General features: G+C 44.2%; 1 protein-coding gene across 1 annotated transcript; it reads right to left on the reverse strand.

Annotated features, from left to right (window-relative positions):
* Positions 1 to 419: 419 nt before the first annotated feature.
* slc24a2 (solute carrier family 24 member 2) lies at positions 420 to 56,782 on the reverse strand (the record flags this gene model as incomplete). The annotated part of the gene is made up of 9 exons (XM_084318309.1): positions 420 to 669; positions 3,865 to 4,031; positions 5,743 to 5,832; positions 13,938 to 14,072; positions 20,731 to 20,813; positions 21,531 to 21,608; positions 21,800 to 21,911; positions 22,993 to 23,028; positions 55,889 to 56,782. The coding sequence occupies 9 exons, from the start codon at positions 56,780 to 56,782 to the stop codon at positions 420 to 422; spliced, it is 1,845 nt and encodes a 614-aa protein (XP_084174435.1).
* Between the last annotated feature and the right edge of the window lie 15,307 nt (positions 56,783 to 72,089).

Below are 72,089 nucleotides of genomic sequence, written 5' to 3' on the forward strand. Positions count from 1 at the left end.
CAACCAAGTAACGTAAATAGGTGCCTGTGTGTGTTTGTGTGTGTTTGTGTGTGTGTGTGTGTGTGTGTGTGTGTGTGTGTGTGCGTGCACGTGTGTGTGCACGTGTGTGCATGTGCCTACGTTTATATATGTCTGAGGCTGCAGTCTTAGTATTATTTTGTGTATGCATGTGTGTGTAACTCAGGTAAGAGACAGAACTATTAATGCTTACATGCTCTTATATAGACCGTTTTAGGTGGAATTCCATCGCTAGAGAACAATGTGGACTGCAGTTGATTTCCTGTGTGCAGTGTTTGCTATATCAACTGTCAGGAAGTCTAATGTAATCCATTTAGATGGTTCATGTCATTGAAACAGACTATGAAGCACATTCATGCACTTCTGTTGTTGTGGTATCAGTGTCTCTGTGTGTGTGTGTCTCAGATGGTGACAGGACAGACGATGATTTTGTCCTCTAGCATGACGCTGACCACGAGGAAGACGAAGTAGAGCACGAACATGAACATGCCCAGCATCTTGCTCATCTTCCACCTGCTCGACGCGATGGAGATGATGACGAAGAGGAGCATGATGAAGAGGAGCACGATGGCACAGAAGAGGCCATTGCTGCTCACCTCCACTGGCTCAAAATCATTGAGTATGTTGTAGACGAGCCAAGGGAACGGGAGGCTGGAAGAGAGGAGAGGACAGCAGAGAAGAGGAGAAGAGGAGATGAAGAGGAGAGGAAGAGGAGGAGAGGATAGGAGAGAAGAAGGAGAAGAGGGGGTAGGAAGAGGAGGAGGAGGGGAGGTGAGGAAAGGAAGGGAGGGGAGAGAGAAAAGACATTAGATTTCTCATAGCTATGCTGTCTGATTACCATTACTCTGTGTGGGGAAGAGAAGGGTGTGAGCAATGCATGGAGCAGATGTACTTTCGTTTAAAAAAAAAGGAAGAGTTTACACAAACAAGCTACTATGCAAGAAAGAAAGAAAGAAAGAAAGAAAGAAAGAAAGAAAGAAAGAGAAAGAAAGAAAGAAAGAAAGAAAGAAAGAAAGAAAGAAAGAAAGAAAGAAAGAAAGAAAGAAAGAAAGAAAGAAAGAAAGAAAGAAAGAAAGAAAGAAAGAGAAGATACTACAGGATATATCATCATCATCATCATCATATATATATATATATATATCAGAATACATCTACAGAGAAAATGTATGTATGTTGAGCATGTCTTAGATAGTTCAAAATACATAGTACATACTCATCTCATCTGTCAGGGCGGCAATGACTCAACCATTCAATTACCTGCTTATTTCCTGTGTGTAATTGAGTCTACATGGTCCTCTTTCCAAATAATCGGAAATCGTACAAATCTTGAGTACCTTTAAACGTAACAATGTAATGGTGGAAATGGCTGAATACTTTGCTGACTGTTTTTAGTAATCTCTATATCTGCATATGAATACAGAATCTATAGGCAAGGGACAAGATGTTGGTATCGGAAGTGTTCTGATTTCTGTTTATAGTCCAAGTAGTATTGGCCAATCACATTTGAGTGAAGATGGCACTTGAAATGTAGGCTGATTTCTACGGGAACATGCTTTGGTTGCATGCAGGTAAACAGTCCGTGTGGGGAGCAAAACAGGTAGAACGAGTTGACCCAAATGTTGTCTGGACCTAAAACACTGACAAAAAGTAAAGCTGTTGTAGTGGTTAACAAAGTGTAAAGTGAGTGTGAACTGGCTACTTGTGAAACAATCTGGTCGTAGATGTCATTGAAAGTTGAAACTGGGTGTTTATTTTAGAAATAAATCTTGCTTTTCCTTTGAGACTATTAAGAGACGACTTGTTGCTGCTACTCTTATGGCTATGCTTGATTATGATGATGTTATACAATATGCAGGCATCTTCACAGTGTCTACATGCTCTGGATGCTGTTGATCATGGAGCATTAAGATTCATCATACATTGTATGCTCATTGTATGCTCATTGTATGCTCGGGTTGGGTGGCCTGCTCTGTGGCCTGTGACCCATGACAGGTATATATATATATATATTTTTTATCCACTTTTTCTCCTTATTTTTCTATTTTTCTCCCATCCCAATTTCGCCTCGCCAATTCTCCCTTCAATTCTCCCCTCCCCTGTCTCGAACGTTGCTAGACTATGCCTCCCACTGGTCGGCTGCAGTGAGGACCAAGCCTTGCATCACGTGTCCCCTCCGGTACACGAGGAGGCAGCTGTCGCATCTTTTCACCTGTACAGCGCGATCTCTCAGTGGCGAGGAGTAACGCGTGGGAGGCTCACGCTGCCCCCGTTACTTCCTGATTCTGCTGTACAGGCGCACCAACCGACCTGTAGGAGTCGCTGTCCACAACGTCCAATCCCCACCCACCAGCTTTCCCACCCCTATCGCTGCCAATTGTGTTAGTATGAACGACCAGCCAAGCTGGTAGCAACGCCGAGAGCTGGGCTCGAACCCAGCATCTCCTGCGTTAGTGACGAGCGCCTTGCCCACTGCGCCACTTAGCCGCACCGACAGGTATATATTTTATTTATAAGGCAGTTCTTAGTTTGTTTCCATCCTACCTATGCAACTATATCATTCAACAAACTGTTGGAAGTTACTGTCTGCATTCCCAGGATGTATTCTTCTCAGTCACCATTCTGAATTAACTGGAGACAAGTATGCTAAGTATGCCCCCCTGTGAGTGGCTGTCTCGGAGTGATGACCGGAGTGTTGGACGTCCCGTGATGAAGACCGGGAGGATGCGACCCTATCTGCGCCGCCCCTTCGCCTCAAATAGATCCGCTATCAGCTCTATCTTTAATCTTTCAAAAATGTTCAGTTGCTATCGCTATCAGCTCTATCTTTAATCTTAATCTTTCAAAATGTTCAGTTGCTATCGCTATCAGCTCTATCTTTAATCTTTCAAAATGTTGCTTATCTGTGTTTCACTACACACATGAGTGCATGCCTACCAACTGTTCACCTGTTTTATTGCAACACTACTATCACCGACATCTAAGAAGGGAGATCCCCCCTTGCATGGCCCTTCTAAGGTGCATTTTTTCCTATTGCTAGGTTTTAGTGAGTTTTTCCTTACCTTCGCGTGGGGTATGTCTGGGAGTGTTGCATTTATTTATTTTAAAATGTTTGGACTTTATGGTGTTCTTGTTTTGTTCTTGACTTATTGTGATGTTTCTTCTTGACTTGTTTAAAGAAGATGTGTCCGGCCGTGTGTTGTCGGGCCTTACAAATACATTTGATTTGATTTGATTTGCTACTGTACATCTGGCTGCCATTGTTTTCACTGAGCTGATTGCCACTGTTGTCTCTCTCCAACCCTGTTAAATGTGCTGTTGGCCAAGACTCTCTTGAAAAAGCGATTAAAAAAACCCTCAATGAGGCTATTCTGGTTAAATAAACTCCAATTGCATACTCTGATCTCAAGTTGCTAATCTGACTGTAAACAATGACCGGCACACAAAAGAGGAAGTCTTGGTCTGGATAATGGGGGGCGTGAGCGCAAGCAGCCAGCAGCTACACCGGAAACACAGAAACATCGGCCGTTGTCCCCAGAGGCGAAATCATCACCAGTAGAAAAAAAAGGATCATATAAAACGATAGCCAAGGAGAGTTGCCTATAAACCCAGTACAACAATTCATCCAATTCATGGAAATAAATATTGATGCCATTCATGGAAATAAATGGGATAATTAAAAATATGTCAGACTTTGTATTCTAAGCCACCAACCTACATTCACCAGCAACACACAGGGGCATGGGTCATCATAACCCCTTTGAAAACAGTGCATGACGCTATTCACCATTTTGCTAGCTACTCAACATTTAACTAGAAACTGCTTGTGTCTTCATTAGACTCACTCACCCCACAGTGATATCGAAGATGTTGGACCCGACAGAGCTGGACACAGCCATGTCTCCCAGGCCTTTCCGAGCCACAATCACACTGGTGATCAAGTCAGGAATTGAGGTACCGGCTGCTAATATTGTCAGACCCATTATCTCCTCCGTGATCCAGAAGGTTTCTCCAACCTGAGGGAGGAAAACACCAGGTCACTCTGTTAAACGAATATGTGGAGATTTTGAAATGGGTTCTGTTATTTCCCTCAGCCCAGTGTTCCTTCGACACAATTTTAGACTGCATCCTTCAGCCCAAAGCTCCCAAAAGAGGGACAAGAGAGAAGGTTCTAAGGGGACATAAGTGTGGGGGAACATAGGATGGTCCTCAGGCAGTCTTCAGCTAAATCTAGCAGTAGAAGCAGCTGCAAGATAGCACATTAGCTTACAAATAGGTTTCAATGAGTAATACTAACAACATTAACAAGGCAGCAGAAGTGATGCAAAAATGTTCTGCGAAAAGTGCCAGCCAAAGAACAGACTCAAGTTATAAATATCAAAGTGGCATAACGGTGTTGTTGGTATAACATTGTCCTATGTTGACATAGGCAGAGACAATCAACCCTGGAATATTTGAAACCATGAAATATTTGTACTCTGAGACACATTCCATTTGAAAACAAGTTTATGGCAAGTACATTTTACAATGCTTGCTTCTTCTCTCAGACTGACACCATGTCGGTAACACTTTATAATAACACTCAGTTATAAGACCTTTATAAGGTATTTGTAGATAATGAACTAATCATGAACAAATCATTTATATACATTCGTAAATTATTATTAAATCATTTATAACTATATTTGTATAACATTTACAAATTAGTTCTACATTATTTATAACTCATCATCAACATTGTTTGTACTTGATTTGTTCATCATTAAATAATGTTGTTTAATGTGTAGTAACACATTTGTAGATGCTTTGAAAAATGGATATGAAAAAACTACTATACTGTACCTCCATTTATTTGTTCATGTTCAACAAATGATTTGTTAAGACATTCATAAAACATCTATAAATCATTTGCAGATGCTATTGTGTGCCCTAATCTAAAGTGAAGTAAGTAACAAGTCCTGTGTTAATACAAGAGGTGTTTGGTTTGCTAGTAACAGTGAGTGGTAGTTAAGAGAGAGAGAGAGAGAGAGAGAGAGAGAGAGAGAGAGAGAGAGAGAGACTAAGGTAGTTGGGGTGAGCAGGATTTGTGTGTTCCAGATTAAGAGTTATAGAGCTTGATTTGGCTCTAGTCAGATTAGCTGATATTAGGTGCCACGGTCAAACATTCTATGCCCTGACTCCTGCACCCTGATAAAAACAGTTCTCAGGAAGAGGAACAGTGAAATAAATAGAAGAGACAAAGGAATGAGTGAGAAAGAGATAAGGCAAACAAGTGACAAGTGAAGTGAGTGGTAGTTAAGAGAGAGAGAGAGAGAGAGAGAGAGAGCGAGAGAGAGAGAGCGAGAGCGAGAGCGAGAGCGAGAGCGAGAGCGAGAGCGAGAGCGAGAGAGAGAGAGAGAGAGAGAGAGAGAGATTAGTAATTTTGGACCAAAAAGTTATTATTTGAGACTAAAGATTTGTTGATGAGCACAAATTGTATATCCTTTATAACAGAAAGAGTAACAGATTATATGTATTTGGATGACAGTAATATGACCCATTAGCCTACAGTTATTGTACACATTTTTTTATAGAAATATTAAGACAGGTGCTATTTGGGAAATAATATACATCTAGGAATTCAGAAAAACACCAAGCACCAAGTACTCATGATTACACGTTAAACAATCTAAAAATACATATAAGTAAGAGAGTAAGAGAGAGAGAGAGAGAGAGAGAGAGAAATACCTGGTGGGCCCACCACACCATCAGGTAGGAGAAGAAAGCAATCCAGGAGATGGAGCCAAGAAAGGTGATGGGGAAGTACTTTGCTGATGACTGTAAATAAACAAGGACACAGTCAAGCATTCATTATGATATTAAAAGGCATACAACAATGTCTTCATGATTGTACATTGTGAGTGTAGTTTATTTTAATATGGCGCAATATGTGTAGTATAATAACATAACAACATTAGGCTAAACATGAACGGAAAACAAAAGTACATTTTTCTGATAGGTGGAGATAGGTGGAGAAAAACGTGTGTTTTTTGTTTTGTTTTCACTGAAACTGCTTCAGTGTTTAAAATGCTTCACTGCATTTTATTCACAACAGTTACACTTCCTATAACACAGTCCCACATTTTAGCCCTTGTCCCAAGAACCACACCATGAGGCAAAGAACCACACAACAAGGCAAAGAACCACACAACGAGGCAAAGAACCACACAACGAGGCAAAGAACCACACAACGAGGCAAAGAACCACATGATGAGGCGAAGAACCACACAACGAAGCAAAGCACCACATGATGAGGCAAAGAACCACATGATGAGGCAAAGAACCACATGATGAGGCAAAGAACCACATGATGAGGCAAATAACCACATGATGAGGCAAAGTACCACATGATGAGGCAAAGTACCACATGATGAGGCAAAGAACCACATGATGAGGCAAATAACCACATGATGAGGCAAATAACCACATGATGAGCAAGCAAAGAACCACATGATGAGGCAAATAACCACATGATGAGGCAAAGAACCACATGATGAGGCAAAGAACCACATGATGAGGCAAAGAACCACATGATGAGGCAAATAACCACATGATGAGGCGAAGAACCACATGCTGAGGCAAATAACCACATGATGAGGCAAAGAACCACATGATGAGGCAAAGAACCACATGATGAGGCAAATAACCACATGATGAGGCAAATAACCACATGATGAGGCAAAGTACCACATGATGAGGCAAAGAACCACATGATGAGGCAAATAACCACATGATGAGCAAGCAAAGAACCACATGATGAGGCAAATAACCACATGATGAGGCAAAGAACCACATGATGAGGCAAAGAACCACATGATGAGGCAAATAACCACATGATGAGGCGAAGAACCACATGCTGAGGCAAATAACCACATGATGAGGCGAAGGACCACATGATGAGGCGAATAACCACATGACGAGGCAAAGAACCACATGATGAAGCGAAGAACCACATGATGAGGCAAAGAACCACATGATGAGGCAAAGAACCACATGATGAGGCGAAGAACCACATGATGAGGCGAAGAACCACATGATGAGGCAAAGAACCACATGATGAGGCGAAGAACCACATGATGAGGCAAAGAACCACATGATGAGGCAAAGAACCACATGATGAGGCAAAGAACCACATGATGAGGCAAATAACCACATGATGAGGCGAAGAACCACATGACGAGGCAAAGAACCACATGATGAGGCGAAGAACCACATGATGAGGCAAAGAACCACATGATGAGGCAAAGAACCACATGATGAGGCAAATAACCACATGATGAGGCAAAGTACCACATGATGAGGCAAAGAACCACATGATGAGGCAAATAACCACATGATGAGCAAGCAAAGAACCACATGATGAGGCAAATAACCACATGATGAGGCAAAGAACCACATGATGAGGCAAAGAACCACATGATGAGGCAAATAACCACATGATGAGGCGAAGAACCACATGCTGAGGCAAATAACCACATGATGAGGCGAAGGACCACATGATGAGGCGAATAACCACATGACGAGGCAAAGAACCACATGATGAAGCAAAGAACCACATGATGAAGCGAAGAACCACATGATGAGGCAAAGAACCACATGATGAGGCAAAGAACCACATGATGAGGCGAAGAACCACATGATGAGGCGAAGAACCACATGATGAGGCAAAGAACCACATGATGAGGCGAAGAACCACATGATGAGGCAAAGAACCACATGATGAGGCAAAGAACCACATGATGAGGCAAATAACCACATGATGAGGCGAAGGACCACATGATGAGGCAAATAACCACATGACGAGGCAAAGAACCACATGATGAGGCGAAGAACCACATGATGAGGCAAAGAACCACATGATGAGGCAAAGAACCACATGATGAGGCGAAGAACCACATGATGAGGCAAAGAACCACATGACGAGGCAAAGAACCACATGATGAGGCAAATAACCACATGATGAGGCAAAGAACCACATGATGAGGCGAAGAACCACATGATGAGGCAAAGAACCACATGATGAGGCGAATAACCACATGATGAGGCAAAGAACCACATGACGAGGCAAAGAACCACATGATGAGGCGAATAACCACATGATGAGGCAAATAACCACATGATGAGGCGAAGGACCACACAATGAGGCAAAGAACCACATGGTGAGGCAAAGAACCACATGATGAGGCGAATAACCACATGATGAGGCAAAGAACCACATGATGAGGCAAATAACCACATGATGAGGCAAAGAACCACATGATGAGGCGAAGAACCACATGATGAGGCAAAGAACCACATGATGAGGCAAATAACCACATGATGAGGCGAAGAACCACATGATGAGGCAAAGAACCACATGATTAGGCAAAGAACCACATGATGAGGCGAATAACCACATGATGAGGCGAAGAACCACTGACACGCTGTGAAGTGCCTTAAAACAGCTTACCGCACATACACGTTGATTATTCTACTTATACCATGGTCATTTGCCAAGGACAAAAATATGTGCCATTTATTTATATTTTCAACATTAAAATATTTTTAATATATATGTTATTTATGCTTTTCTCACTGCTCAGCATGGTCCCTCTGTGCTACCGTAGCAACTGCTTGACAACCACCTGTCACCTGATGATGCCAGTGACAATGACCCAGAAAGCAGTGAATATGATCTGACAGTATGTTTGACAAAAAGGCTGGCTTGCTAACCAGACATCTCATTGACTCCCGTCGCCGTGCATGGCGGTGTGAGTGGCGCGTGGGCTGTTTTCCTTGGTCATGACGTGCTTTATCAGTACTTATTGTACTTATTTTATGCCTATTCATATTTACATTTACATTACATATATCTGCACTTTCTACATTGCACTACTCTTATTGTCTTTTATACCTATTCTTATGTCTGCACTTTATGCATTGCTTTTATTCTGTCATTTCATGTTCATTTTATGCTATTTGCTGTGAAGCACTTTGAGCTGCAATCCATTATTATTATTATTATTATTTTCCCCAACTTCTTTTTCACGTCAAATATGCATGGTCAGTCGTAGCCTCAAGTACATGCATTGTTGCAAGGACTGGGTGTGCAATGATAGAAAGGGATTATGCAAATGCAGGAATAAATGGCCTCTCCACATACAAATCTGCTTTGCAAGCTCTTATCTTGGAAAAATAATAATCGTCCAAAAGAATGATACTGTGTGTAATTGCAGAATAAGTATACCGGTATGTGCGTAAAACAGCAGTGCAAAACAATTAATGGTGTTTGATTTTAGACAGACTGACTAATAAACTAGGCTACTAGGTTACATATATTTGTGCAAGGATTTTTCTCTTGTGTGTCCTTGCAATTCAACTTGCAACAATGAATGAGACTACGACAGTGATACAGCTACCACGCATATTTGACGTGAAAAACTCGATTTGGGGACCATGAGCTCTCTGGCTAGCAAGCCAACTATGGGTTACAGGTTGGGTAGCAAATTAATTTAGAATGGTTCTTAATCTTAAACCGAACTATGTATGCATTAAACGGTTTTAATTCACACCTGCTGGCCAACCAGAAAAGAGTATCCACCCAGGCCATGGTATACATTTAAATAAAGTCATGCTTACATTTTTATATATATTATTATTAGTCACCATCCATGCACTAATGCAATGCAAGTAGCCAAGTCTACACACCAGCATAAACATACACACTGCAGTGCTGGCTCGAGCTGTGTTGTCGGCACGCACACTTTGAGCACCACGGCAACTTTTAATATGCAGTGCAGTATTTCTCATGCTGCCTGTATAGGGAGGTGTAGTCTGACGTCACTGGTTGTTCCACCCGTATAGGGATTTATCATTGGGAAAATGGATTATTGGCTATTGTAACAATTCTGCCGCATGAACATTGGCAAGCTTTCCATTTTTGCACAAAATGAGTTCCCTTCTACCACTAACATGATTGTTTAAGCATTTTTGGTTGAAACAAAGGTAGTTATAAGGTTTTTAATTTGTCGTAAAAAAATAACTACAATTACCACTAGGCAGCCTGTTGTTCAGTACACAGCGCTATTGGTCTGTTAGGCTGTCGCCTTATCCCCGTCACGGGTCATAGTACCAAGCTAGCTAGCTAACGTTAGCGTTACCCCGTTAAATGCCATTACGTAGCATTATGTCTACTGTCGTGAAACATTTTAAATCGGGGCATGTAGAGGAGTTTTCGGGAACGAGTCAAATGTGCAGGTCCTCTTCTCAGACCTGTGGGGCAAAGCACTGCACGCATCATGCCGGCTAGCAAGCTAGCTAGCTAGCTACACGCCACGGCATGTTGATACGATAGTAGCCCCTTTCGTGACTGTGATGCACTCGGTGCATCACAGTCACGAAAGGGGCTACCACGATAGCTAACTAACGCTAACGTTACAAGCTCAAACACCTTATAACTACTACTACTGTCGTGTCCATAAGTTCCCTGGCAGAATACTTTGTTTGTGAGGACAAAGGTATACAAAGAGGAGAGAACCATTTTAAATCGGGGCATGTTAGGAGTTTCGAGAATGCCGACTAGCAAGCTATCTAGCTACTGTACTAACGTTATGTCAAGTCAAGTCAAGAGTTTTATTTGTCACGGCATACGGATATACAATGAAATGCGGGTGGTCTTGCCCGCAACGATGTGCAATTGGTACAACATATAACATATAATAGAATCCAATACAAAAAATGTGTGCAATACATTTGTGCAATAACAGGTAGCAGGTAACAATAAATTTGTGCAATAACGGGTAACAGTTAACAGTTAACAGTAGTAGTAATAGTAGTGCAATACACTGTTACTGTTGCTAATACTAATTTAAAGTGGCCTTTCCTTTTGGCAATAAGTGAGGGTGCGTGCGGCCTGAGTGTGTGCCCGTTCATTCTAAAGTGTTACAGTGGTACTCAATGTTCATTGTTCAGGACTCTGATGGCCTGGGGAAAGAAGCTGAGCCTAAGCCTCTCTGTCCTAGTAGCTGGGGTTCGCAGGCGTCTGCCTGACCTCAGCAGCTGGAACAGGCTGTTATTGGGGTGGTGAGGGTCTTTCATTATCCTGCAGGCTCTGGATTTGCACCTCTTGTTGTATAGAACCTGCAGGGGAGGTAGTGCAATACCCGTGGTACACTCGGCTGAGCGCACCACTCTCTGTAGGGCCTTCTTGTCTTGTGCCGTGCTGTTTCCATACCAGGCAGTGATGTTTCCAGTCAAGATGCTCTCTACAGCTCCTGAGTAGAAGGACTGGAGTATCTTCCCCGATACTCTGAACTTCCTTAACTGTCTCAGGTGGTAGAGGCGCTGTTTCGCCTTCTTTACTACTGTGTCTATGTGTGTTGACCCTGTCAGATCCTCTGAGATGTGGACCCCCAGGTACTTAAAGCTGCTCACCCTGTCCACGGTAGCCCCGTTAATCATCAGTGGTGTGTGTGTCTCCTGCTGTCCTCTCCTATAATCCACGATCAGCTCCTTGGTTTTACCAATGTTCAGGAGCAGGCTGTTGTCCTGGCACCAGCGTTCCAGTACCTCAACCTCCTCCCGGTAGGCCTTCTCGTCGTTGTCCGAGATCAGCCCCACCACCACCGTGTCGTCTGCGAACTTCACTATGGAGTTGGAGCTGAACTTGGCCACACAGTCGTGTGTGTAGAGTGAGTACAGCAGGGGGCTTAGAACACAGCCCTGGGGGGACCCGATGCTCAGGGTGATGGTGTTGGAGGTCTGACCCCCCACCCTGACCGCCTGGGGTCTTTCACTCAGAAAGTCCAGTACCCAGGCGCTCAGGGCGGAGCTCAGACCCAGCTCGATCAGCTTGTCCACCAGTCTGGTGGGGACTATGGTGTTGAACGCTGAGCTGTAGTCAATGAACAACAGTCTCACATAGCCCCCCTTCTGACGGTCAAGGTGGGAGAGGGTGCTGTGCAGTACCTGGGAGACCGCGTCGTCAGTGGACCTGTTTGTCCTGTATGCAAATTGCATAGGGTCCATATCACTATAAACTATACACAATATGTAATACGACACAATGATTTACATTAGTATTTACAGTGATTTAATATGCAGCGAAATAACGTTATACGATTAAAATTATAAATACAAATATGGTAACGTGGTTGTGGCTTTTACAAATAGTGGTTAACTTTAGAGATAAATGGCTATGATCACGGAGCACTAGTGTTGGGTGAAACAGATACTAGCCATAGATTCAGGGTCAGTTATTTTCCCATTGTACGAATTGTTTTTTTTTATCCACTTTTTCTCCCATTTTCTATATTTTCTCCCATCCCAATTTCGTATCATCCAATTCAACCCTCCCCTGTCACGAACGCTGTTTCTTGCCTCCCACAAGCCGGCTGCAATGTGGACTAAGTCATACATAGCACAAGTCCCCTCCGGTACTTGAGGTAACAGCAGTCGCATCTTTTCACCTGCGCAGCTCGATCTCTCAGTGGCGAGGAGTAACGCGTGGGAGGCTCACGCTGCCCCCGACACTTCCTGATTCTACTGCGCAGGCGCACCAACCGACCTGTAGGAGTCGCTGTCCACAACGCCCGATCCCCACCCATCAGTTTCCCACCCCCTAATACGGCCAATGTGTATTAGTATGGACGGCCAGCTAAACTGAAAGCAATGTGGAGCGCTGGGCTCGAACAGGCAAGCCCAGCGTCTCCGTCATTCGTGGCGAGCGCCTTGCCCACTACGCCACGTAGCCGCCCCCCATTGTACGAATTGTTAAGCTTATGGAATGTAAGGGAAATCTGATCCTAGGTCTGTGACTGACTACAGGCAGGAGGCAGGCTACGCTGTGGTGACTGAAATGACTGGTATGACTGGCAAGCAGAGACTCATCCAATGAGCTGTGTGAGACCACCTTTTTTAACATAACCTCACTGTATATATACTGGGGGGGGGGGGGGGGGAGTCTGAGCCATTTTGAGCCAGCTCGCCACCCAATCACCTAAAGAATGCAATTCTTGCAGAAATATCCAGTTGTCAAGTTTTTTATACCAATCTTTTTCTAAGGTGTTCCAAGGTAATCAAACTTTTCACCAGGACGCTTCAAAGTAGACTACCTAAAGTAAAACCCTGGAGCATTCATACCGTCTAACCATGTATTGCAGGAGGGTGACTGACATTTCCTCTGCTGTTGAGCACCAAAGTCCTCCTATTCCAAACTTGGCTGGAGCGCGCTGGATTTCACTTTTGGGACTTGTGTTCTTCAAGGTCTTGGTGTCTTAATGGGATATTTTGGAGGGATATGTGTGTGTGTGTGTGTGTGTGTGTGTGTGTGTGTGTGTGTGTGTGTGTGTGTGTGTGTAAGTAAGTAAGTAAGTAAGTAAGTAAGTATTTATAAAGCACCTTTCATACATGTCATGTAGCTCAAAGTGCTGTACACAATTATAGGCATATATAACGATAAAAGCAATAAAGTCATAGTGATCAGTTAAGATCAAAATAAAAAAAAAAAATAATAATAATAGTAACGTAAAAATGAAAATAACGTAAAAACAGTCATTTGCTTACCAGTTTGGGAGAACAGGTCCGCACAAACATTTCCGCTCAGTGGCAACCGGAAGTGCACTAAACCAATGCACTTGTATGGTAGCAATGTTTAGCTCTTATAACGCTAGTGTAGTTACGTTTTTATCAGTGGTGTGTGTGTGTGTGTGTGTGTGTGTGTGTGTGTGTGTGTGTGTGTGTGTGTGTGTGTGTGTGTGTGTGTGTGTGTGTGTGTGTGTGTGTGTGTGTGTGTGTGTGTGTGTGTGTGTGTGTGTGTGTGTGTGTGTGTGTGTGTGTGTGTGTGTGTGTGTGTGTGTGTGTGTGTGTGTGTGTGCGTGCGTGCGTGTGTGTGTGTGCGTTCTGACCTCTCTCCTGACGTCGGGCAGGGTGAGCCAGAGGGGGATGATGATAGGTAAGATGACCAGGTAGGTGATCCGTTTCCTGGTGGTGTCTGGCCATGCCAGGCTCAGAGGCTGGTCCTCATCCTCCTCTTCATCACCCTGAACAGGAAAGAAAGAGACAGAGGAGATGGATATGGAATTTTCATGAAAGGACATAGAACTTGTGTATTACTGTAATATACAGTATGTTCATATACAATGTCCTTATTTGTAAAACTGGATATTTGCATTATTTTGACTCACAATTCAGTGTACCTCAACTTCAATGGAGTTTACTTCTCACTGTCTTACTTTTTAAAGCTGCACTGTGTAACTTTGGGAAGACAAATGACTCATGGAACATTCAATTGTAAATTGTTTGAATTATTCTATCGTACATAAAAAATAAAATGTAGGCAGTGTGAACCAAATCTAAGCCAAGAGGATAGGTATTTTTATTGTTTTTTTTTTTTTTATTGATCTTTTTCCCCCTCCATTTTCCTCCTATTTTCTCCCATCCCAATGTTAGTCGTATGCCAATTCCCAGTCCCTTCCTGGTCGCTGCGCACTTACCCCCCACAGTCAGATCATCTGGGAGAGTGGAGGCTACCACGTGCTTCCTCCGACACACGTCCAGCCAATCACCGCTTCTTTTCACCTGGCAGCGCGGATTCTCATCGAGAGGGCGTAGCGTGTGGGAGGATCACACTATCCCCCTCAAGTCCTATCCGCGCTTAGCAGGCGCCCCGACCGAACTGTAGGAGTCGCTGTTTACAACGACCCGGACCCACCCCGCCAGCTTCTCCCACCCTCTAATACAGCCAATTGTATTAGTGCAGACGGCCAGCCAAGCTGGTGACAACCCCGGAGCTGTGAGCTGGATTCGAACAGGCGAATCCAGCTCACAGCTCCGGGGTTGGTGACGAACGCAATCTCCGCTCGGCCACCTAACCGCCCCTGGTATTTTTATTGTAAATGAAATTGTAGGCATTGCGTATAGACAACACAGTGAACCAGTAACTTTAGTGTTATACCTTAACTCAATCAGCGCCAGACCCGAGGATAGTCGGGTTATCTTGCCGACCGTTCAGCGCCAGACCCGAGTATAGTCGGGTTTTCATCATTATTTCTTTTATTCGATATTTCCATTAATTAAAGGCACACAGACTCTGGGTTAACATGGGGAATCATCCTGAGAATGCCAAAGTGCAATACCGGCCGCATCGTCCCAGGTGGCAGTATCGAGCACCCTTTGAAACCTTATATCTTGGCCTGTGCAACGATCAAATGTCTCCGGGTGCACTTTTCTTTGTCAGGCGAGGCGAGCAGGTATCCCGATCGCATTGAGAAGCGTCAAATGCCACCGATACATCTGTTGTGGTGGATTATATTGGCGACATGATGGACACCAGTAATTGGACTTGTGATCAGACAATTGGAATATTCTTTTTGGGGTACCTCTTAGTGAAGGTAAGGATTAAATGATATCAATCCTGCTTTGATCCAACCATGATTTCACCTCGATCGCAACGTGTGTGTGTAACGTTACTCCACAATGTATGCCGTTGGTGACGATCAAAGCATAAAAAAAATGACCTTCCCCCCTTTCATGCATTCATGATGAAACAAAATACCTATTATATACATTTGATTTGGAAATAGAAGCGTGTCCAGGCGAGAAACGGCAGCGCTTTTAGTGAAATTCACGTTTTGCTGCATATCGTCGTTTTCTGGGATTAGACAGGATCACTCTAAAACTATACTTATATTCACCACGGTATGACACGCAAACGTATTGACGAAAACATTTATTCTTTTTCACATATTCAAGTCAAGTCAAGTCAAGAGTTTTATTTGTCACGGCATACAAGTGTTATGGTTTGTAACCGACCCCAATCGCACAACACAAGACAGGTATGAGAGTAAGCCAAGAAACGGGCATTTATTGAACAAAAGGAAAAACCGGCACTGTCCCTTTAAGGGAGAAACACAAAATACTGGAATAACAAGAGGGGAAGGTACAGTGCCTTTAAGAGGCGAGCTGGCTAAGGGGAAGGCAAGGGAAACAGGGCCGGAGCAAGGGAAGGCTGGAAAACAGGGAGGAACTAGGAGGACCGGACGGGAGGACTAGGAGGAACTAGAGAGGGGAGAACTAGGGACAGAGGCCCGCGGAGGCGGGCTGGGGACAGGGAGGACTGGGAAAGCAGGTGGGAACATCAGGGCCGCTCTGCAGACTTCTCTCGGCAGATCTCCAAGGTGGGAAGACGGGGCCGAGAGGGAGAGAGGAGAGGGTTAGAGTACAAAGGGGGAAAACAGAGCAGGTGCAGGAGAGGTGACTAGTCCAAATACAAAGTTATCCAAGTAAAAACAATCTTCGTGTAAAATACACAATGAGCAAAGTTCCAAAAACAATCCAAGGTGAATACTATCTTCGGTGTGAACAAACACACAGTGGGAGATGTAAAGTCCAAAAATAATATCCCAGTGAAAACAAACAAAGGCACACGCTGGGTGAGTGACTGTCTGATTAAAAAGGTGGTAATCTTCAGTGTTATAGAAACACACGAAAACGGAATTGATCAAGACAGTCAATAAAAACTCACCCAGACGTAATGCGTAATGGTGCTGGAACAGCAGCGGGGCGAGAGCGTCGCCACCGGGGAGCCGGCTGTCAGAGCGGAGGTCAGAGTGGTGCGCCACTGCTTGGAGTGCGCGCCGGTACAGAGAACGCATCTGGAGTGCGTCAGCGCGGAGGAGCGTGCCAAGCTCGGAGGTCTGGAAGGTGCGCGTCTACTGGGAGTGCGCGCTGGTACGGAGAGCGTGCCAAGCTCGGAGGTCTGGATGATGCGCGTCTGCTGGGAGTGCGCGCTGGTACGGAGGAGCGTGCCAAGCTCGGAGGTCTGGATGATGCGCGTCTGCTGGGAGTGCGCGCTGGTACGGAGGAGCGTGCCAAGCTCGGAGGTCTGGATGATGCGCGTCTGCTGGGAGTGCGCGCTGGTACGGAGGAGCGTGCCAAGCTCGGAGGTCTGGATGATGCGCGTCTGCTGGGAGTGCGCGCTGGTACGGAGGAGCGTGCCAAGCTCGGAGGTCTGGATGATGCGCGTCTGCTGGGAGTGCGCGCTGGTACGGAGGAGCGTGCCAAGCTCGGAGGTCTGGATGATGCGCGTCTGCTGGGAGTGCGCGCTGGTACGGAGGAGCGTGCCAAGCTCGGAGGTCTGGATGATGCGCGTCTGCTGGGAGTGCGCGCTGGTACGGAGGAGCGTGCCAAGCTCGGAGGTCTGGATGATGCGCGTCTGCTGGGAGTGCGCGCTGGTACGGAGGAGCGTGCCAAGCTCGGAGGTCTGGATGATGCGCGTCTGCTGGGAGTGCGCGCTAGGCTCGGAGGTCTGGATGGTGTCTGGGCGTCTGCAGCGCGGAGGTCTGGATGTGCGTCAGGACGACTGCTGCGCGGAGGTCTGAAGTGGATCACTGGGATGCCTCCCGTGGAAGTCTAGGGAGCGCAGTCCAGTCTCTCCCTCAGGCAACGGCGACAGGAGGCGAAGGCTGGAGCACATCTTTACGCCGGAGATAAAAACAGCATAGACAGAACAGAGGACCTCCCGAGGGAGTCTTGATGAAAGAGCATAAGATACCGAATGTTACGGCATGTTACAACACGACCCCACGAGGAACAGAGTGGAAGAGCCAGGTATTTAAAGCCCACAGGGGAACTAATTAGAATGCACCACAGGTGCGGGAGGTAATTGATAATCGAACTAAAAGTGTGAGTTCGGCACCAGACCAATCAAACACATAATGACAGGTAGTCCAGGTGTGGCTGCTTGAAGAGAAAACGAGAGTAAAGAACGAGAGGGTGGGGGCTAGTGAGAGTATACAATGAAATGCGGGTGGTCTTGCCCGCGACGATGTGCAATACAGTGGTACAACATATTATAGAATCCAATAAAAAACAACATTGTGCAATAAACAGGTAACAGGTAACATGGTGTGACATCTCGGTATCTGTACATAGTTATTTACAGAGCATATAGGACATGCTAGGTAGCTTTAGTAGTGCAATACACTGTTCCTGTTGTTATACTAGTTTAAAGTGGCCTTTCCTCTTGGCCATAAGTGTGCGTGTGTGCGGCATGAGTGTGTGCCCGCTCTTGTTAAAGTGTTAAAGTGGCTGCTAGTGTGTGAGCGTGCACAGCGTGCGTGTCGTGTGTGTGCTCATGTGTGCTTGTGTGTGGATAGTTCAGTGTTCTGTGTTCAGTAGTTCAGTGTTCTGTGGCACTCAATGTTCATTGTTCAAGGCTCTGATGGCCTGGGGGAAGAAGCTGAGCCTAAGCTTCTCCGTCCTAGTGGCTGGGGTTCGCAGGCGTCTGCCTGACCTCAGCAGCTGGAACAGGCTGTTATTGGGGTGGTGGGGTCTTTCATTATCCTGCAGGCTCTGGATTTGCACCTCTTGTTGTATAGAGCCTGCAGGGGAGGTAGCGCAATACCCGTGGTACGCTCGGCTGAGCGCACCACTCTCTGTAGGGCCTTCTTGTCCTGTGCCGTGCTGTTTCCATACCAGGCAGTGATGTTTCCGGTCAAGATGCTCTCTACAGCTCCTGAGTAGAAGGACTGGAGTATCTTCCCCGATACTCTGAACTTCCTTAACTGTCTCAGGTGGTAGAGGCGCTGCTTCGCTTTCTTTACTACTGTGTCTATGTGTGTTGACCATGTCAGATCCTTGGAATATTGAACGATAGATAGTTGATGTCAAATGGGCCATAGTATTGTATCCATAGCTATAATATAGAATATATATATATAGCCCTGCAAACACCGCCACTTATTCCTATCTTTTAGAGCGTTGGCGTGGTAGGAACTAAGATGCTCTAGGCCTCTGGTGCTGAATGAGTTAAAAGGGTAAACAGCATGCTCATTTACATTCACATTTAGATCCAAATAGACAGTTTCTGTTGAATACATTTCCTACCTCATAACCTTTTGCAAAGTACATTTTCCACTGTTTTCTTTGCCCTCACAATGTTTATATCAGTGTTAAATGTGCTATAGATACAATTTTATGTAGAGTAATCATAAAAAGAATGACCTTTTAGAAAGGTGCAAAATAAAAGTATTGATTTTCCCCCGAAACAATTATTGATTAATTGATTTATCATAAAAAAATCAAATCCGGTCCAAAATGAATGTTGTTGTTTACATGTGTGCATGTATCATCTCCCCACGTGGAATGGACCTGATTGGATAATTGATTGGTGTTCTAGTGCGACATCTAGTGGCTGAATGTTATCTATAGGACCTTTAAGTTTCACTTTCGGTTTTTCCAAATTGTATCAGTCCGACCTCCTTTGATTGACAGACTTCGAGATTTCGAGAAGGATCTATAGACCAATCAAAAACCATTTCAGGAACTAATTTCCTCCTACTGTGTGCTATAGCACCAATTTTAGCAACTAGAGGTCAACAACTCCATTGGATACCTTTAAAACAGTACTCGTGGGAGACAATTCTCTAAAGAAAGATTGTGTATTGATTTCTGAAAGTATACAATTTGTTGTTCATTGTTGTTTTTTTGTTGCTTTTCTGAGGTTCAGAGTTCCCTCTCAAAACTATAGAGTGCAGCTTCATGTTTAAGAAAGAGTTTCATAGAAAACTATAAAAGAGGGAAGAATACCAGTGTTCTATGCTCTGTATGGTGCCAGACTTTGATTCCAGTTCTATTGAAGCCTATATTAACACTTTGAGTGCCGCCGACGTGTATTGTCGTTTGATTTTTTTATTAGCGATCTGAATTCATATTTCATCACCCGAGTCTCCCGTTGGTACAGCAGACCCTCTAGGAGCTCAGATGGGAAAATACCGCCCCCTATCGTCTATCCCTGTGTAACTGCAGGTCATTCGATTATACTGCTGGATCTGTGGAGGTGGCTCCACTGTGCTGGGTGTTGCGATGCTCATATCAACACTGGCTGCACGCACGCTAATGACGCCACGTGCACACGATATTTGGAATGGCGATCAGGAATTGGAATAATCTTTTTGGAGAACATCTGATCTAAGGTAAGGAGTCTATGTTACCAGTCTTGGGGTAATCAGAGCTGTATTCACTGAGATATCAGCATGTGCCGTGTGTGTATGTGTGTGTGTGTGTGTGTGTGATCTTGAGGAAATGAGGTAATCGATTTATACTATCGATAATCGAGCGTTTATTTGAAAACGATTCATAAATAGGCCGACAAATGACAACGTGTCTAGTGTATTCGAGAATATTCCAATAAATGCCGTTTATGGGGGAATTTTTCTATTTTCCCGGAAATGTTCGAGAGAACGATAGCTTTTCGAAATGCTATAAAAATCCGTTTCGACAATGTTGACTGCAAACAAGTCATTGATAAGCGACGGGCAGATTAGACACTTAGACACAATTAGACACAATTTAAAACATAGATTATGCGTTTTTAACGCTAACATTGAAGTGGATGATGGCATTCAAGGGGGTAAAAAGGTAAACAAGACCGGCACTGATAGTGTTAAGATTCACAATATACAAGCTATCTGAGAAAATATATCAACAATATATCAACCAATATATAAAATGTTAGCCAGTTAACAATGCAACAAATTGCACATGATTCAGACATCTGAGGTGTCAGCTGAACCGAAAGTTTCCACACTTGGCACCAATGTGCATTCATGCGCTACACAGTGATGTGACGATCCTTCCTTTTTAATATTTTCCTTGGTTTAGGTTGTAAACTCAGGTAAATGAACAGGTAAATGTTACCTCGTCTCCTTCTCCTATACTGCCGTTCATGGGAGGCGTGACTTCAACTGCAACGTTGCTGCTGTTCGGAATCTTTTTACCAGCTTGAAGAAATGAGAGAGGTGGGAGCAGAGAGAGAGAGAGAGAGAGAGAGAGAGAGAGAGAGAGAGAGAGAGAGAGAGAGAGAGAGAGAGAGAGAGAGAGAGAGAGAGAGAGAGAGAGAGAGAGAGAGAGAGAGAGAGAGAGAGAGAGAGAGAGAGAGAGAGAGAGAGAGAGAGAGCACCAAGTACTCATGATTACACGTTAAACAATCTAAAAATACATATAAGTAAAAATGCCTTTGAGTTTTGAGTTATGATTTAAAACACAATACTAATTTGGCTAACCTCAGATTGTCAAACAGGTCATTTCAAAGCTTATTAAGGGCCCTTACAGCAAAACCCTGGTCACCTTTAGTCATTATCCATGACTTAGGAACAGTAAGAAGGACCTCAGGTTACACCCTGACACATGAGGGAGGGACCAGACCCTGTTAAGCCTTGAAGGTTATCAGTAGAATCAATTGTAAAAGTAAACAGTGGCGAGAGGCTAACATAGGGGTAATATGGCCCTGTCTCTTAGAATTAATTTGTGTGTGTGTGTGTGTGTGTGTGTGTGTGTGTGTGTGTGTGGGCAAGAGAGAGAGAGAGAGAGAGAGAGAGAGAGAGAGAGAGAGAGAGAGAGAGAGAGAGAGAGAGAGAGAGAGAGAGAGAGAGAGAAAGGCCTCTGTGAAGCAGAAAGGTACCTGTAAGCGCATCTATGTGATGGGAGAGCATACTCACCTACTCCGTTGGCACCCTCCCCTTGGCACTTCTTCTTGGCCATTTTGTGCAGGATGGACGCCTTCTCTTTGAATTGATCTGGGAGACAGACAATGGAACACAGACTCATATGGAGAGAGAGCGAGACTCTCAAGTATTCACAAGTGAGTGTGTGTGTGTGTGTGTGTGTGTGTGTGTGTGTGTGTGTGTGTGTGTGTGCTTGTGTGTGTGTGTGCATGTGTGTATATGTATGTATATGTGAGAGCCTGTGTATGCCTCACTGTCCTCACCCTCTCCACTGAGGGGGTCTAGGGTATGAATCATGAGCTGGAAGATGCTGTTCCTCATCAGGGAGTTGTGTAATGAAGCACAACTGCCTTCCCTCTGTAGCCTGGGCTTGGCCTGGACACAGAGAATGGGTGTTGTATTAAATATGGATCAACATGAAATATGGATTGTTGTCAAGGTAACACATTATTCATTCATTTACCCACTCACTCACTCATTTAAGATGGTATCTCAAAGCCAATAAACAATTTACCAACACTGTCTGAACAATCTGGTTTGAGACAAAGTAATTGAGTTGAAGTGGTATAAACCTTCTGGCACTCATTGTATTATTGGTGTAACTAACACACACACACACACACACACACACACACACACACACACACACACACACACACACACACACACACACACACACACACACACACACACACACACACACACACACACACACACACACACACACACACACACACACACACACACACACACACACACACACACACACACACACACACACACACACACACACACACACACACACACACACACACACACACACACACACACACACACACACACACACACACACACACACACACACACACACACACACACACACACACACACACACACACACACACACACACACACACACACACACACACACACACACACACACACACACACACACACACACACACACACACACACACACACACACACACACACACACACACACACACACACACACACACACACACACACACACACACACACACACACACACACACACACACACACACACACACACACACACACACACACACACACACACACACACACACACACACACACACACACACACACACACACACACACACACACACACACACACACACACACACACACACACACACACACACACACACACACACACACACACACACACACACACACACACACACACACACACACACACACACACACACACACACACACACACACACACACACACACACACACACACACACACACACACACACACACACACACACACACACACACACACACACACACACACACACACACACACACACACACACACACACACACACACACACACACACACACACACACACACACACACACACACACACACACACACACACACACACACACACACAAAACTTACTGTGAGCTTGTTCTCATCTTCCGCGGCTTCATTTGCCTTGAAGGAAAACACAGAATACACAGTCACTATGGAAGAACTACAGAAAGCTATACAAATATTCTATGCCATCAAATTACATGAATAATACATAAAAACTGCACTGACTGAGACCATTTTTGTGAGAGAGATATAGTATAAATACAAGAAATACAATTTAAAAAAAAATTATTACTATTTAAAGTTTTGTATTAATTAAATAAATAAATAAAAGCCACAAAAATAAACTGTATTTTTCAAAATCAAAGTGGTTTTCTTCTAAGAAGGTTCAGTATCACCACTCACAACCAAACCGTCACACACTGAGAAAGATAGACACCAATTAAACATAAAAATAAATATAATAGGAACACATATCATTTATATGCTGTAAAATCACCTCACAATGAGGTCTGGGGTCCCATTCACTTTCAATTCAGTCGTTTTCACAAAATGAATGTAAAACTAAGGTGTTAAGCCCATAAGAACCTACTGTAGAACCATTGGGTGAATTGCAGTTAAAACTGAACATTAAAAGAATGAATCAGTGAATCAACAAATAACTTTATCAATCAACGATTCTATCACAGTATTTGGACATTTATAATAGAATTTTTTCAAAGGCTTTACACCAATGACATTTATCACCATTCCGCATACACACCCACCACATTATCTCCTCACACTGACTACAGGTGGACACCTATGCAGCTTTCACCTCCCACTATGCGTCAAACCTGATATTACTGTATCACTTTGTTCAATTCCCCCTTTGCCACTCCCTATGATCAACCCTCTACACACCAGTTACTCTCTATTCTGCACACAGCCTCCTACACACAACTAGCTTTCAGTCTTTCATGGCACCTACATTCTTACAGACTTATTTGTTTCTACTCTCTAGAACACCAGACCCACTCTCCCCTCTTCCCTCATCCAAAGTCAGAGGTCCCTCATGGCCTCATCCCAACCGATCAGTTTTTCTGCTTCGGGCCCTTTCTCACTCACCCTATTAGTTTCTATTCCGTTCCGTTCTGGCCCGTTCCGAGATCTGATGCGAACTCCCCCCCCCCTCTCCCCCCTCTAGTTTGCGTACACACTGCAGTCTTGTTATCTGTTATCTGCCCAAAATTCAAGCAAGCATGACAGTAACGACGTTGTGTGTGTCACGCCCCCCGCACCCGCACGGCCCGATTCCGAGACCACCTAATCCAACTGATCCCGTTCAGCGGGGGGTAAAACGAATCAGCGCCTTTTCGCATCCCAAAAGGGGTGAGTGAGAACACTCCCCCCCGTTCCCGGGAGCAGTGATTCGATCCCCAAACGTGAGTGAGAAAGGGCCCTAAGAGGCGGGGATCTGCACCGCAGCACCTCCTCCAACACTGAACACGTGCTCACATCTGCAGGCCACTTCAGTGCCGGTTAGAGGCTAGTTGCCCTGCGGCTCTGTGTCTGTTCAAACCTCTCCCTTTCTCTCACTTTAACGCCACCTAGAGGCTAGTTGCGTCATGGCATGTGTTGCATTCTCCCCTAATCCACCTTTCACCACCATAGATATATATCTATGTTCACCACCCCACCGCGTGATTTTTACCCATAGCCTCTGTTTGCGAAGACGCTCTCTGATTGGCTAGTCCGTGTACAGCGAAGACCCTCTCTGATTGGTTTAGCTCCGAAGGGTCTTTTCCGCCTTGTACATTCTCTGCTTCGAAGTGGTTAACTTATGTTTTGGCCCTCTTTTAGCCCCTTATGTGACTGCGATCTGCAAGCCAGGGGCTTTTTGTATCCGCAGTCACTCTCAGCTATGCCGCTACCAGGCTCGTATTAAGTACCAAGCGCTGCTTCTGAGCTGGGGGTGGGTCAAAAATATATCAGATATGAATTTCAAAGATACCCAGCGTACAATATGGGTTTAACACAGCGAAACGCTGGGGTCTGAAAGCTCAGAGTTGCTAATAAACAGTTTAAATCATTGTTACAAAACGAGTGGTACTTACAGACCGAACGTTTGCAAGATGGCGTCTTCTTCTTCTGCCGCTATTTGGCTGCCTGGTGCGCATGCGCTGTGACACCAACGGCGTAAATGGACGGCTCGCTCTGTACGTACCACTCGTTTTGTAACAATGATTTAAACTGTTTATTAGCAACTCCGAGCTTTCAGACCCCAGCGTTTCGCTGTGTTAAACCCATATTGTACGCTGGGTATCTTTGAAATTCATATCTGATATATTTTTGACCCACCCCCAGCTCAGAAGCAGCGCTTGGTACTTAATACGAGCCTGGTAGCGGCATAGCTGAGAGTGACTGCGGATACAAAAAGCCCCTGGCTTGCAGATCGCAGTCACGTAAGGGGCTAGCCCTCTTTCGAAGTGGGTTAGGGTTAGGGTTAACCCTAACAACCCTAACTCTATAACCCACTTCGAAAGAGGGCCAAAGCATAATAACCACTTCGAAGCAGAGAATATATATGTACAAGGCGGACATTTCTATCCCAGAGCCCTCAACCAATCAGAGAGGGTATTTTCTTCTTCGCTGTACGCGGGCTAGCCAATCAGAGAGCGTCTTCGCAAACAGAGGCTACGGGGGAAAATCACGCTTCCAATCCCCACCCTCTCACATCTGCGGGACACCCTAGCGCCACCTAGCGGCATGTGTTTGCACCTCTTACCAAAGCCACCTTGCCAGTGGTAACCACACCAAACCGCCAGTTTGGCATGTCTCTTCTGTGCTCTCTTTCTCAAGTTTGTTCAATTATATTGTAAACTTTCGATATGGCTTGTGTTGTCATTGATGTAGGCCTGAACTAAAATCAATTAAAACAATACAATTTAAAACAATACAATTTAAAACAACATTTTAGGCTAATATGCCATAAGGTGAAAACAAACTGAATTGAAACAGGCTGAACTAAGAACTCCTTCCTCCTCGTTTGGCATTTTCTCTCTTCTTCAGTCCATGGGCCAAATAATTTAAACCACCATTATCAATCTTTATTTTTATTTATTTATCCACAATTGACATTTCATTTACACTACCATTTGTTTTAGTCAGTCCGGTCAGTGTCCAAAACAGGAGTTGGATACCTTTGAAGCAATTCGAATGGCTTCCATGATGCCAGTTAAGATTAATCAGGGCCAGTTAGCTACAGTACAGTGAATTATTTCCAAATGGGAAATTTGACCCAGGTCTGCTCTACAACTCTTAGAGATGAATACACCGAGATGAGGACAGAGTTCAAAGACCCATTTCTGGGAACCCCTTCCATATCTCACAGCCACACGAGACATCAACAGGAATCAGATATGGGGTTACAACATCTGCTCAGTAGCATTTCATTCAGCATTAGGACTGAGTCACCCCGAAAATGCTTTGTAAACTGCAGCCAATTCTATATATAATATAGATGTTAATATATATATAACTATATTCAAAGCTATGTTTATAACTACATTTTATTTGTATAATAAGACAAACCAGCTCCATATTGTATCACTGAAATCACTGAGCACGTGTTGTACCCCAATAATGACTCTGATGACATCGCTGTCCCCTCCTTCTGTGCTCCACCTAGCTCTCAGCAGGAAGGAGACAATATGACGGAGGCTGGTGGAAGCGTGAGAACTATACAGATGCAATATGAACTAATCTAAACCCAAGCATTTCTTCAGTGGACATATACAGCACAGCCGTGTGGCCACAGATAGAAAACCCCACACACACTCCAGAGGCAGAGGGACTGATGGGCAGAGAGACTGTGTCAAAGGCAAACTGGCCTCCATGGGGATAAGGATGTACTCAAAGGAAATGTATTGACTAATTATAACAATTTATGTGAGAGTTTAGAGTACGAGGTGTCAGTGTTAAGATGCAGTATGATGCCACAGCAAGCAGAAGGTTGTTATAGTGTGAGAGTTTAGAGTACGAGGTGTCAGAGTTAAGATGCAGTATGATGCCATAGCAAGCAGAAGGTTGTTATAGTGTGAGAGTTTAGAGTATGAGGTGTCAGAGTTAAGATGCAGTATGATGCCATAGCAAGCAGAAGGTTGTTATTGTGTGAGAGTTTAGAGTACAAGGTGTCAGAGTTAAGATGCAGTATGATGCCACAGCAAGCAGAAGGTTGTTATAGTGTGAGAGTTTAGAGTATGAGGTGTCAGAGTTAAGATGCAGTATGATGCCATAGCAAGCAGAAGGTTGTTATAGTGTGAGAGTTTAGAGTACAAGGTGTCAGAGTTAAGATGCTGTATGATGCCATAGCAAGCAGAAGGTTGTTATTGTGTGAGAGTTTAGAGTACGAGGTGTCAGAGTTAAGATGCTGTATGATGCCATAGCAAGCAGAAACTTGTTATAGTGCAAACTTTGAAACCAAACTTCTCTGAAGATTTTAAATCGATACTGCACTCTTGCAGCCAGATAATTAGAATTAGAATTTCTGTATTACCAAGAACATGTTTTACTTATAACAGGACCCAACTCCAGTTCTGATGCCAGTGCCTTGGGTAAGGGCAATGATAGGAGTAGGCCTATGTATTGTAGCATGCACGTCTTTATGGTGCAGGAGAAACCAGAGTATCCAGAGGAAACTCATGCAAACACGGGGATAACATGTAAACTCCACATAGAAAGACCCCTGTCTAGTTGGAACCCAAGACCGTTTTGAACAGCATGCAGGCAACCGTGCTTACCACTGTACTGAGAGTTCCAAAAGAGCAATTTGATTGCAATTACATTTTCGAAAAGGAGCCCAAACCTTTAAATTTCAACACCAAAACACCAACGAACAATGTTATGATCTGTCTCATTTAATATGAAAAGATGCCAAAAGATATCTACAATCAATGATAGAAATGCAATTCTTATACCAAGTTATCAATGGCAATGCAGCTGTGTTGATCAGGGAGGGTTGGGTGAGTATGGTTAAATGGAAAGCTGCCATCTTGACACTTTGTGTGGTGGTACAGTACTTATCAACAGCTAGGAACTCCTAAAGTATCTGTGTGGTACAAGGCCGGTGTGAGTATAAAATAACTCATTAATTTCCTCATCCATAAAGTTATAGACAATTTATTGGGTAAAGTAACAGGCCCTCGCATTGCCCAGATAACATTAAGCAAGGAAGGGCAATAGCGCACTTTTAAGTTTCTTTTCATAGGGATTTTACCACCAACAAATTGTATAAATAACTAGGGGTGGGGGCAAAAATCGATACAGCCATATATGGCGATATTTTGCGTGCCGATATTCTATAGATATACAGTATATCGATATACAATATTATATTGACAATCCCATTTTGCTACAATAAAAACTGATTGGAATGACGTGAACAGACTGATGTTATCTTATTAGATAAAACAGTATATATATTTTGTATTGCAGATGTTGACAAAGTTTTCCGGGACATCATTTGCAGTTGAAAAAAGGTAATAAATTGCAATATATCGCAAGATCGTAATATTACAATTATAAGACTCTAGTATCGTGACGATATCTTATCGTTGGCCTCTGGTGATTCCGACCCCTAGTTGTAAGTAACTGTCCAAGACATCTCAGACAGGATGCAGAAACACACGTAACACAACAGGTGTACTGAAGAGGCTCTGTTGACACATTTGTTCTGATGCTGTCACCATGTTTGAGCAGATAATCCTGTTAGGCAGAATTTCTTAAAAGGGGGGTTGACACCTGCTACTCTTATGCAGTCCACAGTGGGACTTTTCCATGTTCTTTCAGCTTTTTAGACTTATTTATTTCTGTGTAAACTACATTAAGAGTCTTGAAAGAGCATGGATTGTGGATGCAGCATTGAAGTCCATGTGGGAGGCCTCCTCAAGGCTTCTAAAATCAATACAGACAGATGCCAAATATATGTGTTCACCAATTGGATTGTTGAAGCATATGATTTATGGGTGTACATTATATGCCTACTGTACTGTTCAATCTTGATAAGTAAGACCTCCAGATGGCGAAAAAGAATTTCACTGCATTTTCATCCCTTTCATAACTCAAAACCACTTCAAATGTACCATAATGTGAAGAAACAAAAGAAAACATAATCATGGCTATAACATACTGCCAAGTACTCAGTACAGTATAAAGACTTATATCAATCTGAGCATGAAATATGCATCTCCTGTGCCATTGTTGGACTTTCAGCCTTTTATGCTCATGCACGACGACTTAGTATTTTGGAACATATGGACGTGACTTTTTCACAATGGCGTTCAGTTGTTAAAGGAACCTTTTGGGACATTAGCTTATTTGCCATCTACCCTGGAGTTAGACAAGCAGATACATGCCCTTTTCTTCTCTGTGCATGCATTAGTTTTAGGGAACAGCCGCACTGTTAGCCTAGCTTAGCGTCATTCACTGGAAGTAGGTGTGCCAGTGTAGCCTAGTTCCCAACAGTCACGAAATACACTCCAAATACAACTCCAAAACATTCCTGTAAACATGTTGTGACCTGTGTATTTACCACGTGGAGAAATAAAAAATTATATTACTCTGTATATATATATATATCTGCTTAGAAAACGAAAATGTAATTTTATTTTATTTATTTCTCCATGTGGTAAATACACAGGTCACAACATGTTTACAGGAACGTTTTGGAGTTGTATTTGGAGTGTATTTCATGACTAGGCTAGCGGTGCGGCTGTTCCCTAAAGTCCAAAGCACACGGCGGGCGAGCGACGTCGCCTGACGATGCGATCAGCTGTCGCTCAACAACAATCGCTTAGCACCCCACACCACAGACGACCGTTCAGGACCGTTTACAACCGACGGCTCTTGCCGGATATTTATTATTATTATATATTATTTTTGATATCTCGCCCGGACTAATGATGCGAGGTGCTCTTCTTCCTCCGGCTTCGATATGGACCATTAACGTGACATTGAATCATCTTTCTTCCTGCCTTGAGTGTCCCATAGTGGGACCAGTTTGCGGTCGCCAGCAGGGGGCAGTGGTGGCAGGCGGAGCGAAGGAGAAAGGAGCAGCGAGTGAGAAGCTAGTTACCTGGAGGGCGGAACAGGAGGAAGTCCTCTTCGACTGTGAACTCGAACGTGAACGGACGTGTGCTCTCGAAGAGCCCCGTTGAAGAGCAACGGGAGATAACAAGTACTTTGCTATAACACGGGTTATCCTAGAAGTACAAGCGATAGAGAAGTGTGTGAGTAAGTGAAACGGGTTATCCTAGAAGTACAAGCGATAGAGAAGTGTGTGAATAAGCGAAACGGAAAGAAGAACCAACTTCAGTAAATAACGTGTTATCCTAGAAGTTGAAGCGGTATATTAGCTTGCTGCTAACGGCTATAGTGACTCTGAGTACACCACAAGGCGAGCGTCGCTGAAGACAGGTGGTGCCTATAGCACGTTGCGTTAGCTGTATAGGCGACAGCAGGAGGGTCCACCAAGACCCACAGTTTAGCTGTGTTTAAGGTAGCAAACAGTTTAGAGCGCGCCAGCTCAGTCAGCAGCCCCGCAGTGGACGTCTCGTCGACGCAGCCGAGGACACCTCTTCTTTCAGCAGAGGTCGCCACAACACAGCACACTCCTCCAGTTCAGCCACTGCCCCTGCTGCCTACCCCCGCCCGCTGGCTGTTCTCGCGGGATCGCCCGACGGCCATCTTGTCACCCGGACGAGGGGTGGTGAGAGTGGACCCGCCATCTCGGTTAAGTACAGCGGTACTTCGTGTGCCAAAACAATATTAATTTGAAGCGAACGCTAGCAACCAGCGTCTAGGGGTACCCCAACCATTATAAACCGGCTTTAGCTTAGGTCTTTTATTTGGTAACGTGGGCCCACATGTGATTTATTTTTGTATGGTAATAATATTGTGATGTTCTTGAATTCCCATTGAACTCCTTAATATGTGCCTGGGTCTTCCCCTGTACTGAGTGTAATGTACTGAGCACTAGGTGCCTATTTTGGGAATAGCGTCCCCTGTATTGTGAGTGAGAGCACCCGGTGCCTACTGTGATTATACTGCATATGAAACACATGAAGTTATAATCTGTAATTGCTACTTGACCCGGCCTTATATAAAGGAGACGTAGATGGGAGCACGGTGTGTGTGTCTATTACTGAGCCTTGTTCTAACCTTTGTTGACCGGGTAAATATATGACTATCAGCATTACTATTTAACCCTTCCCACCCTATTCGTATCACATGGTTAAAGGTCTCTACAGGTTGTCAAGGAAGGGTACTGCTTTGGGGGAGCGCAATATCTTTAGTCCATTAACAGTCACCAGGTGTGGGAGGGCTAACGGAGGTACTGGGGGAAGTGAGAGTGTGTGGAGAGCTACTGCTGACCGCCCTGGAAGGCGAGGAGGACCAGAGTAAGATAAGATAAGATATTCCTTTATTGATCCCCTTGGGGAAATTCCAGTGACACACACATACAGCTCATCGTCTCATTAACAACAACATATAACAATCATTAAATTTTTACAGTAACAACTGCACAACATAAATTCAAACAGACATGTACATTTGTTGACACATGTCGACTACAGAATGCCTGAGACACCATATGCGATAGTCGGCTGCGACAACACCGGGGTGTCGTTGCGCCAGGTGGCGGGAGGGAGGTGGGAAAGATTGTCCAGCGGGAGGGGGCAGGGACGGGGGGGATCGGGCTTTGGTGATGAGACAGTCATTTAGGCTCCCCCCTCCAGCGCGCGACCGCGCGTACTAGTCGGCTGCCATCACCATCACGTGGGAGTGGCGCCAGGTGTACACGCGGGAGGGGGGATTGGGTAGGGAGTGGGGGTGGGGGAAGCTGCTTGCCACTCTTATCTCCCAGAGGGCCTTCGACTCCAGCAGCTCCCTGTTTCGACCTTGGTCCAGGAATTTGTTTTGGCTGACTGACTGGCACATTTATCCCAGCCACGTCACTTAAAATTTGATTTGAATAGAGTGAAATATAACTATTGATTTGAGTGGAGTGAGTTTTAACAACTCCGTCCAAATGACTGAATGCATTATTAGTCCAAGTGTCCAAGTGTCTTAATCACCAGGTTAGTAAATCCTGGGCCCCATCCGCTCCTGCTGCCCGCCCTACAGTTCGACACGTTCCGGGCCCAAAGACGGGGGTTCAGATAGATTAGAATCTACTGCATCCTGCTACCAGGTGGCCGTGTACAACCACTCCCATAAAGCAGGGATAATCCACCCTGCTACAATAACATAGAACACATTAAGTAGCTTACAATAGTAATATAGTAAGCTATACGTTCACTACCACCGATTGGCCTGAAGATGTCCTCAGATATCTACAATAGCCTACTATGACCACTGCTATGACAGCAGCACAACTCATTGACTGCCAATAACGAGTATATTCGTGCAAACTGTTTGTGAGAGAGGTGGCAATATTGATCGGTGTGTAGCGAACGATTGGAGATCATCATGAAGAAGAAAAACAAGGTGAAGACTTTCCAGAAGGTGCGTTTTCACCAGACTACGTTGGAGTCTGCATTTCTGGTAAATCAGAAAAATACTAAAGCCAAACCGGCGAGGATGGAATGTTACCGGGACATCGGGGGAGACCAGCATCTGGAGAGCCAGGGGCCAAGCCAGGCAGGGCCGAGTGGGGTGACTGGTCGCCGGTCTGTTCAGAGCGTCTCACCACCAGTAGTCGCAAGAGAGCACGTCCAGAGCCAGAATATTTCACTGAAATGTTCAGCGATAGCAACACAGACAGCGAGATTACAGAATCAGACCCAGATGAGCCAGAATGCATGCCAAATCGAGAAGCAGGTAAGATTATCCACCGACATTTACAACAGAAATTGGCTATAATAAATTAGCACACACATCAGTGGTGTCATTTCAGTAAACGGCAAGGTATGGTGAGGAGGGGGGGGGGGGGGGTGTGAAGTCAAATCAGTTGTGCAATAGTCACTTTTGGTGAGTTGTTTCTATACAATTCAGTTATATGACATTTAGGTATGACACAGGACTACACAAGCATTTTTAGTATATAAATGTGTCAACAGACTAAAGCAGGGAACCACAATATTTTGCATATATATATATATATATATATATATATATATATCATAACTGTCTATTACTTTTCTTGCAATTGAGCCAATTTTCCTTAGGTACGGTTTTGAGGTGTGTGTTCAACAGAATGTAGTATCAAAAACACATTCACAAAAAGTATGGGTTACTGAATGCTGAACTGCACTATTATAATCACTAAGCCAGACCTTACCTGTGTCCCTGTATCACTTGTCTCTGCTGCCCTTTGAACATCCCTATGTCCATTTTTACTTTTTTTTGGGGCATATTTCAGTTAGTCACAGTAAAAGTCACCTAGTAAAAGTGAGATAATTGACTATATTAAAACATGCTAGGGCTGTACCGAATAGTTCGAAGCTTCGTTCATAATGTTGACATTCGAATTCTAAATCAACATACAATTTTTTAATAATTATTATTATTATTTTTTTACATTTTAATTTGCCAAGGTATGGCGAGTGCCATACCTTGCCATACCAAAATGACGCCCCTGACACACATACCTTCTCCAACTAACTTTATTTATTTAAATTGTTCCTGTTAATGAATAATTTACATAAATAGCATGGTAATAATACGTAGGTTATTGATCAATGAATGTATTGATCACTTAATTTATATTACAAATGATACACCAGTAGAAGTCATGTTATTTCCTCAATGTCCTTGCTATGTCGCCTGTCTGCCAAAAAAAATAATAGGATTGAGGCGATATTTAGCCAGGCGACAGAATTTGCTGTGCAATTGTTGCTTGAAAATCTCCTGCTGTGTGGATTCTCTCATTCATAACAATGGAAGCAATACAATTCTGTCGGTCGCCTGGCTTAAAAAAATGGTCGCCTGGCAAAAATCGCCCGCGGTGTGCTTAAGCATTACATCACGCGCAGGAGTGGGTTGTGAGAATTAGACCATGCCTAGGGGTGGTCGTTAGACCCCCGTAGGCATGGTCTAATTCTCACAACCCTGCATATAAACAAAGATCACGTGACGCCGTCGTGTCACGTGAGACAAAAAAGTGGTCTGACGAATCAGAGGCCACGCTCCAGGATGCGCTCACAGACACGGACTGGGACATGTTTAAAGGAAGCGCCAGTGACGTCAGCGAGTACGCTGATACTGTTGTGAGCTACATAACAACAGTAGCTGATGGCATTGTCCTCACGAAAAAGGTGCGCGTTTTTCCAAACCAGAAACCTTGGGTGGACAGCACTATTAGAGCAGCCCTGAACGCTCGCACCAAGGCTTATGACCTGGGCAAAGAGTCAGGAAATATGGAAGAGTACAAGGCTTCAGTCTACACTCTGTTGTTGTTAAACTTGCTAAGAGGACATATGCTGATAAACTGGAGACACAAATGGCACAAAACGACACAAGAGGCTTGTGGCGGGGACTGAAGACAATAACTGACTACAAAGTCAGCGCCCCCTCAATGGGGAGCGACGACGCCTCTCTCGCGGCCAAACTCAACTCCTTCTACGCTCGGTTCGGTGTAGACAGTGTCGCCGCTAGCCCTCTGGCTAGTGACGTCACTGGCGCACCGGCTGTTGTGGAGGGGGGGGGGGGGCAACCGCGGGGGGCGGGGGCGCTCTCTCGTTGTCGGAACACAGTGTGAGAAGAGCATTTATGCAGGTGAACACCAGGAAGGCTGCTGGCCCAGATGGAATAACAGGACGCATACTTAAGTCCTGTGCCAACCAGCTTGCCCCGGTGTTCACCGCCATATTTAATCAATCCCTGGCGGAGTCAGTGGTCCCTGCCTGCTTCAAGATGTCTACCATCATCCCTGTACCGAAGAAACCCTCCCCAACATGTCCAAATGACTACAGACCGGTGGCAATCACCTCTGTGGTCATGAAATGTTTCGAGAGGCTGGTCAAGGACCACATTTGTGCCTCCCTCCCCAGTGATATGTACCCTATGCAATTTGCATACAGGACAAACAGGTCCACTGACGACGCGGTCTCCCAGGTACTGCACAGCACTCTCTCCCACCTTGACCGTCAGAAGGGGGGCTATGTGAGACTGTTGTTCATTGACTACAGCTCAGCGTTCAACACCATAGTCCCCACCAGACTGGTGGACAAGCTGATCGAGCTGGGTCTGAGCTCCGCCCTGAGCGCCTGGGTACTGGACTTTCTGAGTGAAAGACCCCAGGCGGTCAGGGTGGGGGGTCAGACCTCCAACACCATCACCCTGAGCATCGGGTCCCCCCAGGGCTGTGTTCTAAGCCCCCTGCTGTACTCACTCTACACACACGACTGTGTGGCCAAGTTCAGCTCCAACTCCATAGTGAAGTTCGCAGATGACACAGTGGTGGTGGGGCTGATCTCGGACAACGACGAGAAGGCCTACCGGGAGGAGGTTGAGGTACTGGAACGCTGGTGCCAGGACAACAGCCTGCTCCTGAACATTGGTAAAACCAAGGAGCTGATCGTGGATTATAGGAGAGGACAGCAGGAGACACACACACCACTGACGATAAACGGGGCTACCGTGGACAGGGTGAGCAGCTTTAAGTACCTGGGGGTCCACATCTCAGAGGATCTGACATGGTCAACACACATAGACACAGTAGTAAAGAAAGCGAAGCAGTGCCTCTACCACCTGAGACAGTTAAGGAAGTTCAGAGTATCGGGGAAGATACTCCAGTCCTTCTACTCAGGAGCTGTAGAGAGCATCTTGACCGGAAACATCACTGCCTGGTATGGAAACAGCACGGCACAGGACAAGAAGGCCCTACAGAGAGTGGTGCGCTCAGCCGAGCGTACCACGGGTATTGCGCTACCTCCCCTGCAGGTTCTATACAACAAGAGGTGCAAATCCAGAGCCTGCAGAATAATGAAAGACCCCCACCACCCCAATAACAGCCTGTTCCAGCTGCTGAGGTCAGGCAGACGCCTGCGAACCCCAGCTACTAGGACGGAGAGGCTTAGGCTCAGCTTCTTCCTCCAGGCCATCAGAGCCTTGAACAATGAACATTGAGTGCCACAGAAACTGAACTATCCACACACAAGCACACACGAGCACACACACGACACGCACGCTGTGCACGCTCACACACTAGCAGCCACTTTAACACGAGCGGGCACACACTCATGCCGCACACACGCACACTTATGGCCAAGAGGAAAGGCCACTTTAAATTAGTATAACAGGAACAGTGTATTGCACTACTAAAGCTACCTAGCATGTCCTATATGCTCTGTAAATACTATGTACAGATACCGAGATGTCACACTATGTTACCTGTTACCTGTTTATTGCACAATGTTGTTTTTTTATTGGATTCTATTATATGTTGTACCACTGTATTTTTATTGGATTCTATTATATGTTGTACCACTGTATTGCACATCGTCGCGGGCAAGACCACCCGCATTTCATTGTATACTTGTATGCCGTGACAATTAAAACTCTTGACTTGACTGCACGTGGTGTAATGGTTTTTATACAACGGCATGCAAATTTCTCGATTCTGATTGGCTGAAACAGTCAATTTACACGTGGGTATTTGTAATAATCCCACGCTCTTGGTCCCAGGACCCGCCCACAACCGCATTCCTATCACTCCGCCATTCGTGGTTTTAGGAATGAAAGCAAGATGGCGGACACGCCGGACAGTAAACATTACGAAAGGATATGGTGATAGGGTCATAAAGACTAAATGAAAAACGATTCTGTCACGGCGAATGTCTTAGTTTCTTAAATTTTTTTGGATGATGTAATTGATGGGTCATGAGTCATTGTGGAACAAAATAAAAATCACGCAAATTGATTGATTGATTGATTAATTGCACATTTCTTTAAAACATTTTTTTACCTACTTTCTATAGAAGCAGCTGGGAGGTGCGCTGTTTTAAGTGAGTTTCAAGTTTCAAGTTTCTCAAGTTTCTTTAATAGTTGTCATACAGAAGTACAGAATACTTTTATACAAAATGCTTCTTACTGTTACGCTCCAGAGACTGTGCAAGACAAGATAAGTATGAAATAAAATAACATAGTATAGCATGTAAATTAGAAGTAAAAAAAATGAGGTCACAGTGTTCAGTATAGACATATGTACAATGTTCGATGCAGAATAGACGTAACTGGGTTACCATATAATATACAATACTATGCAGTGTACTAATATACAATACTATATAGTGCAAGGCAGAAATGGGATGAGGTGCAATTTAGGTACAATTTACAGTAGGTTCTACGAGTTGTAGTGCAAATCCTTTATCAATAAATATAAAGTGTGTTTGTGTGATCTAAAGTGTGGAGAGTGGGTGCTGCAGTGTGTTGTTTGTTTAAGTGAGTGTGTGCGTGTGGGTGTGTGTGCTGTGTGCATTTGATGGTTGTTGCATAGTGTTTATTGTTCGTTTAGCAGCCTGATGGCCTGGGGATAGAAGCTTCTTCTGAGTCTTTCTGTGCTCGCCTTAAGACTCCGGTATCGCTTGCCTGACCGCAGCAGTTCAAAGAGGCAGTTGTTCGGGTGGCTGGAGTCCTTGATGATTCTCTTAGCCTTCCCCCTGCACCGCTTGTTGTAAATGTTCTGGAGGGTGGGAAGGCCCCCTCCAATTTTGCGTTCGGCTGAACGTGTCACTCTTTGTAGTCTGCTACGGTCTTGTGCAGTGCTATTCCCAAACCAGGAGGTGATGTTGCCAGTCAGGATGCTCTCTATTGTGCGTGGACTATTGAATTGATTGATTGATTGCTAATTTTATTACTGTCCGCCTTGTTTCCAACTGGTTAAGTTTAGGCACTCTTTCGAAGTCGCTCTCTTTCGAAGTTGGTTAAGGTTAGAGTTTGTCTTTAGAGCAGGGCGATAGACCACCAGCCCTGATTCCAAACTCTAACCTTAACCAACTTCGAAATAGAGCGACTTCGAAAGAGTGCCTAAACATAACCAGTGGGAAACAGCTAATTTTATTACTGTCCGCCTTGTTTCCAACTGGTTACGCTTAGGCACTCTTTCGAAGTCGCTCTCTTTCGAAATTGGTTAAGGTTAGAGTTTGTCTTTAGAGCAGGGCGATAGACCACCAGCCCTGATTCCAAACTCTAACCTTAACCAACTTCGAAAGAGAGCGACTTCGAAAGAGTGCCTAAACTTAACCAGTTGGAAACAAGGCGGACAGTAATAAAATTAGCAATCAATCAATCAATCAATCAATCAATTCAATAATCCACGCTCATTTAAAACAGCGCACCTCCCAGCTGCTTCTATAGAAAGTAGGTTTAAAAAAATCCCCCCTATAGGGCAAAGAAAACTTTTTTTGTTGTTTTACCTACTTTCTATAGAAGCATCTAAGAATGAAGTTCTATAGAAAGTAGTTAAAAAAGAAAAGAAAAGTTGGATGTGTTAGTTTGTTGGATGCCTAGTTGAAAGACAGTTGGATGTCTAAGTTTGTTGGATGTCTTAGTTGAGAGACAGTTGGATGTCTTAGTTTGTTGGATGTCTTACTGAGAACAGTTGGATGCACTTCCGAGCTGCTTCCACATCGAGGCAACTTCTCTTTTTTTTTTTTTTTGGGAACAACTTTTTCTGGCGGATGGTTTTTTCAATAAATCTTCAATTAATGTGTGTTTATTGTATAGCAATAAGGTTGGATGAATGCGCCAGTTGTATAAATTGGACTTAATGCATGCACAGAGAAGAAAAGGGTATGTATCTGCTTGTCTAACTCCAGGGTAGATGGCAAATAAGCTAATTTGGCGTGTTTCTTTAAGAATAGCCTACCCATATAACTGACCAATCACATTACCTCCTTTTGACAGACAACTCCTGGCAGCCACTCACATCTATGTATTGTAACAGACAGAGATATCCTCTGCAGCATACAGATACCCACAGCTCCCCATGTACAGGCGTACAGCCCTGCCTGCATAGAACTCCAGATGTCCCCAGTGTGTTTCCATGTGTGGTCATATGTATCCAATTACTTAAACATTTTCTTCACAAACATAGCCACAACACTGGTAAACAAACTACCCTCCCACTCAGGGCATTATGGGGTAGAACACATAGTAGCTTACTACAAAAACCTAGGCGTCCACAAAGACGACTTCAAACTGGAAATGGTAACAACAGATGAGGTACTCAAAAAACTGAGTGCCCTCCAACCGAACAAGGCCACTGGCCATGACAACATCCCCTCCAAATTCCTCAGAGACTCAGCAGCCGCCATCACCCCAGTCATCACACACATAATAAACCTCTCCATAAAACAGGGACACGTCCCCAAGGACTTCAAAATTGCGAGAGTAACACCCCTGCACAAAAAGGGCAGCAAATTAGACCCAGGCAACTACCGCCCTGTTTCTATCCTTACATCCATCTCGAAAGTCATAGAAAAAAATAGTATACGAACAGGTCGAAAAGTACCTCGCGGAAATAAATCTAATCTACGAATTCCAATCTGGCTTCAGAACATCCCACTCCACTGACACATGCCTTCTCTATTTGAACGACCACATCAAACAAGAGGGACGCGGGCAAATACTGCAGCATGGTCATGCTGGACCTACAAAAGGCCTTCGACACTGTCAATCACACCATTCTGATTGACAAGCTAAAAGCAATTGGTTTTGATAGTCTATCAGTGAGCTGGATACAATCCTACCTGGAGTGGAGAAAACAGATGGTGGAGGTAAACGGTACCCTATCCCCCCCCCCCCTCCCAGTGAGCTGTGGTGTTCCACAAGGAAGCATACTAGGACCGCTACTGTTCCTAATTTATGCAAATTGCATGTCGTCAGCTTGTGACTGCAACTTGTTCCTGTTTGCGGATGACTCAGCCCTGCTGGTCTCTGACAAGAACAAGTTACAGGTTGAAAAAACCCTCAGCTCGGAACTAGGCAAAATCTGCATATGGCTCGCCGATAACAAACTATCATTACACATGGGCAAAACAGTGTCCATTCTCTTCGGTTCAAATAACAAACTCAGCAAGACCGATGGCTTCTCAGGCCCCGTTTAGACGAGCGTTTTGTGAACAGAAACCGCAAAAGTCATCTTGCGGTTTCACTTTTAATTTTACGTTTAGACGAGCGTTTTGGAGTGGAATTCTCCGTGCAGACGACGCTGTAACGACGGAGACCCGCTGTCACACGATTGGCGCATATGTCACATGACGTGCTGTGAAGACCCGCCCTACTCTGCCTCTGATTCGCAGACTGTGGATGGGGAATGTGATTGCACCAAAGCAGAGTCACTCACAGACAGTGGGTCCATTCACGCCGCGGGACAGATTCTTGTGTATTTAACCCTTTCACTGCCACACGACAGCCGGTTGTGTGATAGTAAAGGGTTAACCTTCTGTCGTCTGGCAGTGAAAGGGTTAAAAGTACTGCCAATGTAGCCTTCAGGTGATCTCCGTTGATATAAGTCAGACATACTTGCTTTGTTTACGTCTCGGCTACTGGCGCATACCTGCTACCTGTGACGTAAGCAGTACGCGCGACCAGAGCCGTGACAAACCTTTCGTCATCGTTTTAACAGATTTATACGTTTTGATAGTTTAGACGAGATCGCAAAGCTTTTGCGTTTCTAGGAATTCCACCCTGGAAGGTAGTCTCACTTTTTTGCGGTTTCACCCCGTAAAAACGCCGTTTCCGTATGAACGAAAGGCACATCCGCAAAAATATTTTTGCGGATTCACCTGCTAACGTTTCCGTCTAAACGGGGCCTGAGTTACAGTGGGTGACAATATTGTCACAAGGAAAGATGAAATTACCTACCTGGGTTCCATCCTAGAGGCTAATCTTTCCTGTGACAAAATGGCATCCAATGTAATAAAAAAAGTCAACCAACGAACTCGATTCTTGTACCGGATCTCCTCTCTGGTAAACAAAAATACCCTGAAGACTCTGGCAGGAGCACTCATTCAAGGGTACTATGACTATGCTTGCACCTCATGGTACCAAAGCACCTCAAAGGCACTAAAAACCAAATTACAAACATCTCAAAACAAACTAGTCAGACTACTGCTTGACCTGACTCCTAGAACCCACCTCACCCCTGCACACTTTGACAACCTAGGATGGCTTAGAGTAGACGACAGAGTACAGCAACTTGCAATGGGCCTGGTCTACTAGATACACTACACGACCAAGGTACCCATGTACATGTCAAAATACTTGCCAAAGGTCAGTGAATACCACGATCACAACACCAGAGGGAGCTCCACAAATCATGTTAAGCCCAGATTCGGCTCAAACAAGGGACTAAACACATTTCGCAATTATGCCACATTAATGTGGAACGCCCTACCCAAAGCTGTAAAGGAATGTGAATCACTACCCACTTTCAAAAACACTCTCAAAGAATACCTACGGAAGACTGCAATTCAAAACTGGCCCCTACAAATGTCCTAAACCAGTTGTACAGTAAATTACCAAGTATGGCTTTGTCAGTATTCCAATGTACAGTGTATTGAGCTGTACTGTACTGTACGCATTCTGCAATCTACACTTTTCAATCAATCAATCAATCAATCATGTGTCGTGTCTGCCCAGCTGTTCGTCATCGACCATCACCCCCAGCTGTTTTGCATTAGCCATGTATGTATGTATTTCAGTCGTGTTCCCCTACTCAGTCTTTGTCTTTGTCTCTGTTACCTGTGTATCCTGCCTGTCTACACCTGTTCCTGCTCTGGTTAGAGTTAGTTGTTTTTCTGTTTCTAGTTTAGGAGTCAGCTAGACTGTCCCTTTTGTTTCTGTTAACTGTAACATGGCTGTTTTGCCTGCTGTCATTAACTTGTCACCTGTGTCTGCCATCCATGCTGTACTTGTGCCCTCTGGCACAGCAGTGACAGGCTGAGTGGTGTCCTTTGACCTTGATCAGGCTAAAAGGTTTGTGCAGCCTAACGTGCTGTTGAGGTAGCCACATAATGACTACTGTAATAGCCTTCTGCATCAGCTGCACTCAGGCTTATAGAGAGGGGGCAGAGCTAAGAGAGAAGTAAATTTCGCAGAGTAAATTTTACTCAAACTGAGTCCATTTGAGCCCAAGTGAGTAAGATTTTACTCAGTTTGAGTAAAATGTACTAAGTTTGAGTAGAATTTACTCTGCGAAATTTACTGTGAAAGGCACACAATCTAGTGTGGGACCTTGACCTTTGACCTGTGGCTGTTGGTTGTTTGTTCCCTGTTCCCCACACCTGTTTTATACACCTGTCTTATTCACCTGCTTTTATCTTATCACGTTTTTATTATTATTGGTAGATATGATTTACTTGAATTTTTATCATGTGCTTACTTTTTAATTCATGATCCAGACATAACTGTGAATGACGGACTGAGAAACTGTCATTGTCAGTATACGTCTATTGTGTGAGCTATGCGAGATACCCTGAATTTCCCCAAGGGGATGAATAAAGTATCTATCTATCTATCTATCTATCTATCTATCTATCTATCTATCTATCTATCTATCTATCTATCTATCTATCTATCTATCTATCTATCTATCTATCTATCTATCTATCTATCTATCTATCTATCTATCTATCTATCTATCTATCATGAAAAAAATAAAACACTCAAGACTCAAAACAGGATGTTAGAGCCTCTCATTTTGTCACTTTCCATCTGCAAAATTCTCTCTCTGTCCATCCCACTTCTCCCTCTCTTGAAGTGTGGTATTTTGCCAGCCATGGTGGAGCTTCTCTTGACTTGTCAAAAACTCCCTGATACCAACAGGATGTGGTCTGATGATCTGGCAGGCAGCAGTCAAACTGGAATTATAACCCCAGTGTCCTCAGCACTGGGAGACAACGCTACTTCTTACAACACAATTTGTCCCCACTAAAAGCGTAAACATTTTTGAGCGCTTCTACGACGACACCAAACCCATCCTCTTATAATTCTAGCAGTCAAGCACTCGCCAAATCCCAAATTTATCCCAAAATCTATACCTCAAGCCCTTCCCCAAACCATGAAACTAACCTCCTCAAAACGAATGCAAACTCTTTTTCAGTGGGGCAGTTCAATTAAGTTGAAATTGTTAATTCACTATTAACCTGGATGAAGACGACGTGGCATTTTTCCCTTCTGAAAATGCCTGCCTACCAGCCAAAACAAAACAAAACAAAACAAATTCCGGACGACTCACAGAGCTGATAAGACACTCTTCCATCTGTCCCCGCTATCTTGGGAACACTCCCTGCCTGCCCGAACAATAACAACCCCCCCCCCCCCCTAGCTGCTACTGTGGCTGGGGACATACGAGGATGCTGATGATGTCTCGCCACTAGGAAGAGAGGGACCCCCCGCGCCTTCATGGCAGCGGAGATACACATACAGTACAGTACATCTGTCTCAAGACCAGTCCTGCATGTATCAACAAATGCGCATGTTGTTGTGAATTTATGTGTGCCATTATTATTACCAAATGTATTAATTGTGGAATATTCTTATAATGAGGCTGTATGTGTATGAACTAGTGCTGTCAAACGATTAAAATATTTAACTCGATTAATCGCATGATTGTCCATAGTTAAAGGGGAACTATTTGACTATTTCTTTCACTATTTGGGCACTTTTACACAATTCCTGTGAGTCTATGGAACACCTCTGTAATATATATTTTTTTTTTATTCATTGTTTTGTATTTCTAATCAAGTCCTCAAAAACAGCATTTTTCTACCTCAAGATCTCGAGCCGTTTTGAGCCTGGGCTCCTAAACCACGGCACCGTGCCGGCCCCCCTGAACATTAACATGCAGCAGTGACTATATGACATCACATATAGGCACATTTTCAAATGACTCAGTTCAGTGAGGGTGAATATTGTGAGAGGAGAATTGGAAGAATGCGCCAATATGAGAATTTTGAGACATAGATCATATTAATATAAGTTCACATAGCTAGGAAACAATGCTAAACACTCAAAAAGGCCATTTATAAGATAGTTCCCCTTTAACTCGCGATTAATGACAAATTAATCGCATTTTTTATTTTTATTTTACCTTAAACGGATCTTTTTCAAGTTCCAAGTTTTAATACTCTTATGAACATGCGAGTCAACAAATGCTTGCTTTATGCAGCCATTTAACACAAAAGGATGACCCTCATGCATTGCAAATTTGCATCAAATTCAAAACAGAGTGATGCACAAAATAACTTAAAAGAAAATAATAATTTAAAACAATGAATAAAGTGTGCATGAAATAATAGGGGAAAGAAAACGTTAGGAACTTGTTACATTCACACACACAAGGGCTGATTAATCACACACACCCCTCTCTCCCTCACACACACACTCTCCCAGCTCTCTTTCTCTCTTGCCCCTTCCTCATCTCTCTCATCCCCCTCTCTCTCTATATCTCACACACACACACACACACACACACACACACACACACACACACACACACACACACACACACACACACACACACACACACACACACACACACACACACACACACACACACACACACACACACACACACACACACACACACACACACACACACACACACACACACACACACACACACACACACACAAACATAGTATCAATGAGAGCATCAATAATACACCTGAGTGAAATCTAATAAAAAATAAAAATAAAAAATGTAGTTAATCTTGAGTTAAAAAAATTTGTGACATTAATAGAATCGGGAGTTAACGCGTTAATATCGCGTTAACTTTGACAGCCTTAGTATGAACCAAACATTTCACTGTAATGTACATGTACTGTATACGTGACAAATAAAAGCAACTTGTGATGCATATATAGCCTACACATAAACATTTGGTACACTCAAAGTTTAAGAGTGAGTTCTCTAAGAACATGCTTGCTACAGTCATTCTACCATTGACCAAACCAGAACAAAGCGACACCAGACCTCAGGGTTTATCTGGAGTAAATAGCGCATTAAGCAATTATCCCTTTGTCCCAACAAACAAGTACTTTAATGAGTTTACACAACTTTATGTTAGTTAAGGTCAATTGAATTAAAAGGTCTTTTTTGTCATTGTTTTTAGACTCTGTCACCGTTCACAAATGAATAGGTTTGTAACTATCAACACAAACCAGATATACTATTTAAGCATTACATCACACGCAGGAGTGGTTTGTGACCAATAAACCATGCCTAGGGGTGGTTGTTAGGCCCGAGGCGCAGCCGAGGGTCGTTAGACCCCCCTAGGCATGGTTTATTGGTCACAAATCACGACTGCACGTGGTGTAAAGCTTTTATACAACTGCCAGATTCATCCAACCTTATTTCTATACAATAAACACACATTAATCGAAGATTTATTGAAAAAACCATCCGCCAGAAAAAGTAGTTCCCACAACTCCATGTGGAAGCAGCTTGAAGTGCATCCAACCAAACTAACACATCCAACTGTGTATTATTGGAATGATTGAGAGAAGTTGCCTCATGTGGAAGCAGCTTGAAGTGCATCCAACCAACTAACACATCCAACTGTGTATTATTGGAATGATTGATTGAAAATTTTATTACCAGATGCAGAATATAAAGTAGGTAAAACAAATTAAAACGTTTTCTTTGCCCTATAGGAAAAAAACGTTTTCTTTGCCCTATTTTTTTATTTATTTCTTTTAGCCTAAACTTAACCAGTTGGAAACCAGGGGTACAGTAATAAAATTAGCAATCAACCAATCAATCAATTCAATAGACCATGCTCACTTAAAACAGCGCTGCTTCTCTCTCAGTCTGACTCCCCCGCTGTTGCAGACAGGAGTGTGTGTGTGTGTGTGTGCGTGTGTGTGTGTGTGTGTGTGTGTCACAGTGTGTGCGTGCGTGTGTGTGTGTATGTGTGTGTGTGTGTGTGTGTGTGTGTGTGTGTATGTGTGTGTGTGTGTTTGTGGGTACGCCAGCGTCGGACAGTGTGAGAGTGAACGCTGCAGTGCAGTCAGTGGGAAGGAAGTAGAAATTTAAATCAATCAATTAATCTATCAATCAATCCGCGATTTTTCTTTTGTTCTAGATTGACTCAAGACCCATCAATTACATCATCCAACATTGTTTAAAGGGCTAACACATTCCCCTTGACAGAATCGCTTCATATTTAGTCGTTATGGTGCTATCAACATATCCATTTGTTGTCCGCGATCTTGTTTTCTCCCGGAGTGAGCCGGGGAGGGGTATGTGATTCGGTTGTGGGCGGGTCCTGAGCCCAGGACCGTGGATTGTTGCCAATAAAGACGTGTGAATGGCCAATCAGAATCGAGAAATTTGCATGCCGTTGTATAAATCTGTTTCATTGCCCAAAAATCATCTCCACACCAAGAGCACCTTTGTTCTATTGGCTTATAATAGGAACATATTATAGACCTTACAGTGGCACACAGGTTGTGTGAAATACTTTAGGGGACAGAATAATAATGATGATTAAGTACAAGTCAAGTCAAGTCAAGTCAAGAGTTTTATTTGTCACGGCATACGGATATACAATGAAATGCGGGTGGTCTTGCCCGCAACAATGTGCAATTGGTACAACATATAATAGAATCCAATACAAAAAATGTGTGCAATAAAATTGTGCAATAACAGGTAGCAGGTAACAATAAATGTGTGCAATAACGGGTAACAGTTAACAGTAGTAGTAATAGTAGTGCAATACACTGTTACTGTTGCTAATACTAATTTAAAGTGGCCTTTCCTTTTGGCAATAAGTGAGGGTGCGTGCGGCCTGAGTGTGTGCCCGCTCATGCTAAAGTGTTACAGTGGTACTCAATGTTCATTGTTCAGGACTCTGATGGCCTGGGGGAAGAAGCTGAGCCTAAGCCTCTCTGTCCTAGTAGCTGGGGTTCGCAGGCGTCTGCCTGACCTCAGCAGCTGAAACAGGCTGTTATTGGGGTGGTGGGGGTCTTTCATTATTCTGCAGGCTCTGGATTTGCACCTCTTGTTGTATAGAACCTGCAGGGGAGGTAGTGCAATACCTGTGGTACGCTCGGCTGAGCGCACCACTCTCTGTAGGGCCTTCTTGTCCTGTGCCGTGCTGTTTCCATACCAGGCAGTGATGTTTCCGGTCAGGATGCTCTCTACAGCTCCTGAGTAGAAGGACTGGAGTATCTTCCCCGATACTCTGAACTTCCTTAACTGTCTCAGGTGGTAGAGGCGCTGTTTCGCCTTCTTTACTACTGTGTCTATGTGTGTTGACCATGTCAGGTCCTCTGAGATGTGGACCCCCAGGTACTTAAAGCTGCTCACCCTGTCCACGGTAGCCCCGTTAATCATCAGTGGTGTGTGCGTCTCCTGCTGTCCTCTCCTATAATCCACGATCAGCTCCTTGGTTTTACCAATGTTCAGGAGCAGGCTGTTGTCCTGGCACCAGCGTTCCAGTACCTCAACCTCCTCCCGGTAGGCCTTCTCGTCGTTGTCCGAGATCAGCCCCACCACCACCGTGTCGTCTGCGAACTTCACTATGGAGTTGGAGCTGAACTTGGCCACACAATCGTGTGTGTAGAGTGAGTACAGCAGGGGGCTCAGAACACAGCCCTGGGGGGACCCGATGCTCAGGGTGATGGTGTTGGAGGTCTGACCCCCCACCCTGACCGCCTGGGGTCTTTCGCTCAGAAAGTCCAGTACCCAGGCGCTCAGGGCGGAGCTCAGACCTAGCTCGATCAGCTTGTCCACCAGTCTGGTGGGGACTATAGGAACTAATGAGGAACTACATGTTAACAAACCATGATTCTCTACCTGCTTCCCTCTAATCATAAATATTAAACACTATATCAGTCTAGATATAGTATCATTATGTGTGCCCCCCTAAAGTAAAGTTTTACCCAAATGGTCAGTTAACAAAGATGACCTCTAACAGATTGTTTTGTTAAAACCCAGCCTTTATTGGCATTCAACCATACTCGCGTTGTCTACGTTTCTTAATGGTTTGTAGAACTTAAGACGTTCTGTTAGTGAAAAAGAAAGAAAGAAAGAAAGAAAGAAAGAAAGAAAGAAAGAAAGAAAAAAGAAAGAAAGAAAGAAAGAAAGAAGTCATATTTCCTTTCTAATGCAATTGTGATTGAGCTCCATTTTCTGGTGCCCTCATGTATATGTTCACAGGAGCCAGCACTGCCTAATAACGCCGCATAACACAAGAGACACAGAACACACATGCCTTGGGTTCTAGATCTATTAAGACATTAGGACCCATCAAAAGTCACCTTGTGATCCATGGTAATTGTCATTGTCATTTGTTTGATGTCTATATGTTAGCAGAGAACTAGAGCATCTATCATCATCATCATCATTATATAATCCCATCAGATAAACGTAAAATATCGGTGCATCATAGAGGACATTGCATGCAAGCCATGCAAAGTGATACAAATGTGAACAAGCTCTTGCAACTACCACACACAATGCATAATCTGTATTTCTCTCTGTAAGGACACATAATGTGCACGGCACTGCACGCATAAACATATTAAAGATGCTATAGATAACATTGAGCCACTAGATGTCCCATTAGAGCACCAGCATGTCAGCATGTTTCAACTAGCAGCACGTTTATCTAATCAGGTGCATTCCACGTGGTACATTTAATCATTTTTAGATGACACTTTTATTCAAAGCGACTTACAAATTGTGTACACCTCTGGCGGCTAAGGGTAAGTGTATTGTTCGTCAAACAGTGTTGAACTGGAGTGCTACACTCTTGAGTGTAGTAGTATAGACATATTTAGTAGTATGCATATACATATTAGCACATGCACGCAACATGTAAATAACAACATTAATTTTGGACTTGCCAAAACGTTTACAATTATAAATCAATTATTTCTTTGGGTGAATTCCAAGTGTGGTTACATATGCGTAATGTTCACAGACTTTCCTTTTTACATGTTATCATGATGCCTTCACATAATCACATGTATAGTCCGTGAAAGGACAAGGCCGGTGTAATTAAAAAAAGATTAAATAAATGTTTCGTATTGGCAACATAGACATAGCTGAAAATACTTAATGAAGTGAAAGCGATCGCTTCAAGGCTGCCTTCATCGCAATTATGAATTATACTGACCAAGTTGGAGTTCTATGACTTCTGGATATGAGCTACAGTATAATCTGGTCTTGGTTAGATGATAGACCATACTTGTAACTAGAATGAATGCTTTGTTGGTATTTTTTGTGGGCTATGTTGACAATAAGAAGAAAAAAAAATGACACCAGCCTTATCCTCATACCATGATACCATGTGATACCATGGACATCAATCACACGTCAACCATTCAAATAACACATGTGAACGATTTGTGTGGCTTTTTTTTACGAGAGAACTAAAATGTTCTCCTTCTTACATTCCAATATGGTTAAATTAATTTGCAATTGCAACACTTTAATTTTAGATAGTTGGTTCTGTCTCTTCAGTCAAAAGCCATTGTTTTCCAAGGGCTCTCTCTCTCTCTCTCTCTCTCTCTCTCTCCTCTCTCTCTCTCTCTCTCTCTCTCTCTCTCTCTCTCTCTCTCTCTCCTCTCTCTCTCTCTCTCTCTCTCTCTCTCTCTCTCTCTCTCTCTCTCTCTCTCCTCTCTCTCTCTCTCTCTCTCTCTCTCTCTCTCTCTCTCTCTCTCTCTCTCTCTCTCTCTCTCTCTCTCTCTCTCTCTCTCTCTCTCTCTCTCTCTCTCTCTCTCTCTCTCTCTCTCTCTCTCTCTCTCTCTCTCTCTCTCTCTCTCTCTCTCTCTCTCTCTCTCCTCTCCTCTCCTCTCCTCTCCTCTCCTCTCCTCTCCTCTCCTCTCCTCTCCTCTCTCTCTCTCTCTCTCTCTCTCTCTCTCTCTCTCTATCCTATCCCGGAGAGGTACTATAGGAGTCAACTGTCCACCTGACTGGACCAAGCTGTGAGACTTAGCCAGGATTAATCGGCAGAGATCACCGCTTTTGGAAGGGTTATTTTAGACGCTGCGTGTGAACTCCAGTACTAACCTTCACAGGTCACACTGTTCACCGGTTCATTCACAAGCTGCTCCTTCTCTTCTTTCATGTTCCCTGTGTTCCTTCTCTCTTTCACTTCATTGAAATAAGTTTGAAATAGTATTGTAATTTAGACTCACTATTATACCTGTGTCTAGCAGCCAAGGTGATCAGCACAGGGACAGCTTTTCCAAAAAACAGAATGCGAGTTAATGGTAGATTCTTAACCTTAAGATTTTTTACATACCCGTATCAAAAAGTACAAAACCAACATAATACTAGTGGGGAATGAATGCAAACATGGAATTCTAGCAAATAGGCCTGGTTTTCTGTCACAATCAGGTAAGCCTCACAGAATCCTGCTGAAAGAAATGTGTGAACAGATCCTAAGTATAGGCCACTGGGCCAACCAACCTATCCTCCACAGATATGAAACATCATCATAACAATGCAGTGGATATGAAACATCATCATAACAATGCAGTGGACAATCTATGGTGCCAGAACTAAAGCAGTGGATGAATGACAAGAGGTGCCAAAATTACATGTGCAAATCTGCAACATAGATTACAGATAGATAGATACATGTATTAGGTATTGTTACATAATGAAGGGGCAAAGGAGGTTTAATAATTGTATACCATGGCATTGAAAGGATGTCCGCTGAACACCAGACCCTTTACAACCACTGAAGTAGGTTAACACTGTCAGACTTCACTGAAATGCACATTCAATGTTGCAAATACACAAAGACCAGGTGATGGAGACGTAAGTCGCCATAAACGCACAGTCAATTTCACTGCTAATTCACTTTCATTTGCACGCTTTATAAATCTGCTGCAAAGAGATAGAGAGCAAGTGGACAGTGTTGAGATCTCTGCACTGCACGTTTGCTGTCGTCACCGCAGGTAAGCAGTTCATAAGTGGATCAGCGAGGATTGGAGTCTTTAGAATGATCAGCCCCCAAAAACCAACATGACCTCCTACTTCTCACCTCCACACACAGGCCTGGCTGCAGCCATCGCACCCGCTGTCTAAAAACACCTGCTCCGTCCACCTACTACATACAAGGTGGAAAATGAACCAATAAATGAGCACACTGTCAAGTTTTTAAAGGGTGGCATTTTGTCATTATTGTCGTGTGATCTGCTGACCCCCCTCCCCAGCCAGTAAGTGACTATTCTTAGTGGCTTTAATGGGATTGGAGTGGATTAACCTAAGGGATTACTCAAGACCCACCGACACATGAGGGCAAAGCAAGTCGAACACCAAGTGCTGGAGGAGAGAAGGAGAAAAGCGCGCTGGAGGTGAAACAACCTGGAGAGTCACTTGAACTTCCCACCCAGACTACAAATAGAGCTTCTGGCGCTCCAACAGTGCTAATGAGGTGGCGCTGATGGTGGAAAGACACTATAGTATGTAGGCTTCAGGCTACGTCCACACTAATACGTTTTAATTTTAAAACTAAAATGATTTCTGTCCACAAAAACATTTTAACACCGCTTCAGAAATTATCTCCATCCATACTAACACGCCGGAAATGCATAATGATATGACCATTCACATACGCAGGGAATGCACATGCCAGAGTAAGCAGGAAGCAGATAGTCTACTCTGCAGTTGCTTAGTTTTGGAAAATACTGTTACGAAGAACAGCAATGGTGGAAAATAAGGGCAGATATTTCCTTGCTTGGACAGGCGACGAGGTGGAACTGTTACAGCAAGGTCAACAACACCTGCAATTCCTTATCCATGTTGAATTAACCACTGGTAGTCAAGGCTGATAGTTGTCATTGCTTTCCTCCAGAAAAGGGTCACACGATAGGGGTGTGATGAATCAGGAAAGGACATGTCGTGACTGATGAGACCCAATCAGGAAGCAATTGTGGGTGTCCGCATCATTGTTTTAGGGGTTTGAGAACGCTGGAGTAGTGTGCATGCTAGGCGTAAATGTAGCTAAATGTATCCGTTTTAAAAGGAAAACATATTAGTGTGGACATAGCCAAGACACAACACAGAGCTGAAGTCGGCACAACTGGCTCAAATTCAAGATTCACCACACAGATTGAATGTTCTGACTGGGGTTGGGGTAAATTCCCCTGTTAAATCTTTTAAACTTTAGATCTTTTAGATAGATATGAAATCCACTGAATTCAAACAGTAAATTCCAATGAGTTGTCATTTCCTACTTATCTAGTTAAGTAGAACATGTATTTTCTAGAGTGACTGAAATAAAAGTGAATTAACCCCAACCCCCACACCAAAGTTAATAGTTGTGGAAAGCCAAAACAGAGGGAAACTGTTTAAGATAAGCTCCATTATCCTAAATTAATTGTAACATTTTGACCAGGTATGGACTTTATTTAGGCCAACATTACCAAAAGTGTTCAAGAAAAGTGTGCTGTCCATACAAACACATAAGACAAACTTTACACTTTTTAGTATGTATTTAGTTTTTGACTGTTCATGAACTTAATGGTGCATGCTTCTGCTCTAGAGTGATTTCAGATGCCATTCATCAATACAAATGTTCATTTTGTTGTATCTTAACCGTGCACAGAATATATCTCTGAGCACTGTTTGCAGAAGATTTCCTCTGGATACTACCCTACAGTATCCTTTGAGTCAAATTTGGAATTGTACGGTATATGTCCCTGAAGAATTGGTTGGATGTCGGACTAGGCTACAGGTATGCTGCACTAAAAACAGCCTGCAGTACTTTAGTTTCACCAAGTTTCACCTCAGCTCCATATGAGATTACCACATCAGAGAGCAACAGATCTGACTCCAACTGCACACACAGACAAGACAAAACATACAAGAGTTGGAGAAACAAATGTCATATCATAGCTTCTATTTTGAATTATTTCATTTTCGTATCTCTTGCACCACACCCTTATTTTGTTTATCTGAATGATCATTGTCTTGAGCCATTTGCTTTGTCCTTTAAAAAGTACATGAATCTGCTGTTATTGGTAGACTCCCTCTGGGTTTCACAAAGTAATTTGAAACCAAAGCTACACAACCACCTGCACAACAAACCTCCCCCATTCCCTTCTCTCTCTGCACTGGACCCAGGCTGACATAATTGGCAAGTGTGTTGTCATTAGAAAGGATTTAGCATTTCGGGAGATACTGTATGCATTTGTAAATCATTTATGATTCTATTTCATAATTTGTTAGCCTTCATAAGGCTAGGCTTACTAACTTGCCTTAGCTCTGGCTTTCACTGCCATCGTATTTCATATCTTATCATTCCCATAGTTCCTTGACATATGAAACCAAACACAGGTGCTAGGGCTGAGCTCTCATTTGGGATAACAACTTAACTTAACTTGAGCTCAATCTTAACTTGGTTGAGGTGAAATGCCTACAGAAACAGTGTAATATACAGTAGTTATTCAACTCGAAACAAGAGGCAAACATGCATTGCATTGCCATTGCAGCTTCGAAATACACTGTCCCATGACCTAAAGTAGTGGGCCCCTCAAAATCCTGGCCTTACGCTGTCAGGCCAATGAAAAGCTGCATAACCCAAGAGATGCTGCCCACAGGAGGAAGGAGATGGGTGGAGAGGGATGTAAGCAGAGGTGTGGAGTCCCTGACTCTGGCTACACCCACCCAACAACCTCTACTCCAACCTTTCCCACCCTCCCCAACCCCTTTCTGCTCATCCATCACTCCCCACCAGAATGTAGTATGTAGTAAACCAGTGGTTCCCAAAGTCGGGGTCGCGACCCAAAGGTGGGCCGCGAGCAGCCACGGGAGGGCCGCGAGATGATTTCCAAAAATAAAAAGTCAGGCCACTGAACTTAGAAGCAGGCCAGGACAGTGTTTCTAGTTGTATTCTAAAGTTCTATTCTATTGTATTCTAAAATGTGACTATATGGTTTTATATTAACTTAATAAATAAACAAAAACGAAAAATCTACTTATTTCAACGAACATTTCAAACTAAATAACAGATTATGCACATAAAACGCTGAAAACAACCGAAGCAACAATAGTATTTTAATGAGGCTATTATTATTATCATTATTATTTTGCAACAAGTTAGCCCTCTCATAAATAGCACATATAAATGAATAACTAACTTGAACCAACTTAATAGGATTGAAGTGATATTTGACTTAAAAAATCGGTCGCCTGACAAAAAAAAAGAAAAGGAAAAAAAGCCTGACGATGTGCATTGGGCCGCGGCTCTCTGATGCCTTATTTTCTGGGTCCCGGCCTGAAAAGTTTGGGAACCCCTGTAAACAACTACGCTACAACACAAATCAATCAATCAACAATCAAACCATTCTCTACAAAGACCAAATTAAGGAACTCCTGGTGTTTGCGTCGTCACACACAATGTTCTGTGTAAATCTGCTCTAGGTTATAGATGGTCATATGAATCTGATGTGAATCTAGTGCAGGATTATCTAACAACTAACCATTCATTTTTTGATTTTTGATATATTTTGGGTTGTAGCATAAAAAAGCATCATGTGAAAAGGGGAACTCCCCTCAGTCCCCCCATAATACAGTAGGTTATGTGTGTAGCAGGCTTTCTCTAAGCAATTGTACAGTATTTATGAAATCTGATTAGGAGTGTAGAAAGTCGGTTCTCAACCAGGGGTCCTTAAGGGAGTTCCAGGGGGTCCCCAGAAAAGTAGGGCCAATAAGGGAAATATGTAAAAGTGAATATTGTGATCACAGGTTTCACTTTCTCCACTGTTATCTCAGCTACATAATTCTGAATCTAATTATATCCAACAATATAAAATCTTATCAAATGGGGGTCCAAAGCTTCATTTATATCAATTTGGGAGTCCTTGAGACAAAAACGGTTGAGAACCACTGAAGTAGATGATGATGATGACACATAGGTCAACGATCCCAGGACAGGCTTAATGGCTCAGACCTAGGCCAGCACTCTCATGCTGACAGGCTTAATGGCTCAGACCTGGGCAAACCTGTCATTTACTGACATTTTAAATACCTGATAAAAATAAATATATGAGTGATTGGAGACTGTTAAATTGAGAGTGTGGGAAGCTCCTTGGATATTTATAACTATTTATGACACCGTTCTTTTGCCCAGGTTTCTAAGGGAATTGATGGTGAAAGAGAACCTGGTCGGTGACCATTCTGAGAGGCTTGATAAACACTGGCCTTGGTCTGGTTTATAAAGGAAATTGGCGGAGCCTGTTCAATCTGGCTTAATCAGCACGAACAGCGAGGTCTGGCTCTGCCTCCCAGTAGTCACAGGTGACAGACTAAGAAAAATCGTTATCCTCCCAGATGGGCGAAGTCAGGAAAGTTAGGCCGCTCATACTGTTTCATTAGCACACCATCGTCGTTCTCCTTTAACATACATCTCCCAGGGAATCAGCTGAAATGTTGGCACATTAGTAGTACTGTCAACCGTACTGTCAGGGTCAGCACCCATCTTTTATATATTCTTTTTTCAAACATTGATCCGTATTTGTACTTTGCAAGGCCCAGAGAGCAGCTATGAGAGAAATAACAAATAAAGGAGAAGAGTCAAATGTACCTTGCTGAAAGACAGAGATGATAATCATCATTAGATCATCATCAGCTACAGTACATTAAAGAAGCGTGTTGATGGACAGATGGAGGGACAGACAGACGGATGGGTGGATGGATGGATGGATGGATGGATGGATGGATGGATGGATGGATGGATGGATGGATGGATGGATGGATGGATGGATGGATGAATGGATGGGCAATAGGCCCACTACACTGGCTGTTGTCAACATACCGTTCAAAAAATTTGGGTCACAAAAGAGGAATGCAGTTGAGCAAAAGGAGAACATTTTTGGATGGATAGCTAGGAAGGGAGGGAGGATGAATGGGTGAATAAATTGAATGGATGGATGGATAGATGGATAGATAGACAGATGGACAGATGGATGGATGGATGGATGGATGGACAGATTAGACCGATGTATTGGGGAATGGGAGGGAGCTCACCTTTGGTGCAGCCTCCAACTCGTCCACCTGATTGCTGCCCAGTTTGGACTTGATGAAACGCTCCACAGTGGAGTTGAATTTCATAAACGTCACATACGCGATGTAGCATGAGAGCAGGCCCATACTCTCTGTCAGGGTGATTTGGTTATCCAGAAAGAAATAGATGAGCAGGAGTAAGCCAATGATGTAGAAGGACACGTCTCTGAACAGAGGCCACCAGGTGAGGTTCAGCACCTCCTTGGAGAACAGGGCGCACATCCCGATCACAAACAGGATGTTGAAGACGGCCGAGCCCACAATGGTGCCGATGCCCACGTTACTGTGGGAGACGAAGACTCCAATGATGGAGGTGAAGAGCTCTGGGGCGGAGCCTCCGGCCGCCATGAAGGTGGCGCCCGCCACGTCGTCCGAGATTTGCAGCTGTTCCGTGATGACCGTGAGTGCAGGGACGAAGAACTCGTCGCACACAATGGCTAAAGAGATGAACATGTAGAGCATGCCGAACATGTGGAACAGCACGTAGCCCTGCCGCCTGTCCTCCAGACTGAAGTAGTCTGTGGGGTAGTCCCCATGGTTCATGTCCTCCGGTGCTGTCGAGCGCATGACCAGGGGCGTGTCCTCCACTAGGCCCGAGTGGTTGTGGTGGTGGAGCAGAGTCCTATGGGGCACCGACACTTCCTCAGCCGATCCCTCCCCTGCTGATCCCTGGTCCGCCATTGTGGCCACTGTCAAGGCACTCCATGAGAAGATTGTGCAGGCTGCTGACAGGCAGAGGATGAAGCCCATGATCCGACCAGGCCGCAGCTTTCTCCTGACATGCTGGTAGTGGCGCCTGGTGCAACTGCTGCGAGGTCCCAGCAATGGAGTGGAAGAGGAGGCCTGATTGGAATCCATGACGCCTTCTCTATGACATCTACTGGATAGCATCATATCCAGTGCTGGGGTTTGTCGGGGCCAGGCGATTCACCGTTGGGTTTGCATACTGCTCCAGCTTGGCTTTCTGAACACTATGGAAGCCCTATGGTCCAATTCCAGGGTCTAGGACATTCACAGGTTTCCTCATATTAGTCACTGGAACACAGAGAGAGAATCAGGGACAGGTGTATTAGTTCCCCAGAGGATTTTCAGAGGTTGCAATGGACAGAACAGACACCAATATAATGCTTTATGCTGAAAACCTTGCATCCCCAGTTCTAGGGATTTTCATGTTTTTACTTAATGTTTGAATGGTGCTTGTGAGCAAATTTCATGATGAAGGACCATGCTGTTGAGGTCACACTGTTAGTCTTAGGCCCCGTTTAGACGAGCGTTTTGTGAACAGAAACCGCAAAAGTCATCTTGCGGTTTCACTTTTAATTTTACGTTTAGACGAGCGTTTTGGGATGGAATTCTGCGTGCAGACGACGCTGTAACGACTCGAGACGACGGAGCCCCACTGTCACACGATTGGCGCATATGTCACATGACGTGCTGTGAAGACCCGCCCTACTCTGCCTCTGATTCGCGGACTGTGGATGGGGAATGTGATTGCACCAAAGCAGAGTCACTCACAGACAGTGGGTCCACTCACGCCGCGGGACAGATTCTTGTGTATTTAACCCTTTCACTGCCACACGACAGCCGGTTGTGTGGTAGTAAAGGGTTAACCTTCTGTCGTGTGGCAGTGAAAGGGTTAAAAGTACTGCCAATGTAGCCTTCAGGTGATCTCCGTTGATATAAGTCAGACATACTTGCTTTGTTTACGTCTCGGCTACTGGCGCATACCTGCTACCTGTGACGTAAGCAGTACGCGCGACCAGAGCCGTGACAACCCTTTCGTCATCGTTTTATCAGATTTATACGTTTTAACAGTTTAGACGAGAGCGCAAAGCTTTTGCGTTTCTAGGAATTCCACCCTGGAAGGTAGTCTCACTTTTTTGCGGTTTCATCCCGTAAAAACGCTGTTTCCGTATAAACGAAAGGCACATCCGAAAAAATATATTTGCGGATTCACCTGCTAGCGTTTCCGTCTAAACGGGGCCTTAAATGGAGCCATGTTCCAGATAATGTGATTTCATTATAAAGAATAGAAAGTTAAGAAAGTTATTTATAGAAAATTATGCAATGTACAAGCCTCTTTTTTATTATTATTAAATCCTGTTTAATTAAAACAACAATTTGAACAATTATAATTGTATCCTTTGAAGCCAGGATCGAATTCTTGCAGAATTCAAGATTATTTTGAAATATATTTTTATTTTGCAATATTGTATCAAGCCCTTATAAAATAAATCGGATTCCTGTTTTATCCAAGAAAACAGTAGGCCTATCAGTTTGGCATTGCACTGAGGCCCCTTCGCAAGGTCTCTCCTCCTTGCTCCAAATGTAGCAGATACTGAAGCCCTGACATTAGTGAAAGCTCCTTATGCGGCTACTTAATCCTCCTGCAGATATACTTAGATTAGCCCCAGGCCCTGCACACAGCTTGTCAAGAAGCATAAACTAAAACACAAAAACTGTCTTGGGGAGATGAGAGCTAATGCATTATCAGTTAAAGCCAGAGTGAGGACATAATTAATAATGCATAACCTCCCACATTGACTTGAGCTTTGCACATGCATTTAATCTACAACAGGACAATTGCATAGACAAATAATGTTGTATCGAGCATCTCATGAAACACACACTCTTAAAATCTATACGTCAACCACTGTGAGTCAACTACTACAAATATTACGATATCTTTGAAATATAATGGCATCCAAATCCAACCTCACTTCAAAGCAACCCCTTCGACACTTCAACCAGGACACTTCAACACCTTACAGTTAATACAATACGCTACATTCAAAATGAAAGACGTTTAAAAATCAATTCATACCACTCTTTGCTTTCTCCTGTTGACCATGAAACCAGCAGTTAAGTATCGGTCGGAGAGAGAGAATCTTTCCAGGTAAAGTCAGTCCCAAGCAACAAGGTCCTAAGGGTTCGGTGGTTGTCTGAAGGTCCTGATGGCAAAATCCCCTGTGAGACTTCCCTCCACTCAACAGCTCCAAGATGCAGGGATCAAAGGCCAGGGATCATTGCTCCTCCCTCCCTCCCTCCCTCCCTTCTATCGCTCTCAGCCTTCATCACCCCTCAGGCACTTTCTCTCTCTACCTCCCCCTACCTCTCCGTCTCTATCTCCAAGATCAACACATCAACAACAACATAACAAACAATATTAAACAACAAAACCAGAAATGGAGAGGGTGACGCCTACTGTTTAACCCGTAACAGCATTTGACAGTTATAGAATCAGACAAACATACTGTATGTTATGATTAAATATTTACAACATGGTCAAACCTTTTAATAGGCAATGTACAGTTTCCTCCCCCTCAAATGTATATATTCTCTTTTAGAAACTCTGTCTGTAAATAAACAGTACTGTATATTTGTATATCTTGTATGTCATAAATGTCTGGATGTAACAGTACTGTATATTTGTATGTTGTGTATGTCATAAATGTTATGAATTGAAATTGAAGTCTTTCTCTGGTCTGCATCCCTTTAACAATTGCGTGTATTGAGCCGTACTGTATTGTACCCATTCTGCAATCTGTTAATACAAATTTCAATGAATCAATCAATCAATGAATCAATCAATCAACCATCTATAGCAAGTCCATGTATTCTTCCAACCAAGAATCACTAGAAAAGCAGGTTTTTGCTGGTTTATTCTACTTGCAGTTTAAAATGATCTTTTGGTAGATAAGCAACTCAATGTCAAGAGCCGGTTAACAGTAACTCCAACATTATCATCTGGTTTTTGGCATTAATATGGCATTAATATGACATTAATATTAAAAAGCTCTGACATTAGATATGTTACTTACCCAGAGTGAACAGCTGGATAATAGCTGTAACATCTTGGATAATCTAATAGGGGTGATATATGCTAGCCTATACTCAGAATCTTATATATAAATTTTTTTGTATTTTTTTTTTTATTTCAGAATCTTATATTTAATAATCCTAAATCTCACACATTTAGATTTTTATTTATTTATTTATTTCGCACCATTTCAGCAAAACAGTAAAAACATTGACCATGACAGAAAGCGTATAAAGGTGCTGAGTAGAGGCAAGAGACCCAGATGGGCCTATACGGGGCCTCAACTCATTAAATCATTGGATAAAAAAAAAAACACAAAAACAAAAGTAAAGTGAAATAAGTTCATAAAACAATTTAGATGAGCTCCACATTCAGAGTTGTCCTCCAAATTGTACTCCACTGAGAAGCAGGCAAAGGTATATTAAGGTCATGCTCCCAAGCCAGCTGGACAGAAGAAGAATTATGCATTAGGGGCATCATCATTAGGGTCCATTCTCTTCGGATCAAATAACAAACTCAGCTAAACCAAGGGCTTCTCTGTTACAGTGGGTGACAATATCAAGTTTTCATGTTTCAAGTTTCTTTAATAGTTGTCATACAGAAGTACAGAATACTTTCATACAAAATGCTTCTTACTGTTACGCTCCAGAGACTGTGCTAGACAAGATAGTATCAAATAACATAGTATAGCATGTAAATTAGAAGTAGAAAATGAGGTCACAGTGTTCAGTATAGACATATGTACAATGTTCGATGCAGAATAGACGTAACTGAGTTACCATATAATATACAATACTATGCAGTGTACTAATGTACAATACTATATAGTGCAAAGCAGAAATGGGATGAGGTACAATTTAGGTACAATTTACAGTAAGGTGTACGAGTTGTAGTGCAATCCTTCATCAATAAATATAAAGTGTGGGGAGTGGGTGCTACAGTGTGTTTGTTTAAAGTGAGTGTGTGCTATAAAGTGTGTGGAGTGGGTGCTACAGTGTGTTTGTTTAAAGTGAGTGTGTGCGTGTGGATGTGTGTGCTATGTGCGTTTGATGGTTGTTGTTGTGTAGTGTTCATTGTTCGTTTTGTAGTGATTGTTAATTGTACATAATTCACCCACGGAACTATTGTTAGGAACAAGAGTTCCGCCCGAACATTATAGGAGGTGGCACTTACTGCCACCACGGGTCAGTCTTCTGCACGCAACGTAGCCGTAGCATGTTGTATTTGTGTACTGAATAAAAGCTGTTCGCTCTACCGAGCTACCGTCTCCGACTCCCATCTCTCGGCACTACACTGGTGACCCCGACATTGGTCTCGCTGAAGTATCAGGGACCGAACCGAACATGGCAAACGATGCCGTTATTATTCGATTGCCGGAGTTTTGGGAGCATTCTGCGGCGGCGTGGTTCGCGCAAACAGAGGCGCAGTTCGCCCTACGAGGGGTTGACGACGACGCCGCGAGGTATTACCACGTCGTCTCGAGCCTCGGGAGCACTACAGCGGCGAGGACGGTAGGCTTCATAACAGCTCCGCCTGCACGGAATAAATATGAGGCGTTTAAGACGCACCTACTCAGTATATTCGAGTTGTCACAGTCAGAGCGGGCCCGACGCTTGCTGGCTTTACGAGGCTTGGGGGACAGCAAGCCTTCGGAGCACATGGAGATGATGTTAAACCTGCTGGGTGCAGAACGGCCTGATTTCCTGTTTATCGAACTGTTTCTCAGGCACATGCCGCCACACGTGCAGACGGCACTTGCCAATACAGCGGCTACGGATCCCCGGGCTTTAGCAGAAGAGGCTGACCGCTTCTACCTGGCCACTCGACACTTTGCCCCAGGGCTAATAGCCTCGACATGCGGTTACACGCCGCAGGGGGGAGGGGCGAGGAAGATCAGGAGCAGCGCGGCCGCAGGCCTGTGTTATTACCACGCACGTTTCGGCGCGAGGGCGACAAGATGCCGTTCCCCTTGCACGTTCGGCATAACGCGTAAACGCAGACACCTGCGCCCAGTAGCAGCGGTGAGCGCAGGTATGTCGAACCGGCTGCTTTTCATTAGAGACACACTCTCCGGTTGCAAATTCCTCTGCGACACCGGAGCTCAGAGGAGCGTCCTGCCGGCTACGAAAGAGGACACCGCCGGCGATAATAGAGGTCCACGCCTGACGACCGCCAACGATACCCCTATCCGCACCTACGGTACAAGGACCGTGGAACTGTGTTTTGGGGGCCAGCGGTTCACGTGGGACTGCATCACGGCCGACATTTCGTTCCCACTACTGGGGGCAGATTTCCTGGGTGCACACGGTCTCCTCGTGGACATTAGACATGGCCGCCTAATAAACGCACAGACACGGGCTTCGTTGGCATGTGTCCGCGAGGGGGCGACATACGGCGGCCTTCTTACAGCTTTCACCGACCACGAACCCCTCACGACGTCTGAGTCAAAGGTAGCGGAGCCATGGTCGGCACGACAAGAGCTCGCGTACGATTCCGAGGGCGCCGCGGGACACGTCGCCGAGAAGCCCAACGTCGTCATCGGAGCTGTACAGCCGGACCTCGACTACGTCGACAGGGGCTCGGAACAGGCCTCCGACCACGACATCCAGGCCCTCGGGACTGCAGATTCCAGTCTACGCCTGGAGGACGTCGCGATTGGTCACTCGGGTCCGACGCTGCGGGATGACCTATCCACCGGACACCCTAGCCCACAGGCCCCTGAGGACTGGCGAAGGCTCGCCTTTGAGGTGGGGTACAACCACCACAAGATTGAACCCGCCCACATAGACATTTCCCAGCCCTTAGAGCTGGCCCTCTCCCCCCGCCGGGGCCGTCCGCCGCTACCCCGGGACCCGCCAACGACGGAGCCGCCGTTGGCCTCGTCGACGTCTGTGCCCCCGGGTGTCGGGGAGGACACGGGCGCTTGCGCCGCCCCTACCTCCCCGCCCCTGGCTTTCCGCACTCACCGTGGCCGGTTCATGCCCCCGGGCGCCGTGGAGGGCGCAATCGCTTGCACCGCGCCCCGGGTTGTCCGCTCACGCCGCGGCCGGGTCGTGGTCTCTCCCCGCCGTGGAGATTTTGACCATGGTTGAATTCTGGGGGGGCTTGTGTAGTGATTGTTAATTGTACATAATTCACCCACGGAACTATTGTTAGGAACAAGAGTTCCGCCCGAACATTATAGGAGGTGGCACTTACTGCCACCACGGGTCAGTCTTCTGCACGCAACGTAGCCGTAGCATGTTGTATTTGTGTACTGAATAAAAGCTGTTCGCTCTACCGAGCTACCGTCTCCGACTCCCATCTCTCGGCACTACAGTTTAGTCTTTCTGTGCTCGCCTTGAGACTCCGGTATCGCTTGCCTGACCGCAGCAGTTCAAAGAGGCAGTTGTTCGGGTGACTGGAGTCTTTAATGATTATCTTAGCCTTGCCCCTGCACCGCTTGTTGTAAATGTTCTGGAGGGTGGGGAGCCCCCCTCCAATTGTGCGTTCGGCTGAACGTGTCACTCTTTGTAGTCTGCTTCGGTCTTGTGCAGTGCTATTCCCAAACCAGGAGGTGATGTTGCCAGTCAGGATGCTCTCTATTGTACATGAGTAGAAGTTCTTAAGGATCTTCTGACTGACTTGGAACTTCCTTAGGCGCCTGAGGAAGTAGAGGCGTTGTCGTGCCTTCTTCACAACACTGTCAATGTGTGTGGTCCATGTCAAGTCCTCGGATATGTAGGCTCCGAGGTACTTAAAGCTGTTGACTCTCTCAACCGGTGCCCCGTCGATGCTGAGGGGGCTGTAGTCCTTGACCCCCGACCTCCTGAAGTCCACAATCATCTCCTTTGTTTTGCTGACGTTCAGGGAGAGGCTGTTTTCCTGGCACCATCCCGCCAGGACCTTGACCTCTTCCAGGTAGGCCCTCTCGTCGTTGGCAGAGATCAGGCCCACCACCACTGTGTCGTCAGCAAATTTGATGATTGTGTTGCTACTCCGCTGAGCCACACAGTCGTGTGTGTACAGGGAGTAGAGGAGGGGACTCAGAACACAGCCCTTGTCCCCGTTCCCCGTACCTGGTTCAACTAAGTCGATCAAGATGTCATTATCCAGCTTCAGTTAACCCGATGTTTGAAGCCGGGATTTTCCTGTTCCTCGAAGGTGGATTCAGTCTCGTTAACTCAAGCCAGACTTGAGACCCAGGATAAGTGCGCGTGCCCGCCTCAGCCGAGAAGGCAGCAAGTGTCGAGAGCAGAGATCCTGATTCTCTAGCGGCATTGATTGATTAATTGATTTAAAACTTTAGTAACATATTGCAGTACGGCTCAATCGCCTCGCCGACAAGTTAAATGCGTTATCTATAGGCTAATTTTAAGTCCCTCATTACCTCAATCAATCAGATTATATTTCTTTAAACTTGCCTGCTGGATTGAATAATCAAATGAGATCTTGCTAGCGAAAATAATTAGTAAAACTGTTATACAGAATAACGATACGGCTCCCTTACCCATTGATTGATGTATGGTCGATCTTTTACTTATCTTCTCTGTGGTGTAACGGGTTCTTCTTTTGACTTTCACGCAGACGACCGGGGTTCGAAACCCAGTCGTCTCCTTCTTTTTGCAATATAGGAATAATTCAATTTGGTGCACGTTGAGAGCTATATAAAGAATGACATCCTCAATGCATGTAGATTTATAATATTTTAACTTAAAACCAGGCTACCTTTGCGTATAATAATTAATATTATATTCAAAAAAATTATATTGGAAACACGGGGTTTTGAACACCGGTCGCTGGGTTGCCAGGATTGAGCACTACCGCTGAGCCACTGTGCCAGATGGGATAAATTCATTGTTTATACATTAATGAACGAGAGACCCGTGTTTAGAATATTCTTTATTTTGTTGTTGTTGCACCGAGCGAGCGCCACGGTATATAACGTGCATTATTTAGGACAAAGTGAATTTAGTATCAGCATTTTGGGTCTATTTTACATTTCAAAAGACCCCTCTGGAAGAATGGAGCACAAAAACATAATTCAGAATGGTATAACGCAGATCCTAGACTGTGGGAATAATTTCAGGAAACGCGCTGTCACTCCTTTGCGGGGGCGTGGCGATGGTTGATCCGGCTAACTTGAACTTAAACCCTGCTTTCGACCAGGCTCAAACTTTTGGATCTGTTGTCATGGTGATTTGGAAAATCCAGGTACGGGGAGCCGGAAAGTCCGGCTTAAGTCAGACTTAACCGAAAGTTATCCGGCTAACTCAGTTATCCAGGTACGGGGAACGGGGCCCTGGGGGGCCCCTATGTTGAGGGTGATGGATGAGGAGGTGCAGTTGCCTGCTCTCACCACATTGTCACAAGGAAAGATGAAAGATGAAATTACATGAAATTACATACCTGGGTTCCATCCTAGAGGCAAATCTTTCCTGTGACAAAATGGCATCCAATGTAATAAAAAAAAGTCAACCAATGAACAAGATTCTTGTACCGGATCTCCTCTCTGGTAAACAAGAATACCCTGAAGACTCTAACAGGAGCACTCTTTCAAGGGTACTATGACTATGCTTGCACCTCATGGTACCAAAGCACCTCAAAGGCACTAAAACAAGATTACAAACATCACAAAACGAACTGGTCAGACTACTGCTTGACCTTACTCCTAAAACCCACCTCACCCCTGCCCATTTTGACAACCTAGGATGGAGTAGACGACGAGTACAGCAACTTGCAATGGGCCTGGTCTACAAGAATACCACGACCACAACACCAGAGGGAGTTCCACAAATCATGTTCAACCCAGATTCAGCACAAACAAGGGCCTAAACACGTTTTGCAATTATGCCACATCAATGTGGAACGCCCTACCCACAGCCGTAAAGTTTTTTGAATCCCTACCCACCTTCAAAACCGCACCTACGGGAGGCTGCAATTCGCAACTGGCCCCCGTAAATTTCCAAACCCCTTCCTCCCACCCACCCCCTCCTAATAGGATCTCTGTTTAACAGTACTGTATATTTGCATATCTTGTATGTCACAAATGTAACAGTACTGTATACAGTACCTGTATGTCATGTATGTCAGAAATGTCATGATATATATCTGTATGTTGCGTATGTCATTATGAATTGAAAATGGGGGACCCTGATGTAAACGAGACGAAAGTCTTTCTCTGGTCTGCATCCCCTTAACAATTATGTGTATTGAGCCGTACTGTATTGTATACGTCCCTATACGCTCTATTCTATCTCCATGACTCCCTATATACGCTTCATTCTATCTCCATGACTCCCTCCCTATATATGCTCCATTCTATCTCCATGACTCCATTATACGCTCCCTTCTTCTATTTCTGACTTCCTATATACGCTCCATTCTATCTCCATGACTTCCTATATACGCTCCATTTTATCTCCATGGCTCCTTATATGCTCCATTCACATCCCGTCCCTGACCCTCTCCCTTCCTTCAAGCCCAGCCTCCTTGTTCAACCCTCCTTCCACCTCCCATCCCATTTACACAACTAGATTATCGATTGGTTGTGCTGAAACCCCTGTAACTGATAATGCAAACGCTTTTACATGCTTTAGGATTTACATAGTTTAGGTCCCTTGCCTGTTTGTAATTATGTGAACATAAAGAAATCATTGTGTGTGTGTGTGCGTGCGTGTGCAGACAAGGTTAGGAATACACGTGAGGGATGTAAGCCTCTGTAGCCTCCTGAAGGTGAGCTCGATTTAACTAACACACAACACAGACGCTCAATACTATAGCACACCACTAGCAGGCACTCTATGTGTGTGTGTGTGTGTCTGTAGTACAGTGTGGACTGTGAGTGAGTGAGGTGTATGTGTACTGTGCTACTGATAATGGGAAGATTGTTTAATCACACTTGATTTCTGCTGCCAGGTCAAGTGACTACCATTGACCAACAGACTGTTACTTTCTGCAAGGTGCAGTGTAGATGCTTCTCAGAGTGTAATCAAGGTGCAGTGGAGATGCTTCTCAGAGTGTAATCAAGGGTTTTCATTCCAAATGCTGTACAGTGTGCATTCTTAAGGATGGGGGTGTTACAATATTAATTGATCAATATTTCAAAATATTGATAATTGCATCATCTCAGTGTTAATAATAGTATATATATATATTGTAAGTAAAGGACACAAGTCAACCTGTAACCGGAGTATTAATTTTTTGTTCTTTTTTCCCCCAAGTCACTCTACATTTGCCTCTTAGCCTGCGACAGCCCGCCGGCGGGACATTTTTCGTTTTTTGCAACTGGCATTGGCGACCCCTAGTGGCTCGGGTGTGCATATTTTGTAATACAATATCTACAGTATATCGAATTGAAGGCTTATTTGTTGCCTGTCGATAGCGACAAAATCCATGTAAGCCATACCACCTTCTGGGGAAATACTACCTCTGGACTACTAACTACTACAGAAGAACTTGAGTAACACGTTTTTCTACAACTCAAGTTCAGACCTATGTTACTCTATTACGTTAGCACTAAAAGTGAACTTTTTTTCTGGAATCAGAAACTTCAGAATGTCATCTTTCAAAAGAGACCAGGCTCATGCATGTGCTATAAGTATAAAGTATGTTATTTTGGTTTGCAAAAAAAGTATGCAGTCATCAAGTTGAAGTAAAAAGATTGCCACTTTTCTGCCCGTTTGATAAGCGGCTACATTTAGGTGTAGTATATGTACACACATATGGACTGGAGTATTCATTCTTAATTTATTATTATTATACATTTTTGTTATCAGCAATCATTTTACGAGAAAAATCTAATCAAATCAAATCAAATTTATTTGTAGAGCCCGAGATCACATGGAATTGCCCCCATGGGCTGTACAAGTCAAAAAGAAACATCACAATAGATCAAGAACTAAAACCACCATAAAATCCAAAAATGCAACACTCCTAGACTTTCGCCAATGAAGATAAGGAACGACTCACTAAAAACCTAGCAATAGGGGGAAAAAAGCACCACAGGCAACGTGGAGGAGAGAAACCTCAGATGGGCTATTCAAAGAGGATCCCCCCCCAACTGGATGTCGGTGATAATATAGTGTTGCTATGGATGATATATGGATGGAGAATAGAACAGGCGAATAATTGGTATGTACTGTATGTATATTTCTTTGTAATGAAACACATATATAACATACATGGTAGCAATAGTATCTAAGGTACTGTACATAAGATTTTAATTTAATTAAATTTAAATAAATAGAGCTAGAACAACAAAAAAGCATAGGAAAACTAGCACTGGCATGAAATTAAGATAAAGGCTAAAAGTCAAGACTGAGCTCAAAAAAACAGAATTGCTCCATCTGCCGGCCAAATCCTCCCCCCTGACCGACCTCTCCATCACAGTCGAGAATGCAGCTGTGACCGCGCCCCCGACCGTCAAGAACCTTGGTGTTGTCCTTGACGACCAGTTGAACTTCTCTGCTCACATCGCAGCGACAACCAGAACCTGCAGATTCCTCCTGAGCAACGTCAGAAGGATACGCCCCTTCCTGACAAAAGAAGCCACCCAACTCCTCGTCCAATCAACAGTCATCTCCCGCCTCGACTACTGCAACGCACTGCTAGCTGGCCTCCCGGCCACTGCCACCAAGCCTCTTCAACTCATTCAAAACGCAGCGGCCCGCCTGATCTCAAACCTACCGAAGTCAACCCATGTCACCCCACTTCTTAGGGACCTGCACTGGCTCCCCATTGCTGCACGTATCCGCTTCAAGGCCCTCGACCTAGCATACCGTGCGGCAAAGGGAACCGCTCCCGCCTACCTCCGGTCAATGGTCTCTAACTACACACCCTCAAGACCCCTACGCTCTGAATCTTCTGGCCGCCTCAGACCTACTCCTATCCAAGCTCCCGGAGGGTCATCAAAGAGAAGCCGCCTATTCTCAGTCCTTGCCCCACAATGGTGGAATGAACTACCCATCCCAGTTAGGACAGCCGAATCCCGTCCAATCTTTCGCCGTCGACTAAAGACTCACTTGTTCAACCATTATCTGAAATGATAATAAACATTTTTAAATAAAAAATAAAAAATCTAACCCTGACTAACCTTACTGTCATGCACTTGTCCTAATAAACTAACCTACACTGTAACACGCAACACTTTGATGAAAATTTGTACTCAGCTGATAGAGCTGTACCCTTCTTGCTGTCTTGTCGTACAGAACTTGTAAGTCGCTTTGGATAAAAGCGTCAGCTAAATGACTAAATGTAAATGTAAAAGTATCAGAGTCATATTCCCCAGGGGGCAGGAGAACCGCTCTGATCCACTTGAAGTAGAGTGGGCATGGTTAGATGCCGGTCAACTGAGGGCGACGTAGGGTGGATCCATCGCGCCTGTGGTTATCAGAACCGGTTTGAGGAAGAATAGCTGCTGCAGTCGATGCTGTTAGCCACATCAAGGACGGTGCTGGGAAGATCTCACCACCTTGACCATCACCTCGAGACATCCACTCACAGTGAGACAGGGAGAGAGGGACAGGGGTTAGAGAGCTCCCGTGTTCGCAGTGGGCAGACATAGGAGCAATAAATACATGTAATAAGCATATATATATGCATATAGTAGCAATAGGATCAAAGTATATAAGAAAATTATGAAATTACAGTAACAAATAGAACTAAGAACAAAGAGGCATAGGACTACAAGCGCTGGTATACAGGATGAGATACAAGAAGATGGCTCAGGGCCATTTGCCCCGGGGGGCAGAAGAACCACCCAGAACAGGTTGAAGTAGAGCGGGCATAGTTAGACTTTGTAGGTCAGACAGAAGACGGCATGAAATGGATCCATGGCGCCAGTGGTGCTCATATCCAGTATGAGGTACAACAGTCACTGCAATCTGTATATCGACACACTAACACTCGAGACATCCACTCACAGAGAGACAGGGACAGGGGTTAGAAAATCTCCCATGTCTGCAATAAGGAACTCTCCACTGAAACCAATACTAATTAAGTATTGGTTAAGACCCCATGCCTCTGGAACATTTCTAACCCGAATCCCATCAAAACCTCTTCTACTTTCAAAATGCTGAATAAGTTGAAAAATAATTAAAGGAATGGATGGTGTGAAATGTGTAAAATAACATAAACTAAAACCAGCTTGAACTTAAGTCTTCAGTTTGAAAGGAACTGATTTAAATAATAATAAAGAAAAACACAAAAAGGTGTTAACAGGCTTTGCTATAAATGGCTTCAACAACAGGCCATGGAGGTGCATCATAACATAGACCCAACTATTTTACACAAAATCGCTATTCATGACAAAAAAGTAATTTTAGGGGATATTCTTTCTTCTCTCTAAAGGTTGTTTATATAGACCGCAAAGGCTCATCAAATTAATTTCAAATGTATGCTATTATGAAATATTTAATATTTATTCACAATCACGTGACAAGACAATGGCGTGTCTTGCTAAACTGATTTACAGCATGCTTTTCACGCATGCGTAGGGAGGTTAAACATTCTCCTCACACACAAATATTAACATTATCTAAGATCAAATAAGATGGATTTTTATTTATCTCTATGGGGATATTTGGGTGTCAAAGCAGCAACAGGAGGGGGTGGAGGGGTACATGCATGAATAAAATATATGAATACAAATATAGTAAGAGACAATAATAAAAATTTAAAAAAGAAAGAAAGAAAAGGATAAAGTACTGATCTGCACTAGATCTCTCAACAGGTGAGACATGTGTTTATCAATAATATCACTATGCACCTCATTTCACTGTATGCTTGTATGCCGTGACAAATAAAACTCTTGATCCCTGGTATAATACAAAGACTCTATCCAGGCAAACATATACAGTATAGCTAACCTAATTCTACCCTGTACAAATATTTTATATAATATAAAACACAAGATACTTGTGCCCTAATAGAATAAGTGCTCAATGAAGAAACCCATTCCCATTGCCAAAAGAATGTTTAACATTCCTATAGATACTATGGAACTACAAACTATGCATGTAGTACATGGCACATACCGCCGCCCAAACAGCATTGCCAAATTCAACGGACCGATGCCCCTTTGATGTGAGCTTCAGGCATTGACAATGCCAAATACCCTACCACATGGCCCCTAATGGCAACCCACCGTGTAGATAGGCAGTGATAGCCAGTTAGGCCCACGACAACTCAAGAAGGCTCGACAGTTAGTTCCAGCATCCCCAGAACAACCCCCCTCCATTCTAGCTCTCATTGTCCATGATACCCACATGCAAATATCCTTGTGTTTTCCTATCCCTATGTGGAAAACAGAACAATTCCTTTGTTCACCACACTACTTCCTCTTGTCGACGTACCTGCTCCACTACCAGCTCCCTCCTTTCTGTGGGACCTGCTTTGCTCCATACTGGTTTCCCTGAAATTAGCCCTAGTTCCCATTGGCCTTGTTGCATCTTACCTACAATGTATGTATGCCTAATATAAGAGCTGCCTCTGCTTCCTGTACTGCCTGTCTGTCTTGGGTTCCATTTCCTCCCTCTAGTTGGATTTTGGGCAGCACGGTGGTGTAGTGTTAACACTGTCGCCTCACAGCTAGAAGGTCCAGGGTTCGATTCCCGCTTGGGGACCAGGTCGCCACGCTGCCAGGTACCCAGGTGGGGTATCTCTCCCGGGCCTTTCTGTGTGGAGTTTGCATGTTCTCCCCATGCTCACAAGGGTTTCCCCTCCAGAATATAAACCCCAATGGAAAGACATGCAGAACAGATCGCTAACACTGTTGCATCCCTGATGAAGACGGACAGGAGCACTTGGATTGGTCCCCGGGCTTGGCCCCACGCCACAGCCCATGTCTGCTTGGGGGGAAGGACAAGGGATGGGTCAAGTGCAGAGATAAAATCGAATTGGTGACCCCAAAACAATTCCGTGTGTGTGTTCCTGTGTGTGCCGCCCATCACATGTGTGTGTCGCTGCATGACGACATTGTCAATGTGTGCAATGAATAAAGACTTCTTCAAAGTCTAGTTTACACAAACTTAAAGTCAACGTCAGCCATAAAATGGTGACAATGGTAAGTTGAGTAAGTACTAAGTACTTTTCACAAGAAAAGGGGAAAAGGGATAGAGGGATCAGGGCTCAGGAGACCAGCAGGAGGCTGATGTACAAGAATGAATCCAAGCAGGACTTGTGCAACCTGGTAAAGTTCAAGAAGCTAGAGGATTGATGGAGCCCCATGGATGTTTCTGCTGAGTAGTTCTGGGAAGAGCTCACTGCTCACCTATTTATGGCTGACGTTGATATGCATATGCCATCATGAAAACTTTCAACCACTTGCACGCACCTACACCTGCCTGGCCACGCCCACATCCGCTC

Source organism: Notolepis coatsorum (genome assembly GCF_963971535.1).
Source record: "Notolepis coatsorum genome assembly, chromosome: 7".
In the NCBI taxonomy this organism is placed as follows: domain Eukaryota; kingdom Metazoa; phylum Chordata; class Actinopteri; order Aulopiformes; family Paralepididae; genus Notolepis; species Notolepis coatsorum.